General features: G+C 42.4%; 2 protein-coding genes and 1 long non-coding RNA gene across 3 annotated transcripts; 2 read left to right on the top strand and 1 right to left on the bottom strand.

The window, feature by feature from the left end:
* The first annotated feature begins 6,093 nt into the window (after nt 1-6,093).
* On the top strand, nt 6,094-17,613 carry DUSP5 (dual specificity phosphatase 5). Its single transcript, XM_033149706.1, has 4 exons — nt 6,094-6,649; nt 12,159-12,301; nt 14,540-14,759; nt 16,793-17,613. The coding sequence occupies exons 1-4, from the start codon at nt 6,214-6,216 to the stop codon at nt 17,218-17,220; spliced, it is 1,227 nt and encodes a 408-aa protein (XP_033005597.1). The 5' UTR covers nt 6,094-6,213; the 3' UTR covers nt 17,221-17,613.
* A 22,174-nt stretch (nt 17,614-39,787) lies between these two features.
* On the top strand, nt 39,788-68,719 carry SMC3 (structural maintenance of chromosomes 3). Its single transcript, XM_033149705.1, has 29 exons — nt 39,788-40,005; nt 43,642-43,717; nt 44,327-44,365; nt 44,897-44,964; nt 45,474-45,545; nt 45,635-45,714; nt 48,764-48,842; nt 49,695-49,812; nt 50,917-51,092; nt 51,219-51,299; nt 51,929-52,093; nt 52,854-52,975; nt 53,927-54,140; nt 56,050-56,153; nt 57,328-57,427; nt 57,911-58,071; nt 58,325-58,466; nt 58,798-58,948; nt 59,764-59,916; nt 61,235-61,386; nt 62,179-62,337; nt 62,813-62,920; nt 63,100-63,208; nt 63,764-64,011; nt 64,098-64,310; nt 64,910-65,101; nt 65,198-65,375; nt 66,382-66,488; nt 68,139-68,719. Exons 1-29 carry the CDS (start codon nt 39,991-39,993, stop codon nt 68,208-68,210), a joined length of 3,654 nt encoding a protein of 1,217 aa, XP_033005596.1. The 5' UTR covers nt 39,788-39,990; the 3' UTR covers nt 68,211-68,719.
* On the bottom strand, nt 65,377-67,492 carry LOC117047008. Its single transcript, XR_004426646.1, has 2 exons — nt 67,394-67,492; nt 65,377-66,044 (listed from the first exon to the last, which is right to left on the bottom strand). It is a non-coding gene; the product is annotated as an uncharacterized LOC117047008 (long non-coding RNA).
* Nucleotides 68,720-71,712: the final 2,993 nt, after the last annotated feature.

Raw genomic sequence — 71,712 nt, 5'->3', positions numbered from 1 at the left:
TGACAGGAGAAAGAAGGGGGATTTCCTACCTAAGCTGGGGTATTTTTCTTACACAGCATTTCCCTTAAAAAAGAAAAAGCACCTCCCTTTTCACTTCTCAGTTTAGCAACCTGCTAGAAGTGAAACACAAGCGCAGATGAGTCATGACAAAGGGGAAGCATCTGTTATGACCCTCATTCCTTAATGCCCCTATGTGTTGGCTTAACCCCAGGCTTTCTAGAAAATGTAATAAAATGCTTTCATGAGAACAGGGTGTTTTTGTTGTTTACCCCGCTGGTGTAGGCACCCATAGGAACTGGGTTTTACAGTAGCAAAGGTTAAATATTGATACTGGGTTTTCAGATGGGAGCTGATGGGCTCAGTCCCAAAGCATCCTTCTCTAATGACAGAATGATTCCTCACTCATCTTATGATCATCTATTAAAAGCCATTCTAGTGGCTCTCTATGGTAGCTGTGAGCTCTGCCCCTGATGAAATAGGGGTAGGTCACCAAGCAGTTACGGTACATGGATTACAGCTGTTACACAGCCTATAGTGTATAGTCCATCGTACAAGAATAGCCAACATGGATCCCTCTGAAGATTATGGAAAACAACTCCCATCAGCCCCAGCCATGATGGCCAATGATCAGGAATGATGTGAGTTATAGTCCAAAACATCTGAAGGGCACTATTTTTGTTATTCCTGCCATAGTTTCTTAGAAAGGTTACCTCACTTGAAGGAAGACTAATATTGCCAGCCCACACGCTAAACCCTGTCCCTGTAGCCCACCACAACCCCAAGAGATGAGACATGACAACAATGTATGGGTTTAAATTAGGCCACAACTTTATTTATTTTCAGGTGTAGGAACCTTGGCTTAGGCCTTGGAAGGTATCCCTCTCATGCCCGACAGGGGCTGAGGATGTGCAGGGCAATCAAGTGTTGTGGGAGGGGACTGGAAAGCATGAACTTATCCAGCATGCCCTTCCACTTCACCTAGCCGGGAGTTTGATCTACTGGTATATGCTGCCGCTGTAGGGCCAGTGACTCCCGCAATCAACCCTTTAACGGGCCCTACAAACGCCACCGCAATGGGGGTGCATCAATATGCTGCCCCCGACTCACAGATAGACTATACAATACCAACCAAGGCCTAAAACCGCCAAAGTTGTGATGAAATGCTATGGGGAAGGCGAAACCTGCCAATGCAGGAAAATTCCTTCCTGGTTCTGAATACAGCAACCATCTTACAACCATCTTACGACCTTAGCAGCGCCCGCTGACCTAGGAAGCAAGAGGTTAGCCTGCAAAAGAAGACCATGTTATATGTAGGGAGGGTTGGGCGGGTGAGCCTGGGCTGAAGAGCATCGGCCCTTTGCTGGTCCTGGCCCCACCCCCCAGCTGGCCGCCCATAGGCCTGCTGAGATGGGGGCAGGGCAATGGCCTCCCTGTAACAAGGTGGGTGGCTCCCCGGTCCCAGGAGCCAAGTGCGATGTGGCAAACCCCGCCCACCCAAGGGAGGGGTTGAGCAGAAATAGTGAGCCCACACGCTAAACCCTGTCCCCAAAGATTAAGACAAAGGTGTTTTTTCTTTTTTAAGTAAAGTTAATCTTTATAGAGAAAAGTTGTTAAGGAAATAGTGTACTGTTTTAAAACCGAAGGTGTATAGGCGGGGGAAGTCAAACGTCAAGATTTGGAACTAGAAATTTTTTTTTTAGTAAGGTATACAGATAAGAAGAAGAATCCTGACATTATGTGTATTTGTATTTGTTTTGATATTTGTAGGTGTGGGGGTTGGGTTTGTGTTATTTTGTGAAAATGTCAATAAATTCTGTTTAAAAAAAAAAAAAAAAAAGTCCACCACTACCCCAAGAGATGAGACATGACAACAACGTATAGGTTTCCATGTTTGTTATTCCTGCCATAGTTTCTTAGAAAGGTTATCTCACTTGAAGGGAGACTAATATTGTATATAAACTTGTAAGAACCCTGTGACTTCAGAAGATAGATCTTTAAGGGGGGAAATGCACATTGGTAATAATGGAATAGTGTTATGGGTTTCATTAAAGCACTGGCTAAATCAGAGGTGGGGAACCTATTGTCCTCCAGATGTCGCCCTCCCAACTCCATCATCCCTTATCATTAGCCATACTAGCTGGGGCTGATGGGAACTGGAGTCCAGCAGCACGCAGAAGGCTACATGTTCCCTACCCTTGGGCAAAAGAGTAAAAGACCAGGGTGTGGCTCACAGAGAACTTTAGAAAATGATCAGGTTGCACTTGACACTTAACTAGACACAACAAATATTAGGCGAATGTTGCCCAGTGTTGGTGTTGTAAGTAAGGTCCCAGATGCAAACCTTGGCATTTCGAGTTAACAGGATCTCGGATAAGAGAGCCAAGGAACACTTTTTTGTGTGAGACCTTTAGCCGCTACTGGGCTGGGTGTATCCTTGATCTGACTCTGTATAGAAAAAGCTCTTTACAGTATATAACCTAAATGAAATATATAGGAAAGGAAATTTAGGTTATAACCTATGCACACTTGCCTGTGATAGGCCCATACTTCTGAGGAAACCTGGATCTCTACATGTGGAAGGAAAAGATGGTAAATGGTGGCCCTGTTGCCATCTTAAATGTATTCCCTTCCTTGCTAAGGCAACCAGCAGAGACTGCCTAAAATTGAATCGGAAGAGTGATTTCCCCTTGGCTTTCCTCCCTCTGTTTCACATATTACTCCAGGGGCTGTTGATATATGATAAGGGAGGAATCTTTAATGAAAGTCAAACTCGCTGTAATTTTCCCAGCAGTATTTTTGTGAGAAAGAGAAGCCTTTAAGCATCTGTAACAATGACATCTATAGAAAGCTTCATGAGAAGGAAGAGTCTGGGGGTAAGTTTCCTGACATTCCTCAGGCATCCTGTGTGTCAGGGCTCACTCAGGCTGACATCCACATAAGACCTCCCTGGGCTGCCATACAGGAAATGAGAAAAGTGAAAGAACAAGGAAAGGAAAAGAAGTGGGGAAGGGAGGTACTTCTTTTAGAGGGCTTTGCCCAACGTTCTTCTTTATAAACTATGACCAAAGCCACACATGCCACTTAAAAAGCACATTTGAGCCTGTGTCATTCTGCAAAAGACAGATAGGAGTTCCCAAACTGTGGTCCATGGGCCACCAGTGCATAGCTGTCAACCTTCCCTTTTTTGCGGGAAAATCCCCTATCAGTACTATAGTTGACAGCTATGCACCAGTGGTCCATGAGCTTCATTCAGGTGGTCCATGACACGTCTGTGGATTTGTGATTGAATGTTCCTCAATTATTTTTAATGTATTTTATTGCATTACAATTTGAATTCTATGGAAGTACAATTGCTACAACAGGCAGGACAACCATTAATTGGTCTGCCAAGACCTTCTGCAGTTTTCAAGTGGTCTACGGAGAGAGAGAAAATTTAGCTCCACTGACCTAGGGGAAGATGGTTTTATAACCATATTTCAATCTTTTTGCATTTTTGTGTCACTTGTGAGCACATGCTTTCTGTCTCAAGTTCATTCTTAGTTCTCCACTGCTACCACCATAGAGTTGTTGTCCCTATTTGGATAGAGTATACAGTATTTTCACCTTCCCACTATGGAAGTGCTGAGCTATAAGCAGAAGCACTTGCTGGCCTCATAGAGGGGATGCACAGTTCAGGTTTTTCCTTAAGTGCAGGAGGCTGATCAATTATGAAGGATGGGAGCCAAAGGGGTCAGAAAGCATCATTTTATTTTTTTAAATCTCCTTGCTTTCTGTATTCAAATGTATTTGTAGTGAGTGTCTTTCTCAAGTTCTGACTCTTCTTCCCAATGCCTTGTAATGCACTGGGATTTCTCCTCGTATATTTTTATGAACTGTAAATGCAGCACACACAGCAACAAAAATGACTGAAGCTATCACACATGCTGGGTGGTGGGTTTTTCTTTCCCAATGATATTACACCCATGCTGCTCCAATAAAAGAAAATACATCTGAGATGTATGCTTATTCTTCACACACACACCGTTTATATCCCACCTTTCCTTCCAAAGAGCTCAAGGTAGAGTACATGATTCTTTTCCTCCTTGTTTTACTCTCACAACTACAGTATCTTGTGAGATAGGTTAGGCTAGGAGACTGTGACTAGTACAAAGTTACTCAGTGAGCCCTGGGGATTTGAACCCTGGTCTCCCAGGCTCTAATCTAACATTCTAACTACTGTACCACAGTGGGGACTCAATTTGTTCTATTGCCATGTTGGTGAAACTGGAAACCTATCCCTTAGCTGTCTCACCTTTCTAAGGTGTTTTGTTTAAAAAGCCATACACTGGAATGAACAGTACAGTTTTGATTTCCCCCCCCCCATAAGAGCATAGGAACAGCCCTGCTGGATCAGACCAAAGGTCTGTCTAATCTAGCCTCTTGTTCTCATCAACTAGTGGTCAACCAAACACATATGGAAAACCCACACACACAGGATGCCTGAGGAATGTCAGGAAACTTACCCCCAGACTCTTCCTTCTCATGAAGCTGTCTGTAGATGTCATTGTTAAAGATGCTTAAAGGCTTCTCTTTCTCACAAAAATACTGTTGGGGACAGAGCTGGGAAAATTACAGCAAGTTTGACTTGCAGAAGTGAAATTGACTACTGTAAATTTTTGCCTCAGATACAAGGATGGGTGGGCAGGTAATTCAGAGAAGTATGGCTACGCTCTGTATTACATCTGAATCTGTTTGCAGGCCAGCACCAGGAATAGGCAGGCCGGTGAGGTAATATGTTTTCCTGTACTAATTGGAAAGGTGCAGTGATTTTTCAGTTGAGGAAGGCAGAACTTGTGAATGGTGGTAATCCACATTAAGAGAAGTGGGAGAAGACTGCCAAGGGATAATCAAAGGATAATCAAAGGATTTAAAAATACACAGGTACCTTCCACCTAACATGATCATCCTGGTCTCCTGACTCCAGTAGTCTGCCCTGCAGACTAGTTGAGATCAGTGCATGAGAAAGTACAGTAGCAGTTGCCTCTATGGTTTGCATGAAATCAAAATGGTACATTCTTTACAAGCCTGGATGAAGCAATGTGTAAACAACACATACGTAATAAAACCATCCTCAAGTCATTGCTAAACTGTATACTACAGTGATTAAGACAGTTTACTTCTTCCCTTTTCACATAAAATGTTTCACATGTGAACTTACTCCTGTTTTCAAAGGGATACTTTCAAATAAATAAATAAATAAATAAAGTAGTTTCTGTCAAGAACAGCATACCACCACACATCTACCCTACTCCTGGAGCAAAGAAAACTGTGCTCCCTCTGGAACCTGCCCTGCTAAAATGGTGTCTTGTACAGGAAGAAGCGTGCTAAAACCAGCCCTCCCTAAAATCTATGCTAGGCCCTTTGCACATGCCTATATATCAGCTGTCCATTTAACAGCTGTGCGACAGACAAAAATTCAACAGGGGCTGTTTTTCATTTCTTTGCATCCCCACTTTTAGCTATTTTAAATAACTGCAGCCTGCACTGGGCAGCTTAAGGGCCTGCCCACCGCAACTCCCCCGGGCGCCACGTCTTACTGCCCGCGCTTCACCACTTCCATTTCTACCACCATCATCACCGCCACCATCACACTTCCTTCCCTCTCTTAGTAAGCCGACGGAAGCAAGTGATGATTGAGTGAGTGTGAGTGTGAGAAGGGCTTTCTGATGACTAGAGAATTTCTGAGGCGTTCTTCAACTTCCTTTCCTTCAAGAAATCTGACTAACGCTTTACTGAGCATCGCCTCTGCGTTCCCTCTTCCTGGGGGAGGGAATCTCCTCTACCTCTTTCTCTCTCTCTCCCCACGAGCGGGCACGGCTTAGCAAGAAGAGGCGTGCCAGCTTGGGAACGTTTCTGTGACGTCAGTCGCCTTATATGGACAGCGCCGCGCGGCTCCGGCGTTTCATTCAGATAAATTGCCTCTTCTTGTAAGCGGAATCCCCTGACCGGAGTTACGCGAAGGGAAATGCAAAGGCTGGGAGGGGCGCGCCGCAGCCGCAGCCAGGAGGGGCAATAAAAGGAAACGGGTTGGCAGCCCCTCCGGCTCCGTTTTAAAAGCAAAAAAAGAGAGGCGGGGTGCCTGTTTCCAGACCCATTTAGTTTAATCGCTGCCTGACTGCGCTACCTTCCCGAGCCTCCCCGAGGGAAGGGAACTATAGGGGGCAGAAGGCGACGATGAAGGTAACCGCTCTTGACTCCCGGCAGCTCAAGCAGCTTCTGCGGAAGGAGCCCGCCGGCTGCCTGGTCTTGGATTGCAGACCGTACCTCTCCTACTCGGCCTCCTGCCTCCGCGGATCGCTCAACGTGAACCTCAACTCGGTGGTGATCCGCCGCGCCCACGGGCGGCCCGTGCCCTTACACTTCGTGGTGCCCGACGAAGCGGCCCGAGGGCGGCTGCTCCTGCCTGGGGCTTGCCCGGAGGAGGAGGAGGAGGAGGAAAGGGAAGGGGACGATGCGGTGCCTTCCCGGCGGCTGCTGACGGCCGTAGTCGTCCTGGATCAAAACACCCGGCACTGGCGGAAGCTGAAGAAGGAGAGCACGGCGCAGATCGTGCTGAACACGCTGCTGGCCAGCCTGCCGGAGACCGGAGCGAGGGTCTGCTTCCTGAGAGGTGAGGGGCGGCCTGCGGGGCAGAGGCGAGGACAGGGAGCCGCGGGGGCCACAGTTCCCCCCTTGGCTTTGGAGGGTGGTTTTAGTGGCGGAGTTTGGCGGGAGCCTCTTCTCCCGGCCAAAGAGTTCTGCGAGTAATTTCCCTCGCCTGCACGACGGCTAAGGAGCCGGACCCCTGTGCCTGCCCTAGAAGGCGAGATCTCGGGGTCGGAAAGAGAGGAGCGATCGGGAAGCCACCGAGGTGTAGCCGCCTTCTGTTGCTCTGCCTCCTCGCGCTTTTGGTTAGGACGTCCGCCGACCGAAGTCTGGTCCTGCTAGGCTCGCCTCGCCTGTTTCCTTAATTTAACGCGAATTCAATACATTAATAGATTTCAGTGTTTCACGTGAATCAGCCCGTCCCTTCAGCACCCGATGCCAGGAATCTGGAGACACCCCCCCCCCGGTTAGTGTTTGAGGAGGGGGCGCTGATGTTGGATAAGTAATGCCGGGCTGCAAAGCGTTTGCAATCTCGAGAGAGGCGGTGGGGTCCTCGCCTAAAGAAACGTGTGTCTTGGAGAGTGCCAAGGCGTAGGGAATCATGATTTGAGGATTACTGCTTCTGGGTGGATATAGACAGAGAAATGGTTTGTATTTCCCCCTTTCCATAGTCTCCCTCCCCCCTTCTCCCCAAAGTTTTCCCCATCAACGGACAAGAGATAAATCGGCTGGTGGTGAAAATAAAACAGCTTAAAATTTAATAGGTGCATTGAAATGATGTTCAGTTGTCTCGTGAAGGGAAACATGCGTGACTAATTACGGTCGGTATCCGCACTGGGTTAAAATATCAAACGTTCATCTAAAGAGAAATGTGAGATTGGGGGGGGGGGTTCAGAGTTGTAGAATAAATTACCCCTGTGGACACGGGCAAGTATCCCAAACTCCAAAATGCTGGACACTATTAAAGTGTTCCTGGCCTGCTCAGTAATACTGTAATCTTTGAGTAAATTTATCGGAAATGCTGTATACTAAACCATGGGATGGGTTGGAGGTGGAAACCAAGGTTTATAATACAGTAAGTAATAATGCCCCTGCTCTCTTAATAAAAAGGAGTTCAGCAGTGTAAAAACTCAGCAGTGCCCTCTAAAGGGCAGTTTCCTGTAAATTACGAAATTAAAACGAAATATAGATGCCGATGCGCACTCTTCCAGTGTCTCCCAAGACAGGCAGATGCCAACGGTCATAGATGCCAACCTCTTTTCCACCTAAATTGTGAGGGTGGGAAAAGCAAACAATTGCCTCTTTGTATGTAGCAGAATAGGACCGAGAGTAAATATGGGAACTGGGCCTGTGAAAGGTGCTGCATGTTTTTATGCAGGCTGCCTGCAGGTTCGATCCTCCTTGTGTGTAAATGGCAAAGTCCACTTTCATCACTGAGCATGAAGCAAACTTTCTGCGTACAGTGTGTGCCTAATTCACATTCTTTGCCCTTACCCCTATATATAAAGAACGTAGATGTACAGAAAGATTGTGGAAGTCTTGTGGCCCCTATCTATGGAGCTAAGCAGGTATGGGGTGGAGGAATGTGGTAGCGGTACCACTTTCTTTCAAGGAGTAACCTTTGCACCACAAACTTCATGAGGTGAAGCTGCTAATAACACTTCCCTTCCAAAGTTCCTTATTGCCAACCTGAAGCTTGGCTGCAGCTCTCTTCACCACCACCACCCCCTACATATGGCAAGATAAGAAACCTTTTTTTATTTTAAGACAGTGTTCACAACTTGGTTCAGCTTTGGGTTATTCAGTGGCTTTGCCTACAACACTTTAGCACAATATTAAATTCTTCTGGATGCCAATCATATCAAAGTCCCATGTCCTCCCCCCCCAAGACTTCCTGCCATCCAGTCCTTAGGCATACTGTTATGACATTCTGTGTGGCTATTTGCTTTGAATTCTTCCAATCCACATTTAAAGAGCTCGCTATTTGAGCCTTTTATTCTAGGCCATCTATGTGGACCTGTGGACCCCATACCTTTAAAGCATCCCCCCCCAAAAAAATAATTATGTGCACAGTAGCTGGTTAAAAGGGTTGCTGGGAACTACAGTGCCCAGAATTCTGAGGTCAAGAATATGCATTGAATATACTTTAAAGGTATGGCGTGTACGCAGCCAAAATTTCCTTCCCAAAGCAAGTGATTTTATAAACCGAAAATGAAGAGCACTTAAGAGTGTGCTGCCACAGTAGGAAACTATCTTTTTAAAAAGGGAGCCTGTAGCCTGAATGCAATCTTAAGTTGCACATCCTTAAATAGAACACTCTGTTGTTGCCACAGGTTTCCATCTTCCAGAAGCTGGCTAAATTGGCGAATTCTCTGTGAGTCACAAGCTCTTGAGACTCTTGCTATATTTTTAGTTCCGTTTGAATGTTCACTATGAAGTAACAGAAGAGTCCCGGGGTTTATCCCAAGGGTTTTGTCTGAACTGTGACATGAGAGAGAAAATTCACGGTTGAATGGAATGAAGTTTTCCGATTGGGGTTGGACTTAGGCAGTCCTAGTGAGATAAAGGTGTGAGTCAGAACTCTTGTCAGCCGCCATAAACGCAGCCTCTTCAGGGAATTGTTTTTACTGCGGAATAACACAATCCTTTTCAGCATCACCCCCCCCCTTTTATATAAACTTCCAGCCCTCGTTAATTCATTGTATTTCATCTGCACTTATATGTGGCAATGTTTAAATTTGTGATAGGCTTGGGCAGGGAGCATCCTCAAAGGATCTAGTGTGGCCTCTTCCCCCCTCCCCAATAAAATAAGCAGTCATTTTTCATGAGAGAGGCTGCAGCCGTAAATGTCAATAAAAATAAAAATAATGCTGGATTCTTCTGCCACTTTGTTACGCATAGGATTTTAATCATTTGTGATGAAAATGAAGCCTACCCCTCTCACAAGATGAGTAATGTAGCATTAGCAGAAATAATAGCAACAGAGTTCAGCTAGTGGGGGAGCAGAAGTGTGTGTCTGTTGTGTGAGAGAGAGCTGGAGGACTTGAAAAGGTGACTCACTTTAAGAACTGCCTGCAAATCTCCTGATCCCCAAAGGCTCCTGGTTTACTATTAGCCTCCTGAGCAAAGGCACCAGCCACCCAAGAGAAATCAAGTCTGGCTGGTTCCCTTGGTTTGTGAATCCATGGGCATAAAATTGAGGAAAGCTCACCATATAAAATCCCTATTTATAAACTGTCATGAGGCATAGAAAGAGGATGTGGAATGAAATATCAGTATACAAGGTCGAGGAGAAAAGCTGGCTCCTAACAATAACAGTTTTCATGGCCTTCTTGAAAACCCATAGAGAGCCCTGTTGAGGTGACCAAAGTACTGTACTCTGAAATGAGCTGTTGTTCCAGAATAGTTGTGTCTTCTCCCATTCTGCTGAGTGATAAGGATAATTTTTTTTCCATGCAGCAAATATGTGATAGATCAATGTAATCTTTTTTAAAAAAAATATTCAGAACTTTAGTTGATAAGGGGACACATTCTCTGTTACTGTTTTTATGGCTTATCTAGTAGCTTTTAACAAGGGTAAACTGGAATTTTAAATGCAGGATAATTAAGCTTCTGCATTCTGGCTGGATTAAATGAATCTGTAAAAGAGGCTCCATGGAATCTATTGAAGCCCACACTTCCACTGACTTTGGACTGGTTCCTTAGTTCTGTATTTCCTCACTGTCAATACCCTGCTAAGATTGTTTCAGCACACAGCTACTCAAGGACATAGATACAGGGGTCTGCAAACTTTTTCAGCAGGGGGCTGGTCCACTGTCCCTCAGACCTTGTGGGGGGCCAGACTATATTTTTGGGGGGGAAATGAATGAATTCCTATGCACCACAAATAACCCAGAGATGCATTTTAAATAAAAGGACACATTTTACTCATGTAAAAACACGCTGATTCCTGGACCGTCTGTGGGCCGGATTTAGAAGGCGATTGGGCCAGATCCAGCCCCTGGGCCTTAGTTTGCCTACCCATGCCATAGAATATGTAGCAGAATAGAAATCTTAAGAGAGAAGGGTTTAAAATGTTGGCTTGTAAGATCCTAGGTGTGAATCCTTAGGTAGAGTTTCAGAACATCAATTTATCCATTGCTGCAATTTATCTTTGAGAAGATATAGCAGTACAGTACAGCACTTTCCATGACAGTTATTCACTGAAACAAGTTACGAGTTTCGTTTCCCAAGTAAACATATCCTTTCAGAGACCTGAAAAAAGACATAGAAATACACGTAGTATAACTTGTGTTTGGAAGCACAGGTTTGCTCAAGGTGCAGCTGATTTGCATGCTTCACAATTTCATCCAGATACGCTCATTTTCACTAATTGCACAGAGAACTTAACTAATTTATCTAACAGTAAAAAAAAAAGCACTCATCTGGGGCTGTTTTGTTGTCTGAGCCTATCATAGGATTTAATTAAGTTTTATGGCTCTTAATGGATCCATTTCATTTACCATAACACAACAGAATGGAAGTTATTAATCAGTACAGAACAGCCTCTCGGAACATGTCCTTCCTCAAATGGATACAAACATGAAGCTGTATGATAATAATGTTGCAGAAGTAAATGTAGCTGGTGTTAGTCTTAATCTTTGAAACAGAATCACAATCTCTATCACTAACCTTTAACTACCATACTGTTTTTCTTTTAATTGTGGCTATTTAGCTGCAGCGTTAGAAAATGGGATAGAAAAGCTAGGAGCCAAATGCCACCTGGGTTGTGGGCGCCAAAACAGAATGTCTAGTCGCCACGGGAGGGTGTGTGTGTCAGCAACACTTTTTATTTATAATTTTGATGAGCATGAATTAACACGCAATTCACGTAAGTGACACATTGTTAATCCCACGTTTTTAGCAGAAATTGTTAATACATGTTTAATTTGGTATTTACAATAAAAATAGTCGTACCTCCGCTTATGTATCCTTCTGGATACGTAAACTTCAGGATGCGAACACAGCAAACCCAGAAGTATTTTTCCAGGTTTTGTCGCATGCGCAGAAGCGCTAAACCACAGCGTGCACATGTGCAGAAGCGGTCCTCCGGTTGTGAATTCCTCAGGATGTGGCTGGACCTCCAGAACGGATCCCGTCCGCAACCGGAGGTACCACTGTATTGGTACTGTACATCAGTTTTCAAAACAGTGTACTCTTTATTGTTAAACTCCTGAACATATATTTTGAGGCTTCAAAGCACATACATTTCAGTAATCCTTGAGTGTCAGCCAGATGCAAAAAATGGCACCCAGGCTTTTTGAGGTGCTCGCAGATGGAGAATCTTTAGGCACAAAGCGCCTGGCGCCCTACTGATTTTGAACCCTGTTTAGCTGTGGTAGGAAAAACTTCCCCACTTATTTTTAAAATGTTCATCATGCACTGAGAACTATCACAGCCTCAAATTAATTGACGATCAGGAACAATTAAACTATTCCCCCCCCACTTCTGAACCCTGTTAATTGACATTTCTTTGTTTGCTTCTTTCTCCTCAGGAGGCTACGAAACCTTTTATTTGCAGTATCCTGAGTTTTGCATAGATGTAAAACCCATATCCCAAGAGAGACCTGAAACGGAGAGAAGCACCAGCAGCCTCTATGAGAAGCCGTGCATCCACCACAAACCAGCATACGATCAGGTGTGTTGAGGGGAAGATATGACTAATCCCACCCACGCTCTGGCTCCTCGGGGGCTCTTCCTGTCATCATCCTGTTCGTAGCTGACTAGTTCACTCTTTTATTCATGTCTGGCAATGTGACAAAAGGACTCGGCGTGCATATTTGTCATGTTTCAAATAAGAAGTCTGAGTGTGATGCACTTTTGAAGAAAAGTGGCCTTAAAACGAAGGGAGATAGATGCCGTCAAAGCCACCCATTTCCCCCACTCCTCTTCTTCCCTGATATGTAAAGAGTTTGTAACTCTTAAGAGCTGTATAGTGACACCTTCAAGGAGCTATACATGCTTCACTCCCTCTCAAGTCCTGTAAGGTAGTTTAGCTTGAGAGACTGCATATGGCCAAGGGTTCACCCAGCAACCTTTCAAGCTGAGTGGGGATTTATCACCTTACCTCTCCCTCCCATTGTAAGCCAGCTCTTCTATTTATTGGAAGTTTTTTTTTTTAACACACAATGTGCTCCTTCAATATTCCCTCCCACCACCTGTACCTGTTGCTGGGGCCTGTGCTTCCCCTTCTCATCTCTAAATGGTAAAATATTTTCTTTTAAAAGACTAGGAATGGAAAATATTTTTACCTTAGTATTATATTTTTGTAGTGGAAAAAAGTCAAGAGTGGGAGACTCTGCAGAACTTAATAGTAGTATTTACATTTCTATTGCACATCTCTTCCAAGGAACTCTTATAACAGTTTTTCCTCCCCATTTTATTTCCACACCGTCCCTTTGGGGTTGTGTGGCTGAGAGTGGTCACCTCAAGGCCGAGTGGATTTGAACCCAGGACTTCCCAGTAACCACTCATCCACATGGGATCTAAATAAAAAAATTCCTTTCAGTAGTTATCAGCCAATCACCCATTCCCACCACCCTTCTGAGTAATACGCCTCCCCACCCTCTCACTATATATAAGGGTCCAGTGACTTCTGTTTCAGTGTATCTGAAGAAGTGTGCATGCACATGAAAGCTCATACCAAGAACAAACTTAGTTGGTCTCTAAGGTGCTACTGGAAGGATTTTTTATTATTATTTTGCTTCGACTATGGCAGACCAACACTGCTACCTACCTATAACTAGAACCACATGGGATCTGTTTCGCATGGCATACTTTGTATTCCCAAAGGTGATATATTAAAGAGGTCTTCCAACACCTTATGAAAGATGAATGGCACCTTGGCTTGGTTTTCTGGGCACTAAATATAATGCTGTGACGTTTTCTAGCATGTACCGGTAGCTTCTTTTCTTGTTCATTGCCTTCCATCCACAAAGGGGGAGAAGACCTGAGTGGCTGAGAGCAGCAGGGGAGAGCGTTTTGTAGGGCTGAGGGCCCCATGCTGATGCTGATTTGGGAGGCGAAGACAACTTGAAGTCAGGAGGCACATGCCAGCTGCCATCCTGCAATTATTAATTAGGCATGCATGAAAAGAGTGTCATGCTAACCCAGTAACGTGTTCATGTTTTTCTTTCAAACTATACTTTAAAACAAATGCACACAGTGCATAGCATTGTCAAGATATCTTTGAAGCTTCTGGTTAAAGTACATCGTGCCTACCAGGCTCCATCAAGAGGCACTGAACAGGCTTTGTGTCTACATTTTTTGTATGATGCTGTGAAAAAAAAAACTTGCCGCTACATTTTTTTCATCATGGTGACGGGAGGGGGAAGTAAAAATCCTTTTGGTGTGTGCTTCGGGGGGGAAGGGAGGCATAAGGAAACGCATGAGTGGAATTGCTCGTGATAGCACACACAGCAAATGTGAATGAGAAAAACCAAATCCGCTGATTTTTCGTAAGGAGTCTTCTGTTACAGTGGTTTGCTGGTGAGCTACCATATTAGCCTATATGGGTGGGTAAGTGGTTGACCAGGACTCCCTATCAGAGTCTCTGCATTGCTCACAACCCACAGGTCTTAAGGGACAGTCCTTGTTGCAGTCCCAGCCGGTATGGAAGTAGGAGGACTGGCAAAGCTCTCATTGTGCCAAGACCACAACAGTAATTCTACCCCCGCAGCACAAACTGCATCTCTTGCAAAGTACTTCCTGTCTGGGTGCTACAGCTCTGATCTCAGTGATGTCTGGAAAACACCCTAAAATTGTCCAAAGCTCAGCCCCTGCTGTCTGTCTTCTACTGTGTCTCTCTGTGTGTGGAAGAAAAAACAGCAAACAGCAAACGAGAGCCTATAATTATATGTGATTCCTTGCCTTCCAGGGTGGCCCAGTGGAGATCCTTCCTTTCCTGTACCTTGGCAGTGCCTACCATGCTTCCAAGTGCGAGTCCCTAGCCAATCTGAACATCACGGCACTCCTGAACGTCTCCAGGAAGAGCTCCGAGCCCTTTACAGATCAATACTGCTATAAATGGATTCCGGTGGAAGACAATCACACAGCAGACATCAGCTCACACTTCCAGGAAGCAATAGAATTTATTGGTAGGTGTCTTTCTCTGTTGAAGTTAATAGTGGCCTCTATGGAGGCCACCGTCAGAGACCAAACCGCATGTCCAGAAATGTGTTTTGTTGGGGCTAAGGAAAAAGCTCTTCCAGAGCCTGTGATCAGGCTTCGCAGCTCCCTCACTTACCAGGAGGTGCATCCGCTTTCTACCCCTTCTGTAGGGTGGTTAAAATATTTCATTTCAGGGAAGCTTTGAATGATAAATGGCTGTAGAGCAGGGTTTCCTAAACTTTGGTCTCCAGCTGTTTTTGGACTACAATTCCCATCATCCCTGACCAGTAGCCCCATATATATAGGGGGGAGGCTTTAAAAAGAAGAAGAAATTGATTTCACTGTGTTACTCATTTTGCTACCCACCTTGAGCTAATTGAGGAAAGGTGAATTATAAACTACAGAAGAACTACTGTGGCATAGGCCTCTGTGGGCTAGATGCATCTCTCAGCCGACAAACATGCAAGCGTACTGTAAGTGAGGCTGCATAGCAGGTGGTGAAGCAAGGAGTTGAGCAGAATGGCAAGGAGCCGTAAACCAGGAAGTCCTTGGTTCAAATTTTGTTCCTAAAACTAGCCACTGTCTCTGTCCTCCAACTTCAGTATGGGTTTAACAAAGCTGACCTACCTTATAGTGTTGTTGTGAGAATTACTGAAAATGTTAAGTGCTTTACATTTAGTGCAAGTACTATTATTTTAATGTCTGTTAATACAGTACTGTAACCTAAGCTTGGTAGCAGGAAGCAGTTTAGGACACATTATTGCATTAACAAGCATTAAAATATTAAAATACCGGTATATGAAACAGTAACTCCATATTGAAGATGAGAAGTTTGAGGATTCAAGAAATGTTAAGATAGATGGATACTTCAATTGTTACGGCATGCCTTTGAGGATGTGACCCAGAGCAGAATGCAGTAAGATGAAATGTGGGTAATATATTTCTCATGCCAGCCAAACAGGGCAAGTTCTATTTTTAATCAACACATTTTGCACAAGGAGCTTATTTTCAGAATTTTCTTTTTAATCTTATAACAATAATTGAATTGTGTGAGTAACTTGGGGGCCTCCCATTGCGTAAAATGGTGGTTCTGCCTCAGCCATTTATAGCCTGACTTAAATCCAAGTGCCACTTATCAAGGGTTATAATTAGAGATGTTAGGCCACTTTATTGTGCATTTTGTGGTAGAAACCCCAGGAACCCAGGGACTTTACATCCCTGCTCAAAATGCATGCTGAGTGTCTACCAAAAGGGCCCACAAAAGGTGGGGACAGAAGCAGTACATTTCATGCTCTTACCCAATGGAAAAATAGGCACATCTCCTCATTAGATGGGAGGGAACATGCAGCAAGCCCACACCTTTTGCCGCAAGGTCTGTGCTACTTTCGAAAAGAACCTAACCATGAATTCAATTCTTTTGTGGCATTGTAGTATTTGCCTTATTACACATCTGTTGCCATAGTTCGGCTAGATGAGGGGAAGGCAAACCTCTTAACTTTATCCAGACTTGATTAATCTTTCGTATAGCTATTAAGTTTTGTTATTTGAACGAATGCGTTAAATGCTTAAGCCAGGGGTCAGCAAACTTTTTCAGCAGGGGGCCGGTCCACTGTCCCTCAGACCTTGTGGGGGGCCGTACTATATTTTGAAAAAAAATATGAACTAATTCCTATGCCCCACAAATAACCCAGGGATGCATTTTAAATAAAAGGGCACATTCTACTCATGTAAAAACACGCTGATTCCCGGGCCGTCCGCGGGCCGCATTTAGAAGGTGATTGGGCTGCATCCGGCCCCCGGGCCTTAGTTTGGGGACCCCTGGTTTAAGCCACTGTTAGTGAATAAAGTGGAAATTTCTTCTCTGGCATCCTGACATTAATTCCATTTGTGAAACACCTTCTGTCAGCCCACTACACCTTTTGGACAATTGTTTGCAGAATCTTGTGCCGCCATTGTGGGCATCCACTTATAGTGACAGCTAACGTATTCATCACCACCCTCATCTGTTCTTTTTCTTTAGATTGCACCAGGCGGGCAGGGGGTAAGATCTTGGTGCATTGTGAAGCTGGAATTTCCCGCTCTCCCACTATCTGTATGGCGTATCTGATGAAAATGAGAAAGTTCCGCCTGGAGGAGGCTTTTGATTACATCAAGCAACGTAGGAGTCTGATCTCACCAAACTTTGGCTTCATGGGCCAGCTGCTACAGTATGAGTCAGAAATATTGTCCTCGGCTCCCAGCCCTCCTGTTGCCTCTTGCAAAAGGGATGCTGTGTCTTTCTTCACTGAAGAGCTGGCTTTGGGCAAAAGCTTCGAAGGCTCCTGTTTTGCTTTTCCTACCTCAGTTTTGAATTCCGTGCCCATTCACTCACCTGTCCACCAGCTAAATATTGCTGCGTCTTCATCCTGCTGGACCCTCCTGGGAACAAGAGACAATACAGTCCCATGAGCCCCCCAGAGACTACAGTATAATGATACATTTCACCTACATGCAATACAGAGGACCTCATGAATTTCACCTGGAACTGGACACTTGAGGGGCTGTCTACACCAGGAAGGGGGGGAAAGTCATTTTACATTGAGATGGAGTCTTTGTTCAGTGCATTTAAGTTTGGGGGATAGCTACGCCGTTTCAGGTTGTTAACTTGTGCTGAGTCTAGCCAACTCCTGCTATAGCTCAAATTGTCCTAGACTTGTGCTTTGAACTAGAAGATAATTCTTCCTCTTCCCAGAAGTAGATGCCCTTCATTATGGCTGAGAACATAAGTGTATGGACACTGGCTAGATCAGGCTTTCAAAAGAATGAATGTTTTTTGAAAAAGAAAAGTTGTGCACTGTTTAAGGTTTTTTTTAAAATAAATTCTGGACTGTTTGTGCACCCACTACTATACTTCCAGACTACGCTGGGGTAGAGAGAACGCTGCATAAAGTCAGTCTGGTCTGATTGCTTCTCCGTTGCTGTCTCCCTCCCTCTCTTTTAATTATAGCCTTGTTTTAAAAGTGTAAGCAATAAACAGCTGTGTCAGGAAAGCAGAGCTGTAATGAAAAGCACAATTTACAAAAGAAGCAAACACTGACATTTCGGTGATGGCAGAAACTTGAATGTTTGCTTTTTCCTGTTTTGTGTGTTTTTAATATGTACTACACCATAAGGCTGCAAGTGGGTTTAGAAGGAGCAGAAGAATTCTTTCTTCCTACATCCAGTGACCATTGCTTACTGCTGTACAACTGGGGTCAGGTTTATCCTTCCCCAGAGGCCTTGGGTGCTTGTCAGTTTCTAGTCTGGATAACAAAACGAGGTAGTCTTGCCAAGAGGAACTTGTGCACATCCCAAGGCTGCAACATCATAGGGGTTCCACTCTTTCTCATCCAGTTGAATCCAGCTTGTGTTTCCAGAGATGCCTTATTTCTAGGGGATGTTTCATTCTTAAAACACCATGGTCCTATCAAAACACAAGAGGTTTCCCCTGTTCCACTGGGGACATCTGCTATGTTCTATTTCAGCCCTGAATCATCCAACACTGTAGTAGAACCCTACCAACTCTGTAACTGGATGTAGCAACACATATTCCCAAGTGGTACCAGTAGAACTGTGTGTGGCATATATTTGCCATGCTGCCACCTACCCTTTGTGTGAAGTATAGTCAAATTCAGGCTGATGGTGTGCACAGATGTACTGTTACTCGGTGGGGTGTGTGTGTGAGAGAATTGCTGACCTTCCAGGTGTTGTTGGACATCTGGATTGGCATGAGCTTCAGACAGCATGGCCAAATCAGAGGTGATGAAAGTTATAGTCACGCAACATCAGGAAGGCTACACATTTTCCACACTGGCTAATCTGTTCCTGAAATCCCATGGTTGAAAGTTCAAGTAGGGTTCTGCAATGCAGAACCTGTGTTCTACAGCTTTATTTCGCCTTGATGCAAATGGCCAAATCACAAACAGCCATGTGTAGGACATACTGCTGAGCTAACAGGCTGCAAAAAATAAATGGGTGGAGCTGCACAGGTTGTTCACAGGCCCTATTGTCACCCCACCCCACTCCAGACCTGGACCTCTGTTGAGAGATGACTGCCTCCTCTTCTAACAGTACGCACTCCATAAGGAGCAGCAAAGAAGGAATTTTAAAAGAGCAGGCAGTTCTACAGTTGGTTATGTAAAGGAATGCTTGAGAATTTTTAAATGCTTATCCAATGAAAATTTATTTCTCTTTTCGTTGCAATTAGATTTACTGCATTTTAAGATTTTAAAAGAAAGTTGGAAGGGGGCAGCTTGCAAACAATGCATCTCCCCATTGAAGTGTTATCCATTTATATATTACGTGGTCTTGTTGAACGTCATGTGGCTTGCTTTTCCCTGTATTGATTGATCTCTTCCATAACACATTTCTGGCTGTGGAATAACATTATTTCCAAGCCAACTGGGGTCCTTTTTTCCAGGGGATCTGTGTGTCTAGCTTGTATGTCTACAGGTGGCTCAATGTGCTGCTGTTGCTTTGTTCAGTCACATTTTTTTTCTAAATGTGAGAAATGGCAATAATTGCCTGGAAAACTTGTGAATGTGAATTTGAGAACTTTTTTTTAAAAAAAAATAAAAAAATGTAAAAAAATAACAGAATTTGAAACTTTTTGTTCCATGGATTATATGCACCAAGTCAGACAACATGTGAAAATATTATCTGCAAGGTTCAAGATGCAATTCGTAGAAAGGAAAACTAAATGTCAGCTAAAATACAGAACCCTTGAAGCTCTATAGAGATATTACTATGCCATGTGGGTGTGGGGAGGCCTGTCCTGTGCGTGCATGTATGGGAGCACACACCATTTTAAAAGCTCTACCTAATTAAAACATTCACAACCTAGTTTCAAATGCATGTAACTATCATGGCTTTTACACCAACGACTTTGATTGCTGCTGTTCTGCGAAGAGAGTAGGAAACTGCTTAACAAACTCTCAATACCCTCAAAACTACAGCAGCTACTTTCTGAAGGAGAGCTAGTTAGGATGATCAAGCCAATAAAAAATAGGTTTCAAAGCAGTTTATTGAATGTATTTATTTATGCCTACATATGCCCTCAAATGGAACCATGCCCTGGTGAGCATTCTATAAAATATGGCTCACCATAGGATTTTGATGAGGTTCAAGTATTCAGTACCCATGTAAATACGAGTGTGCTCTTTAGAAGCCCTTCTGTAATGCACAGGGCTTCCACGTTGGATAAATCAAATACACGCAGGCCCCACTTTATGAACACAAATGTGTTTCCTGGAAATTGTTCATTAGGCAAGTGTTTGCATAAGGTGTCTGCAATTTCCATTGATTCCTATGGGGAAATTTCTAATGCATTCTCAACCATAAAAAGTGGGGGTGGAAACAAAAAAACCCCCCAAAATGTCCTCTTGATTTGTTCAGTCACTCCCACTCTGTTCCTCAGCCAACAAGGAAGTAAAAAAATGCTTACTGTTCCAATATCTGAATCTGCAGTGTGTGTAAGTGAGGTTTGGGTACTAATGACTCATGTTTGGGTAACTGAATATTTGCAGAGCAAGTGTTCATAAAGCAGGACCCTCATGTATAGAACACTGCATTTCTTACATTATATTGGGCCTTGGCATTTTAAGTACAGTCGAACCTTGGATCTCAAGCGTCTTGGCTCCCAAACAAATCTGCTCCGAAACAATTGAAACCTGGAAGTGAGTGTTCCACTTTTTGAACGTTTTTCAGAAGCCGAACATCCAGCATGGCTTCCGCGGCTTCTGATTGGCTGCAGGATGCTCCTGTAGCCAATCGGAAGCCGCGCCTTGGTTTTCTAATGGTTCCAGGAGTCGAACGGACTCCTGGAACGCATTCTGTTCGAGAACCAAGGCACAACTGTATCTGCTAGTTCCCTAGCATAATACTACTAATCATTTATGTAGGTCTAAATCCAACACAGAATTAGGTATGCTAATCAAACAAATGTACAATGGTACCTCGGGTTAAGAACTTAATTCGTTCCGAAGGTCCGTTCTTAACCTGAAGCAAAGTTCTTAATCCGAGGTACTATTTCTGGGTTAGTGGAGTCTGTAACCTGAAGCATCTGTAACCTGAAGTGTCTGTAACCTGAGGTACCACTGTATATGTTTTAGAGGATGGATGGCGGCTAACAGATTGAGGTTGAATCCTGACAAGACAGAAGTACTGTTTTTGGGGGACAGGAGGCGGGCGGGTGTGGGGGACTCCCTGGTCCTGAATGGGGTAACTGTGCCCCTGAAGGACCAGGTGCGCAGCCTGGGAGTCATTTTGGACTCACAGCTGTCCATGGAAGCGCAGGTTAATTCTGTGTCCAGGGCGGCTGTCTACCAGCTCCATCTGGTACGCAGGCTGAGACCCTACCTGCCCGCAGACTGTCTTGCCAGAGTGGTGCATGCTCTGGTTATCTCCCGCTTGGACTACTGCAATGCGCTCTACGTGGGGCTACCTTTGAAGGTGACCCGGAAACTGCAATTAATCCAGAATGCGGCAGCTAGACTGGTGACTGGGAGTGGCCGCCGGGACCACATAACACCGGTCCTGAGAGATCTGCATTGGCTCCCAGTACGTTTCCGAGCACAATTCAAAGTGTTGGTGTTGACCTTTAAAGCCCTAAACGGCCTCGGTCCTGTATACCTGAAGGAGCGTCTCCACCCCCATCATTCAGCCCGGACACTGAGATCCAGCGCCGAGGGCCTTCTGTCGGTTCCCTCACTGCGAGAAGCAAAACTACAGGGAACCAGGCAGAGGGCCTTCTCGGTAGTGGCGCCCGCCCTGTGGAACGCCCTCCCGTCAGAAGTCAAGGGAATAAACAACTACTGTACCTGACATTCAGAAAATACCTAAAGGCAGCCCTGTTTAGGGAAGTTTTTAATTTGTGACTCTGTATTGTATTTTGGTATTTGTTGGAGGCCGCCCAGAGTGGCTGGGGAGACCCGGCCAGATGGGCGGGGTATAAATAATAAATTATTATTATATTAATTATTATAGTTTAGGCCACAGTGATCTAGGGCTGGTGTCACCCAGTATGCCAGTACATCCTATGGTCTTTGAGAAAGGTCTCTGTGGTTAATACCCCCTCAAAAAACCCACAATGCACAAATAGACTGCTTACTCTTCCTGCTCAGTTTCTGTTTGCACAGGCTTGGCCTCTCCTGTATTGAACATGCCCTTTTAAACATGCCCACAAGGCTGGATATGCACTCTTCCATCTCTGTGACTGAGCATGGCAGTGGCTGAAGTAGATGATGTTTCTCAAAATTTCAGATGTGCCCACTAGCCCAAAAAAGCTTGGCAACTCCTGATCTGGGGTGTTCAAAGCATTTCACAAATACTCAACCATGCAACCATCCTGTAAGCTATGAGTATTATTTTTGTTTTGCAGAGATGGGTCTGAGATCAGGAAGTAACAGCTTGCTTAAGACCACCTGTTGCAATTATTGCTGAAATCAAGATTTGGTGTGCAGATGTCTTGGTTCATATTATGCTGTAGCAGAAAGATAAGGAATACAGTTGCACCAAGGACGAATTAGGTTCAACAGTTCTCCTTTCTTATGCCCCTTCTTTTATGCATTGATGATGGTAAGTGATGCCACCTCATTCTTACTGTTACAAGAAAAAGCATTTGCCATGAATATGGGGAAGTAGGAATTTGGGTGGGGGGAGGCATTACCACCAGCCTCATGCATTTCAGTTCTCTTGACATTTGTGCTCTATCACATCCACCAGCTTGCTCTGAGACATGAGTAAATTAAATTTTCCAAATGAGGACTATGAATATAGCTGAGGAGGTGGGGTTGAGTCATCTGAGTGAATCAAATGAGGGCACACAAGTAACGGGGGATTGCAATTGCAGCATCCCATTTTGTTTTCTATCTGTATCAAAATGATGGGGCCATTTTGCTCTGGCTTTTCCAGCTTCCAAACAGAGCTGCTCTGCTATTCATAGAGTATATATTAAGATTAGGAGAGAAATTCCATTTTCCATTACCAGCAATGATGAATTTTCCTCCCTTGTCTGCGGCCTGATATATGTGCAAACTGTGTGGGCGCTTCACAAAAACCTATCTTGAATTTTACAGACACTGGCTCGGCTTGGACAATCTCACCTGATTCATATGTCACAGAGAAACAGAACCGGATGTCATCAGCATACTAATGCTGAGACCTAACAGCTTCATATAGTTAAACGGTATGGGGGCAAGATGATACCCTTTGGGACCCACAAAGCATAGCTGTGGTGGGGCCAACAGGCAGTCCTCTAATGCTACTCTCTGAAACCAACCCTGCAGGTAGGAAGAGAACCGCTGAGGAACACTGGTTGCAATTTTTATCTTGCAGTCAGTCCAAAATGAGACAGTGCTTAATGGTATATATATATTAAAAAAAAAAAACTACTGAGAGATTGCATCAGAATAACACGGCCATGTTCCATCTATCCCTCTCTTGAGAAAGGTCATCCACCATGATAGCCAAAACCATCAGATCAGAACCTTGACTGAAATGGGTCCAGATCAGCATTGGGAAACTTTTGATTTTCCAGACGTTGCTGAATTACAGCTCCCATCATCCCTGGCCATTGGCTAATGGGTCTGGTGGGAACTGTAGTTCAGTATATCTGGAGGGCCAAAGGTTCACCACACCTGGTCTAGATAATCAATAGCCTCCAACAATACTTTCAGTTGTGCTGCCACAACCATCTCAATTATGTTGCTCGAAAAGTGGGTATTAATGACAGGATGATAGTTGTCTAAAACTATTGAATGCACATGCACATTTCCAGGATGGGCAGCAGGCACCACTACCCTATATAGAGATGCATTCACCACACCTTGGACCCATCCAATGAACACACACACCCCTCTAGCAATCAGCCAAGAAGGGCAATGGTCTGGATGGAACATGGTCAGCCTCATTCCTACAAGCACCTTGTCCACATCATCAGGGTGCATCAACTGATGCCACAAATGAGAACTGGATGTACCACTGGGCACCTCAGCTGGATTTGCAGTCAGAGCAACATCCAGGTCTCCATGGAGAAGAGCAATTTTATCTTCAAAGGCTCTTCTCAAAGAGTAACAGCAGGTTGCTGAGTGCCAAAGCTGCATTCGTGAAGGACGATGATAAGGCTGGCCCAGGCAGGCAGTTTCTTGTAAATAATATAATGTTCTATTTATCTCACAACTCATTTTGAAAAAGAAAACAAATCTTAGTGTTATGTCTGTAGGAACATGTCTGTCTATACCACAGGAATTGGGAAGGAAATCTTAAAAATAGGCAGATACCTTACATTAAATGTGTGTGTGTGTGTGTGTGTTTCTTTTCTTATAGTTTCATATCCCCATCTCCTGTTCTGTATTTTATTGTACCATATTTTCAAAAAAGAGAGAGAATAAATAAATGCTAAATCCACATTGCTTCAAAACCCAAATAAAAGGAGGAGTTTGAATTGCATCAGTGGGGGTGCTAGGGAAGAGGAAGGGACCTGGAAGGCAGATGAATGACAAAATCTGAACCTGTACTTCTGTTTTGCAGTGCCATCTTTGTCATCACATCCAGGTTTTCATCTGCTGGATTCTGATATATTTAAGCACTAATACAAATTTAGTACATTCAAAACCAATTAGCTGGTCAAAATGTGCATTTCTAATAGATGTGAAACTGAAAAATATGTGGGCTTTTGTTTCAAGTGCAGATTACTGCCAGGCTACTTTGAGCATGAGTGGCTATTCGTATTACTTATAGTATATAGGTTTTATTTAATATGAATGGAAGGAATATACACCTAAAAATACTTTGTGCACATTTATTACACTGTCATGGAGAACTGCACCAGCAGGAGAGTTTGCATATCGCTTGGTCAATGTACCCAGTCCTCAACTGATGTTGGTGAATATGCAGAACACAGAATTGGTTGCAAAGTATTTAACGCATTGCCTGGTCAATATGTACATTCTCCACTTAGAAACTGTGACATGTGCTGGCAAACTATGTAACACATCCTCAAATTATGACTTGAGGTTATGTAGATGGAGTAGATAAAGTACACAATTCCCCACTCACCCTCTCAATAGGTGACATTTTCCACAATGCCAGACAGATGTGCACCGCGGCTAGCTTGTGTGCACATTATCCATTCAATTCATACTGACTCCAAGTTCTTTATGGCATAAACCTGCAATGTTGGCTGCAGATTGTTGGCTGATTCTTCTTCCCTACCCTCTGTAAAATGTCATGTACTTGAAATCAAAAGGTACCAGTCAACACACTTTCTACAATGGCTTAATAGTCTATGCAGAGCACGTTGTCAGACACTCTGCAGCTAAGTAAACAATGTCAGGCCCCAGGTGGGCGGAAAAAAATGTCTGTGCTACTGAACACTAAAGAGCTGACACGGTTCAGCTTACTAAATCCAGCTGTGAAGAGCAGCTGGTTTTCTGGCCTTCAGCAGGGTGTATGCAGAGGGATATGCTTCGGAGAATTGATCAGGGGGGCACTCCTAGGGAAGAGGGAAGACAGAAGATGTTTTGTTCTGCCTGCTATGGCAGTCATAAAGTGGGTCTCTGACAGTTCTGATTACTCCCAACAGCTGGGAAGAACACTTGCTTTGCTTTTTGTTCTTCTGGGTTTGCCTGAGATGACTTGGAGAAGTAGTGTGAAAAAGTGGAAAGGAGGGGCAGCAGGGGGAGAGGAAGAGAGAGGTGGGGGGGGGGAGAGAGAGACCATAAGGAAGGAACAGGAAGCTCTGAAGAAAGTGTATGGCTCATGGGATTCTGCTTTTGCCTTTTTTTTTAGGTCACCAAGAGACAAATGGGAGATGTCTGTGAACCTTTCTTGCAGGGCACTACTGCCAAATTTCCCACTTCAAGAAACTTCACCCCATTCTTCTTTGTTTTCCTGCCCACTTCTTTCTCCTCTTCCTGTGACGGACACCCCCCCTCCCCAAGAAAAAAAGAGAGAGAACAATCCACTCTTATAGAAATTCCTGCCTCAGGCTGGGAAAATCAGGGGAGGCAAGAGAGGAAGTGGTGGAGAATGAGGGGCCTGGAAGAGAGAGCAGCAATATATTAATGAACTCAAGCAGATAAAGCAAGAGAAGCACAAGATACTTACTGAGGCAGAACATTCTCCTTTGGAGCTTCTTTTTTATAAGAATTTATTAATTTTTAAAAAATACAAAAAAAGATAAACATACAAAACACAAAACAAAACACTATCACAATACACTACACTACAACCAAAATACAAAAACAAAACCTCCTTTGGAGCTTCTTCTTATGTGGAGTCACCATCATAGTACAGGTCACCATTCATGTCTCCTGCTCTCCCCTTCCCTCCTGCATAACGTGTTCTCACTCTATTTATATCCAATATTAAAATGCTAAGGAAAAGGTTCCTAACATAGATGCAGTAAAACAAGGTCGTCAAAGCGAAAGGTACCAGCACATAGACTGATTACAGGGGTGGGGCAGGGAATGCATGGGTCTTTATTTATAAGACTTGCATGGATTTTCTGCAGCCCTGTGGTCAGTATGTGTTTGTAGCTGGCAAAAGAGATGGACCTGTGGAGACATCTATGCACGTGGATTTGATGCACAATGTGGAATATAAAAGGGTTATGTGCATTCATAGAAAGCAGGTCAATTCACAGTTACTGGTTATGAAGCTGCATTTGTAGGGTAACAAAACTCGGGGATGGAATATCCATGTTCAACAGCGGAATACCTCTTTGTACAAGAGTGAACAACAGGCAACAATTCAATCAAGCCTCCTTTGCAAGTTTCCCAAGAGAATTTGGTTGGCCAAATGGAAGAGAGAACACAGGCACGGCCAGTGGTCATGGTTGATGGGAGCTGTAGTACAGCAGCATCACATTGACTACTCTTGAATCTCAGGTAGATGGAACTGGGAGCCATCTATCTGGGATTAACTCAGAATCTATTTTATGATTTCATAATCTCCAACATTTTTCCATTGAAAATAGGGGTGCCCCATTCCATAATGATAATTTTACTAATTCTACCTTACTGGGTTGCCCCAGGCACTCTAGGCAGCTTGCAACATATATAAAAACATAACAAAACAGTAAACATTAAAAAAACACCTTCCCTATATAGGATTGCCTTCAGGCGGCCCCTGGGTGAGATGACTCCACACCCTCCAACATTTATCCAATGAAAATAGGGACATCCTAAGGAAATGTGGGACATTTTGGGATCAAATCAGAAACTGGGATGGCTTCTCTAAATTAGGAACGGCCCTGGAATATAGGGACACTTGAAGGGTCTGTGATTCGCACTCTGGACAAGGCTGTTGTCTTGGCCAGGGCAGTGGAAGAATGCTCAGCCTTTGTAGTATAGAAAGAAGTTCCAACTTCCCAAGTGCTGTGGCATAACTTAAACACAATTTTGCACAAAGCAAGCTCAACTTAGTTACAATTGCATACAGAGAAGAAAGCTTTGTTTCCTGGTACACCTAATGATCACCCTGCACTGACTGATTCAGATGAGTAAGAGTGTTGTGGAGCAGTTTAGAGAAACCTCTGAATCGCAAAGGATTAGATGGCCATAATTAGGGAGGTCTCTTTTCACCTCTGTATGAGCTAAGAGAGCTTTAATGGTTTCCTCCCAGGTGAGGCCATGCTCAGGAAGAGAACCCTTTGGGGCACTGAGGAGTATGCGTCATAACAGCAGCCTGTAGAATCCAGTGCTTGCGTACCAGAGGCAGCATGCCTCTGAAGACCAGTTGCAGTGGGAATCACATGTGGGGAGATTGCTGTTGTGCTCCGGTCCTGCTTGCCAGCTTTTCATGGGCAGCCTGCTGTGAGAACAGCATGCTTGACCTCATCCAGCAGGCCTCTTATTATGTTTATGGAGCTCTCATCCACAGAGCTTTGTCTGCATGGGCTTTGTAGACATTGCATCAAGCAACTGATATCCCAGACATTTCTGTGTATTTTCCTGTCACTTTCTTTACTGCAAAAAGTCTTGATATATTTTTTTAAAGTGGTGGTATATGTTTCCTGTGAAAGCCAGCTTCAGTTTAATTGTGCAGCCTTAGTATTTGATCAGCCAGATGTGTGGGGTTCATGTGCACATTAAGTCACAAATGATACCATCAGAGCCGTCTCATCCATTGGGGCTGGTGGCGCGGCGCGCCAGGGCGCAATGGCCTGGAGGGCGCCTCCGTCCTCCAGCCCCGCTGGCAGCGCCTGCCGGCAGCGCCCTCTGACTCCCGGCAAGGGAGCTGGCCGGCCACGCCACGCCCTCTGGCTGCCCAGCAGAGCACAGGAGCACAGCTCTGCGCGCCCTTCCAGCGCTTCCGGGACGGGAGGCGAGGGCGGCCGGCTCGCACTCCTGTGCGCAGCCGGGTGGCACGGCGCAGCCGGCCGCCCACCCAATGGAGCACAAGCTGCCCAGCCTCCCGCCCGGCTGCGCCGCGCCATCCGGATGCGCGCGGGAGCGCGAGCCGGCCGCCCTCGCCTCCCGTCCCGGAAGCGCTGGAAGGGTGCGCAGAGCCCCGCGCCGCTCCAGCGCCACGCCCCTCATCCCCCGCTCGCCCACCCCCCTCCCAAGGGGCGGCAAGCGCGGGAGGGAGGCGGCGGAGAGGCGGCATGGCGGGGGCGCCGGAGGGATAGCCGCGCCAGGGCGGCAGATCCCCTTAAGACGGCTCTGGATACCATAGCCCCACTCAGGCAAATAGATTAGACTATACAATAAGGATAATATATTTCAGAATGAAGGTCAGACTGGTGTTTTCTGCTTTTATAATATTTAAGGACACAATATTTCTGGAAAAAACACTCACAGTTTTCAATGTTTGTCAAATGTTTTTCAGTCCTCGTACCATATAAGACCTTCAGTAAAGAGAAAAGAAATGTGTCTTACTAATGTATATTGTGCTAACATAAAACACAAGCATATTTACAAAGCACTAATTGGAATGTGGTGGGGAGAAGGTCCTAAAGTAAGCCAGAATAAATAGATGTGATCCCCTTGACAGCCCAAACTTGTTTTAGCTCGCATTTCTAGCATCCGGAATATCAATCTGCAAATATTTTTCAGAAAATATTTTCTATATTTTAGGATACTTGACATATCTTAGGTAAGTAGATAGGTTGCAGTCTTAACCATGTCTACTCAAGCACATTTAATTCAGTGAGGCTTACTGTGGCGATCACACAGGGTCCCCGGTCGTTTAACGGACACTGCTTAGACCCATGCCTAAAAAGCACCAGAAAAGCAGAAAATGTCTTTAACCGATGCTTTCCAGGCACGGTACAGGTACAGATGAGGCGCAACATTGGTTATTACCCACCAACATGATAAAAAAGAGGTGGATTTTTTCACATTGTTACACTGAACGGCTACAAGAAGGTACATTAAGCTAACTGAAAACTTTAAAAACTGAAGTTTGGATATGCAATTCTGTGCAGGAAAATAGCATGTCATTGTGAAGACTATTGCAATGTTGGGAAGGGGAGTTGAGAAGAGGCAAGGAGGTGGAGTAGAGAGAAAGTATGTTTTTCTGAAATGTATTAAACTCATTTTGATTAAGGGTTTTGTGCATTTTGTATACAGTATAACTGAGTTAGAGGACAAGTAGGAATATGAATAAATTCATGTTGAGCAGGACTGTTAATTTACTGCAATGTTTTAACAAAGAAGGCTGATCGCCGGAGAATTGATGCTTTTGAATTGTGGTGCTGGAGGAGACTCTTGACGGTCTCGTGGACTGCAAAAAAATCAAACCTATCCATTATGAAGGAAATCAGCCCTGAGTGCTCACTGGAAGGGCATATTCTGAAGCTGAGGCTCCAATACTTTGGCTACCTCATGAGAAGAGAAGACTTCCTGGAAAAAACTTTGATGTTGGGTAAGATTGAGGGCACAAGGAGAAGGGGACGACAGAGGACGAGATGGTTGGACAGTGTTCTCGAAGCTACTAACATGAGTTTGGCCAAACTGCGAGAGGCAGTGAAGGATAGGCGTGCCTGGCGTGCTCTGGTCCATGGGGTCACGAAGAGTCGGACATGACTAATCGACTAAGCAACATTAACAGAGTAAGGAAGAAGATTCAGATGGCACGTCTACTGGTTAGACTGAACTACAATATTACTATTTGCCACACATTATGTTTACATAATAAAGAGTAGAAGGCTCATTTCTTGTTGACCTTTCAGAGGCAAGAACACTCAATGGCAGAGTATGTGCTTTGAATGCAAAAGGACTCTGGCTGAGTTTCTGGCATCTCTGGTCAAGGGTGGAAAATAAGCCTGTCTGTAACCCTGGAGAATCATTTCAGGCACTTTAGAACAGAGAAGGCCAGTATAGTGCCCTCCAAATGTTAATGGACTAAAACTCCCATCATCGTTGACCATTGGCCATGCTGGCTGTGGCTGATGGGAGTTGGAATCCAGGAACATCTGGAGGCAAAGGCAGATCTAGAAGAGAACACTTGATGTGGTTGCACTGGGCAAGGAACTTCTGGGGTCCTGCAGGGGGTGCCACAACTATGAAATCCAACAGAAGACGAGAGGTGGAGGCATTGTATTTTGGCATCTCATAGGGCGCCACTGAAATTTGAGGCATCAAGGTCTGCCATTGTTGGATGGGAACGTATCATATTGGCTATTCTGACTTATACATTACTAAACTACATAGACCAATGGTCTGACTGACCATACAGCAGCTTCCTGTAATCTGTGTTGGTAGCACAGCCTGGCAAAGAACAGACAACATCTGCACAGCCATCTACTGTCAGAAGCAGTACCTGTAGCAATGTCCATCCTTGTATCACACTTCCCCCCCCCCCTGAGGTCTGCTGCATGCCTAACTTGAGGAAACTCAGCCGTCTGAAGTTTCTTTAGTTTTCAGAGATGTAGAAACAACCAAGAAACCCAAAGGAACAACAGAGCTGGAGGAACCTCTTATTTTTAAGGATGTAGGTTGTCATTCCATAATATTATCATAGAAACATATTCTCTTCATTTCAAAAGTCAGTACTAACCATTGAGCAGAGACACAGAAACTTCCTTACTTTACAGCTGCTTCTGAAAGCCAGACACTCTGGTGTATGAATCAATGATGATGAGCTGGCATGTGGGAGAAAAATAAAATAAATAAATCCCAGCACCCTGTGTTTAAAGTATGGGATCTGAGGCTTGTACTTGCACAAATTTTAACTCTCCTCTTCTTTCGCTTCCTCCTCCTCCTCCTCCTCCTCCTCCCCCTCCCCCTCCTCCTCAATTTCCTCACCACAAAGGCTTGTCAAACACTTGTCAGCAGCACCTCACTGTGACTGATTCACTCCGAGAAGCTGGAGGAGTTACTGCCTTTCACTGCTACTGTACATCTCTGGGCAGACAGGAACAGGGTGGGGAATGAGGCATGGGGAGCTATTAATAAGAAGTCCTTGGGGCTGCAACTGCCCACTGGCTGGTGGATTCACAGCTCACATCAGCAAAGCAGAAAGGATGCCTACAGGACCTGGAAATGTGCCTCAGCTTCCTAGGGAGTATTTGTTAGCTTTTCCTCATCCTGCCCCCACCTCCACCCCTACACAATGTCTGGTGATGATTCTTTTCCCAGACACGATTTCAGCATAAAACAGCTGTCTTCCCCTGATGTCTACTAGAGCTGAGCACAAGGAAGTGGTGTGGTTTTAAAGTTCTACCACACTTCCTTAAAGGCTCCCATTTTCATCCTCCCACCCCTACCCTATCCTGCACCAAACCTTTTAGTTATCTAGTCTGTCATTATCACCCTCGACTTCATCTGCCTTGTCTACTCCTGGGCTCTTTGACAGGAGGAGGAGGAGGAGGAGGAGGAGGGGGAAAGTACAGATCTGATGCTCAGATGAGGTTCATCCGGCAAGTGAATTCACTGATGTTTCTATGACTGTTAGCTCTTTCCTCTATAATTGGAATGGGTTTGGTGGTGGTGGTTTTTACTGGTTGCTGAACATACCCAGGAGAATGCAGACACACTCTTTACAGCTATATCATTATTCTCTCAAATACCAGGGATATTCCATCTCAGATGGAGGGACTGGGAATGATGAGCAAGATAATTACCTGGTGCTGCCTCCAGAGGGGGACCCTCTTGCTGTCCCCTCCTACGCATCATGCAAATATGCTGAGTGAGTGGAAAAAAGGAACCCACATTACCATTCTGAGGAGTCTAAGCCCTTCATCTCTAAAGCCCTGCTCCCTGCATTTATTTTTTACTTAAAGTGTTGTTGTTTTTGTTGTGGCTATGATGATATAACCTCATCAGTGAAATTTAATTAGCATATGAAACCACCTTGTACTGAGTCAGACCATTGATCTTCTAGTCTACCGGTGCTATTTGTCTAGAAAAGGAAGTGCCAGAACTCACCATGAACGCCTCCCTTGTTCTCTTAATGGCAGTGCCGGAACTGAGTTCCTGTGAGTTCAGGCTGAAAAATAGCACTATAGTCTACTTTGGCTGGAAGTGGTTCTCCAGGATCTCTCAGGCAGGCCCCCTCTTCTCCTTTGCCAGCCCTGTTAAAGGGTAAAGGTAAAGGGACCCCTGACCGTTAGGTCCAGTCGCGGATGACTCTGGGGTTGCGGCGCTCATCTCGCTTTATTGGCCGAGGGAGCCGGCGTACAGCTTCCAGGTCATGTGGCCAGCATGACTAAGCTGCTTCTGGCAAACCAGAGCAGCGCACGGAAACGCCGTTTACCTTCCCGCCTATTTATCTACTTGCACTGGCGTGCTTTCAAACTGCTAGGTTGGCAGGAGCTGGGACCGGGCAACAGGAGCTCACCCCGTCGCGGCGATTTGAACCACTGACCTTCCGATCAGCAAGCCCTAGGCTCAGTGGTTTAGACCACAGTGCCATCCGCGTCCCTTAGCCAGCCCTGTTACTTGAGACTGAACCTGGGACTTTCTGTCTGTTTAAGTTTCCTCACTCCCTCAAAACCCCAACAGTGCATATAATGCCAAATTTGGACTCGGGAAATCAGGGTTCAAAACTCCATTTGGCATGTATGCTACAACGGCCACACGGATATTGTTAGCCCAACACTGGAAAGAAGAACAAGTCCCCACTAAAGAAGACTGGAAAATCAAACTAATGGAGTATGCTGAAATGGCCAAATTAACTGGGAAACTTAGAAATCAAGACAACAACAAATATAAAAAAGAATGAAAAATGTTTGTTGCATATATACAAAAGCATTGTAAGGAAGTTAATAAATTAGCAGGATTTTAAAAACACTTGTAAGGTTATGGAGAATGTTTAAATTTGGAGATAATCAAAGATAAAGGCATTATTGACATGCATAAATTGAGACAACAAAAAGGAATCAGGGGAGGGAGTGGAGGGAAGTCGAGGGATTTGAGTAATCCCAAAACGTGGATTTAATACTATGTGAATACAGTTTTTTTGGTGGGGGGATATGCTTTTTATGTTTTTTATTTTTACTTTAATGTGATGATTTTGTTTAATGGTGAAAATTAATAAAAGTGTGTGTGTATATAAAAACTCCATTTGGCCACGAAATTCATTGGGTTCTTACCCATCTATTAGTACGTATTTACCCAGTGGCAGCTCCCTCGCATCACAAGTTTTCAGGCTGATTGCTCACAGTGAGATAAAGTGAATTCTACTTTACCAGCCCTAAGAATAGTACAGTCTGCCCTACCATTCTGAAAGTTGGCAGAGAGATTGTATCAGTTCATTTAAGAAGAGGTAAATGAAATGTTGCAGTGCTGGGCAACTTTGTCCCACCATGGGAAAGAACCATAACTCAGTAGTACAGCACCTTATTTGCTGAGATCCCAGGCATCTTGAATTAAGGTAGTAAGTGATCTCTGCCTGAAACTGGAAAGAGTCACACTGCTTGCTGGAGTAGGCAGTTCTGGGCTAGCTGGACAAGTTTGACCTGACCTGGTATATGATAGCATCCTATGTTCAAAGAAGGCTGCAGAGTGTCACCTACTGATTGACTTGTGCACTACAGTGGTACCATGGGTTACAGACACTCTTGCATTCATCTACACCAGGCTTCCTCAAACTTGACCCTCCAGATGTTTTGAGACTACAATTCCCATCATCCCTGACCACTGGTCCTGCTAGCTAAGGAACATGGGTGTTGTAGGCCAAAAACATCTGGAGGGCCAAGTTTGCAGAAGCCTGATCTACACTTTACTGTAGATAAGAACATAGGTGCCAGGTGAAAACATTCCTCTTCAGCCAGAACTTTGGCTGTTAAACACCTTATGACCTTTTAAATGTGTGGTTTTCTTCCTTCAAAAATTGTTATGAATTTTGTATTTTTATGCTGTCAACCACCCTGTGATCTTCGGATGATAGCAAGAATAAAAATAATAAGAATAGTCCTGCTGGATCAGGTGAGCCGCCCATCTAGTCCAGCATCCTGTTCTCAGTGGCCAACCAGATGCCCATGGGAAGCCTGAGCACAGCAGCACTCTCCCCTCCTGTGGCTTCCAGCAGCTGGCACTCGGAAGCATACTGCCTCTGACACTGTTAGCAGCCACTGATAGCTTTAAACTCAATGAATTTGTCTAATCCTCTTTTAAAGCTGTCCAAATGGAGGTCATAACTGCCTCTTGTGGGAGCACATTCCATGGTCTATCCAGGGGCAAACGAAAGCGTCATGACACCTGGGGCGGCAAACCGCTATGTATGGCGCATGTGTGTCGTCACTACATACGCCACACATGCACCGTACATAGCAGTTTGCCAGCAGCGCCGTATGGACGGTGCCGGGATCCTCTGCTCACAGCTGCAGCCGTGAACAGAGGATCCTCCGTTCGCGGCTGTAGCGGCGATGGAGGGATCCCACTGCCGTCTGAACGTCGCTTGAGCGGCGCCAGCAGCAAACCGCTATGTACAGCACACGTGCGTCGCCGCATGCATGCGCTGTACGTAATGACTCCACACATGCGCTGTACATAGCGGTTTGCTGCCGGCGCCACTCGAGCGCCGTACGGACGGCAGTGGGATCCCTCATCGCCGCTACAGCCGCAAACAGAGGATCCTCCACACAGCAGTGAAGGAAGCCTCTTGGCAACCTGGAGTGGCAAACCCGGGGGCACCTGGGGCCGGGGTGTTGCTCCGTAGCGCGCATGTGCAGCATGGTTACGTACAACGCATGCGTAGCTATGTAGCGACGCTGCGCATGCGTGCTACAGAGCGGCGGCGCCAGCAAAGGAGTCCGTTCCACTGTTGAATAGTTCTTACAATCAGAAAGTTATTTCTGATCGTTTGTCAGAATCTCCTTTCTTGTAACTTAAAGCCATTGGAGCAGGAGAAAACAAGCTTGTTCCATCTTCCATGTGGCAACACTTGAGATATTTGAAGATGGCCAACACACCTCTTCTCAGTCTCCTTCTTACCAGGCTAAACATATCCAATGCCCTCAACTGTTCCTCATAGGCTTGGTTCCAGACCCTTGATCATCTTGGTCCTCCTCTGCACATGTTCCAGTTTGACAATATCCTTCTTAAATTGTGAGACCCAGAACAGAGCACACAGTATTGCAGGTGTGGTCTGACCAAGGCAGAATAGAGCAGGACTATTATTTCTCTTGATTTGGACAAAATGCTTCTGTTGATGCAGCCTTAATAGCATTAGCTTTTTTTACTGCTCCATCACACTGTTATGCTTGTAGTCTACTAAGCCCCTAGATGCTTTTCATATGTACTACTGGCAGTCCAGGGTTTTTTTTTTTGCACTGACACTTCTATCATGTCTTAGTCACCTTGTCTCTAAATGAAAAAAGCTCCAAATGTTGTAACCTTTCCTCCTGACTAATCTTGATATGGAGCAGTAGATATTGACTAATACAAGAGGTACTGATAACAATTTACAAATGCAAGGCTGTCAGAAAGAAGATGGAAAGTTGAACCACATAAAGACATTCTTTAAGTGTAAGAAAAGGGACGCGGGTGGTGCTGTGGTCTAAACCACAGAGCCTAGGGCTTGCCGATCCGAAGGTCGGTGGTTTGAAACCCCGCAACGAGGTGAGCTCCCGTTGCTCGTTCTTTGCTCCTGCCAACCTAGCAGTCTGAAAGCACGTCAAAGTGCAAGTAGATAAATAGGTACCGCTCTGGCGGGAAGGTAAACAGCATTTTCGTGCGTTGCTCTGGTTCGCCAGAAGCGACTTAGTCATGCTGCCCACATGATTGGGAAGCTGTACCCCGGCTCCCTCGGCCAGTAAAGTGAGATGAGCACCGCAACCCCAGAGTCATCCGCGACTGGACCTAACGGTCAGGGGTCCCTTTACCTTTACCTTTAAATGTAGGAAAGCAGGATTTCATTAGTTATTGAGGAAACTTCCTAACCATGAGTGCATGGGACACCAACTCCTCCGCCCCCTGTCTCTTTAATTCGGACGTTTAGAATCAAGAACAAGTTCAAAGTGTGATTTCACCCCCACCACAGTCCTAGAATTTAGATAATAGGGGGAAGCTTCAAACAGTTGACTTACTGCTTGTCATGCAGCTATTAAAGACAAAGGAGCCTACGGAATTCTAGAATGCCTGCCAACAACAAATCTCCCAAGAAAAGGTCAAGTATATGTGCAGCTTAACAGCGCTTCATTTAATGAAAGGGTTTTGTGGATTTACTGATTTTAATTGGCTATTGTGCATGTGCTTTAAGAATTCTTACCCACACAGAGCTTTTGGGTAAGAATAAGTACCCTTACTGGCAGTGTTCTCAGCATAAACTATTCCTTCAGGTGTTACAGGTGTTGTTGTTGTTATTGCTATTAGAAGAGTGCTAAGAGCACTTTGTGATGTTGGAATGCTAATGATAAAGAAAAGTAATTGGCCAATATCTACTGCTCACAGCAGAGAGACAGGAACCAGGCAATTATGTTCTGAACAGATTTGTTTTAATAGGAAAAGGGCTAGTTGCAAAAATTCTATTATACATACAAATTGATTTTGATAATAATTACACTTCTAAAATGAGATGCTGTCAAGGTGAAAATCCCATTTCCTCTGGTAAATTTTCTTCCCACTGTTGTTACACGTCGTGCCTAAAATTGCTATAATTTACAGAAAGTAGAAATAACAATTTTCTCTTTATTTCTTCAGATTATTTTGTGGCCTTTATAGCACTCAATCAGCATGTTATTTTTCGTATAGTACTTGCAAGCAGTTGGCCTCAGTTTTCCATATTTCATATGGGAAAGACTAACAGGACCCTGTGAAAATTCACAGATGTGGCCTTTGTAAATGCTTCCTTGGTACCCATTCCCCCACTCACGTGCTAAGCAAAGTCACGCAGAGACAGAGTTCCCATTTTACACACGCCCAGCAATTTACAGCTGGGATAGGGAACATGTGGCCCTCAAGATGGTGTTGGACTTCCATTCCCATCAAGTGAGGAGCACCTCAATACACCTGCCCAAATGGTGGGAAGGCAGAAGTTGCTACTGGTGGCATCCTTGTTGGTGGTAGCCTATAGAAAGGGAGGATGCAAAGCTGGGATGGCACAAAAGCCACTGGATTCTGAGCCAGCCATGCTGGCATCATATGGCAGCAGTGGGCCTGATCCAGGGATCTTGATTACACAAGCCTGGGAGCTGCCACGGCGAAGAGCTTTTCCCCTGCCTCCCTTCTTCTGCCATAGTTGACATAAGCAACAGGGCTGTGGATGGGTGGGAGCCTCTTCTCTCCATTAAGTCCCACACTGCTAGCCAGGAGTTTGGATCATAGCTGTCAACCTTTCCCTTTTTTGCGGGAAATTCTCTTATTATAGCATTGGGAAACAGCAGGGAAGGTTTACAGCTATGTATATAGCAGTGGGGAACAGCAAGGAGGGTTGACAACTATGGTTTGGATTGCATCCTAAGCATTGATAAGAGGTAAAGAGATAAGAAGCAGGAACTACAGAAATTACTACAAAAGAATCGCTAAATTTATAATCCATTATATTAATATTTGATAGTAAAAGAATAAAGTAACTTTCATTTTACTCTTTTTTCATTTACAAACTCACAACAGAAAAATAAAAATGAAAGAGAGAAATCATGATAGATCTAGGAGAATGCCAATTTATATTGATTAGGGGTGACAGGAAACAGATAAGCCGAGTGATGCAAGTATTCTATCAGACATCCATTGGGTGTATCAGTTGCCCAAAAAACTAACCCATAGCAAAAACACTCACACTACCCTTAATATATTACAATATTTACGTCATTTCCAAAATGAAGATTATCTCCATGTATGAAAAATGAAATGATGTTCACCATGTGTGATATAATATAACATGCATGGCTATGGTTATTCCTTGGAGCAGTAGTGGACTTTGGGGTTTCACACAAAATTCAGCGTCCCCCACCTCTCACTTTCCATTCTACATCGTAGTTGCGGTGCCCCCTGTGGTGGTGCCAAGGCTCCGCGCCCAGTGTGACCGAACTGGTCGCGCTCCCTTAAATCTGCCTCTGCCTGGAGTCATCAACCTTTTGGGGCCAGTGGGCACATTTGGAGTTTTGCAAAAGTGTCATGGACACCTAGCATAAAATAGTTTCTGTGACATAATGCAAAATGGCTGCAGTTACGTGTGTGAGTGTGGAGCAGCATAAGACAAACTGATACAGGCTTCTCTGGCTCAGTCAACAGAAAAAGCACCTACATCAGCGACCATCACACTCAGAAGTTCTTTGCACCTCTTCTTTGTTCAGACTGAGAGGGTGGAAGTCCAATCTTGGCACTCAATCAAATGTGGGCATGTTTTTTGGGGGGGGGAGGGGGTTCAGTGTTGGGGAGAGGCCAAGCCACTACAAACAGAAGCTGTACGGGAAGAGCTTGAGAATTGTGAATTTTTGAGGTATTATTTCATAGATGCTAGCTTCTTCACACCTTAGCTTCTTGGGAGAAAAGCAATGACAAACCTAGACAGCATCTTAAAAAGCAGAGACATCACCTTGCCGACAAGGTCCGTATAGTTAAAAGCTATGGTTTTCCCAGTAGTGATGTATGGAAGTGAGAGCTGGACCATAAAGAAGGCTGATCGCCGAAGAATTGATGCTTTTGAATTATGGTGCTGGAGGAGCCTCTTGAGAGTCCCATGGACTGCAAGAAGATCAAACCTATCCATTCTGAAGGAAATCAGCCCTGAGTGCTCACTGGAAGGACAGATCCTGAAGCTGAGGCTCCAATACTTTGGCCACCTCATGAGAAGACTCCTAACCTGGATGTTAGGAAAGATTGAAGGCACAAGGAGAAGGGGACGACAGAGGACGAGATGGTTGGACAGTGTTCTCCAAGCTACCAACATGAGTCTGACCAAACTGCGGGAGACAGTGGAAGACAGGAGTGCCCTGGCCTGCTCTGGTCCATGGGGTCACGAAGAGTTGGACACACTAAACAACTAAAGAACAACAACAAAAGGACCTTGGGCACACTGCAAACTTTTTGGGGTAGTTTACATGTTGCTGCATACACATGCGAAAAAAGCCGGTACATGCATTGCAAGAACCTACAACAAAATGTTGCAGCGTGGAGTGCCCCTGCGCAGGGAACTAGTCGCCATCCTCTTTTTTCCATGAGAGTCCATTCCTCTCCTCACCTATAAATTCTCTGCTCCCCGCCCTCAACAACAACCAGTCATCATTTCGATCCGGGCCGTTTAGGGTTTGTCTCTTTCGTTATCCCCTCCCCGATTTTTCTTTTTGTACTTCTGCAGCCACCAGGAGGATTCCCAAGAATGCTGGCACTTCCCTCTTGGCACTCGAAGAACGACCCCTGCCCCGCCTTCACTACAATGACGAGCGCCCTCTAGCGCTCCCTCTTCGCGCTGGAGCCCACTCCACTACTCTCCCGTCTCCAGTTTGGCGCTCTCCTCCCGCTCCCATTGGCTGTCCTCGCCTTGGCGCCCAACACAAGTTCATGTTGGGCTGAACCAATTCCTACGAGGTGGGGGGAGGAAACGCGTTATTAGCTCTCGGGCCTACCTCAGAGAGTCCTGAATGCGACGCGAAAACCGCAGATAGAACAGCGCCTTCAAGACACGGGAAGGGACGGGCGCCTTCCGCTGCCTCTTCGTGCTTTCCTTTCCCGGGTGTACTCCCAAACCCTCCTATTTCCAGAGATTAAGTGGTGCGTTCCGCGGCGAAAGGGATCGGGGAGGCTTCACCGCCATTTTGTCCGTGGTTTGTGAGCGGGGCGGGCTCAGCGCTGAGGAGAGGCCGCCGCCAGCATGTATATTAAACAGGTAAACGGAGGAGGGGGAGGGCGGCTTCATTAAAGTATCTAACCGATGGGGCTGGGGGGGGGGGACGCGACGCTGGCAACGATGTTTCGCTGGGGGTGTGTGGCGGGGAGAGCTGGTTTGCGGAGGGAGAAGAGGGGCTTCGGCTCGAGGGGGGTTGCGGCGGCTTTTTGCTCGGGAGGCTTTTTTTCCTCACGGGACGATTCCACAGAGGGGGGCGGCGGCCGGGACTGTCATCGCCGAAAGGGCCTTTCTGGCGGATCCCACTTTCGAGTGAGAGGCGGGGGCGTCCTCTTTCTCAGACTGGCGGGGGGAGGAGGGGCAGTTGGTTTCGCCCATGGCCTGCATATTGCAGTGCATGGCGGGGAGAGACGTAAACACTGGGGAGTTCTGGGGCCCATCTGGAGCGGACGTTCAGAATACCGTATTGGTAGCGGTGTGTCTTTGCAGGGGTGGACTTTCCTCTTCAGAATCCGGAAGGATCCAGCTAAAAGACAGGATTATGTGAATGCTAGAAAACAGAAATGCTTTTTTTTAAAAAAAGTATGTATTCCCTTCTCAGGCCTTAAAGGAAGGCCCCTGCCTTGTGCTTAAAAGCTATCATCTCACCAACAGTAGTAGGTGAGGGGGGCAAACCTGGATTGCAACACTTCAGATTGCAGGTGGGCTTGCATGGTTGGACAGTCGTCATCCACCCCGCCTCCGCCATAGAAGAAAGGCCCCATGCACGTAGTTGTGCATCTGTCTCAGGGAGAGTTCACCTTTGGCGGTGAAGTCAAACTGTTGGAAGATTGCAGCGCCTGCTGTGGCTGTAGAGACCAATAGGGGAGAGACATGTTTTGTTGCAGCTAGGGCAGATGAAGGCATCCGGTTGTATTGCTGCAGATGCACCATGGCATTGCTTCTCTTGGTGCTGTCATTCCTCTGGTGGATGCACAACCAGACTGTCTTTTCTGCAGGCACTGCAGTTTTCTGCAAGAGACGCCCTACCACTAACAGAGGAAGAGGAGTGTGGGGGGAGCGCATCACCCCCAGCAGCGCGATCCTGGTGGGGTGCCATTGCGGCTGCCCCCCCGCCCGCACTGGGCGCCACACCCCCACAGACAGCGTGCTACGCCCCCAGGATGCACGCCAGCTCCGCCTCCCAGTGCTGGAACATGAAGCTCCGCCACTGCGTCCCACTTGGTGGGGTTGATGTTGCCAGCCTTCATGTCATCTTTGCAGACATCCTTGTATCACAAGAGTTGGTCTGCCAATTGGCTGTAGAGCACATCCTTGGGAATCCTACCATCTTCCATTCTGTGGACATGACCAAGTCAGCATAGACATTGCTGAGACAGCATTTCTAATGTGCTAGGAATGTGGGCTTGGGAGAGCATATCTTTGTTTGAAACTCTGTCCTGCCATGGGATGCCCAAAATCCTCCTAATGCAGCATTGAGGCATGGCTCCTGACAGTTGTACATAGGACAGCTCCCTGCCTGCCTATTGTGAAAAGCTGCATCTCCCAAGGACACTTTGAGTCTCTGATTTGCATTCTCATTGGAGCTAAGAGAGATAAAAACGTAATAATCTCTAGCTAGTTTAAAAACCTAGCCAAAGCTCAACTTTTAACTTTACCTTCAGCCCACTCTTCAGCTTATCAGCTAACATTGCAACTGAAACTTGAAACTTACACTTAACATAAGCTGAAAGCTAAACCTGCAATACAGTATTGAATTTAAAGATGACGTCTCCACTTTCTCAAGCTGCACTATGTGGAACTACTGTTGTGAACTGTGGGCTTTTTTTTTGCATTTTATTTACCCTTGACTTATTCTAGCTAGGTGTTCGTGGTTTCTTTCAAACCAAAAACTAGGTGCACACAACACAATGCTAGCCAAGAAAAAGCAGGGGTAGCTCATTCATGTTAAACTATGGCATAGTTCAAAACAAAATACGGTTTAGCATCATGTGCAAATGTGGCCATTTGGAAGGTAACATGCATCGCTGTCAAAAACTAGCACAAAAAGAGATGCAAGGAACCATTTTTCAGCTTACAACTCTTTGTCTAATTTTCAAACGACGTGGACATTTTATACCCTATTGTGCAGTTTCTTCAGATTTCTTATCAAAACTTTATTTTGAATCTTAAGTTCTTTCTGGATGTTATCCACAGATCTTTCCTATATGTGTTCCTTCTCTCCCCACTAGCCCTGGATAATTTTCATTTTTAAATGAACAGATAGTTTATACAAGCAGTGTCTTTTCCCATCATGAAAGCCATTCATACATACCTTTCCTGTGTGGATTTGCTTCAGTGTTTTCCACTGTTTAGGGAGGCATGACCTGTCTACAAAGTTTGTGTTGTATTGGGTTTTCAAGGTTCAGCATGATTTTGTTGCTGTCATATGTGGACTTTCTGATAGATCAAAAGATGTCCGTACTGACTAAAGCATTTCTTACACTCGGGACATTTATATGGTTTTTCTCTTGTGTGCAAGCTGCAGTGAGTCCTGAGGTGTGTGCTCAGACTGATACTTGAAGGCACTTGTAAGGTTTTTCTCCAGTATGCACTCTTTGATGACTAGCAAGGAGGGCTATGTAAGAAAAATATTTCCCATACTGTAGGCATATGCACTCTTTTTGTCCAGAGTGGGTCGTCTGGCGACTTTAACGATGAGACCTCTGAGTACTGTATGTCATTTCCCACAATCTGGGTGTTCATAAAGTTTCTCTCCTGTGTTGACTTTCTTGTGCTTTCTTAGGTATGAGTGCTGAGTGAGGTATTTCACACACTTCAAACATTGATAGGCTTTCTCTTCTGTATGGATTCTCTTAAGTGCTGAAAAAATTGGCTGTCAAGCAAAACTTTCCCCACATTCCAAGCATTGATAAGGCTTGGCTCCTGTGTGGCTTCTTTGCAGGCTGAACTCATGTACTTAAATTACTGAGTTGGGTATGAAATCTTTTTTTGAAATTATTGTATTAGCAGAATTGCAAACATTCTATGATGCTAGTTGTTTAGTAATTAGTGGTATTGTTTCATGTTTACACATCACACTGGCAAGATCTGGCTTTTTAAAGAGTTTATTGATTTAATATGATTTGGCTAAATGTAAAAAGTAAACACTATTGTTAAATTTGTGTCCTAATCACCTATAGAGTTTGGGTTGAAGAGCCAAATGTGAGAGGGCCAGTGCAATGCCATGTAAAGGGTATGATTTGATGCAGCAAAACCAGGTTTTATTTTCTGTGTATCTTTGATGAGTTGTTGATTTTGGGCAACTTTATAGGATTGTAATAATTAGGAACTGTATAAATTAATATTATTAATAATAATTAATATTAACAACATTTTCTCAATGTTATACAAAGTTTGTAAAAACAAACAAACCTGGAGATAGATAACATCTATTTTTTTAGAGCAGTGGATGTTGCTGCTGCTGCTGTTCCAGCTGCTTATCCATTAAAGCTTCCTAGTGACTATAGAGAATAGTCCTTCCCCAAGTATGCTTCCTGCTAATTAGAAAGTACAACAATGAATATTGTAACCTGGGAAAAATATTACTCTTTTAAAACGTGTAGTTATAAAAACTGCAGATAGCAATTAATGATGGTATTGCTGGCCACTTTAAAAACTTGCACTTGTTTATTTCAGGTGATCATCCAGGGGTTCCGAAGCTACCGAGATCAGACTATAGTAGATCCCTTCAGTTCAAAGCATAATGTCATTGGTAAGTTTTTCTAGGACAATGACTATAATATTAAATGTGTATCATTTAAGTGAGCCTCTTCATGAAGGTGATAGGAATATTATTTGTTTTTCATAGTGAGGTGGTTGCTATTCCTTGAGTGTATATATAGTTTCTGTTCTTATCCTGAAGCAAAGTTCTTAACCTGAAGCATTATTTGTGGGTTAGTGGAGTATGTAACCTGAAGCATATGTAACCTGAAGCGTACTTAACCCGAGGTACCACTCTATAAAAAACAATACTAAAAATAGACAAATGAATTGATCTCCTCCTTCTCGCTCTCCCATGCAGAGTGACTGGCTGTTGCTGGCGTTCAAATGAGAGGGGGCAATTATACAGGACAAACATGTTAAAGAGTCTTTCTCACTCTGCTAAGCTGCAGAGTTGATAACATACAATGGAGTCCCATGGGGATGGGTCAGGTGGCAGTTCGGCCAACCTTATAATTTATTTTCATTGATCTTCCACTCTTTACATACATTTGTCTATCTGTTTTACAGCTAGTCTATAATCCTCAATTTAGAAACATTTAGTTACTGAAAATACACAATTTAACCTGACCCTTATGTGTAACTTACTTTTTCTTTTTAGTGGGCAGAAATGGTTCTGGAAAAAGCAACTTTTTCTATGGTAAGTGAAAGCTTATGTATAATAATCTAAAATGTCTGCTCCAACTCCTTCCATATCCCTATGTGCCTTGCCTGAGAAGTGCATTGCTTGGGGAACGTTAATTGCAAGACAGATGCAACCTCTTGCAACCTCCTTCACTTGCTGAGTGGGTGGCATGTTTAGTGGTTGATATCCATGGCCAGAAGCTGGCTAATGCCTGGCAGTGGACCTAGTGGAGTGTCCACTAGTGGAGGGTGTGTTTTGGGGGGAGAGGGTAGATGAAAGCAGGAAATTGTGTCTCTCCCAGTGTTGCTATTATTATTATGTGGTTGGTCATTGTGGGGCAGGCATCTGGGTTCTGCTTCAAATTGAAGTAATTGAAAAAATCCTGAAGAGATCCTCGCTTTAACATTTGTCCATGTTTTACAACACATTGAATGCAACCTATGCTGTTATTTATAAGAGATTCATAAAAGCTGTTGATTGATAGTTTTGAATACTTCTGAACAGAATCCTACAAATTAGCATCTTACTTTATTTTCTTCATTATAGCAATTCAGTTTGTTCTCAGTGATGAATTCAGTCATCTTCGTCCTGAGCAAAGGTTGGCTTTGTTGCATGTAAGTGGAGATAACAGTTAAATGTGAGCATGTTATTGTTGTAAAATAGTTAGCTGGAATAATGGTGCATGTTACTTGCATTTGTTGAAATGATAAGTAGGTGATGCTATTATTTATACTTTTTGGGTTTAAGCTTGATCAGCTGTCTTGGGCACTCTTTAAGGGGAAAGATGGAATAAAAATCCCTCAATAAACAGTAGGCATTCCACTGTTTAGAAAAAGTTTACTTGCTTAGAGATGCAGATGTACACTTAAAACAAGAGGCATTGAACATGCTCAGACAGATTCCCCCCCCCCCTTGAGAATCTGAAGTTAGCTTAGTTTCATACTTAAATTCATTAGTGGTTTCCCACCAAAAGGCTTCATTAGAGCACTCTAATTTAGAAAACAAAAGAAAAAAAGTTGTTACATAAGCTATTAAATCACTGAAAAATGGGCATGGCATGGGGGGAGATTGTTATACAAAGTACACACTTTAAAATGTGGATTAATATGATGATCTTTCTTAGGAAGGCACAGGTCCTCGTGTTATTTCTGCTTTTGTGGAAATTATCTTTGACAACTCGGACAACAGGTTACCAGTAAGTTAAAAATAGTGTACATCAGCTTGTTTTCTTTAGTTTATATTAAGAGGCATAGTTTGCAATATCTGCCCTTCTGTTTTGTTAAGATTGATAAAGAAGAAGTATCTCTTCGCAGAGTCATTGGCGCTAAAAAGGACCAGTATTTCCTAGACAAGAAAATGGTGACGTAAGCGCAGTTCCTTTTTTATTTTAAACCAAATCTGGCTTAAATGTACACCATAACAGTTTTTTAAGGGGGGATGTTTTATTGTTAAACTTGACAATCATTTTAAAAATCATGTATGTAAGTCAACTAGAGATGTTTTATATTTAGTTGACAAATGAATAGGAGGAATCCAGGATGAATGACAAGTATGTGATGCTTGCTTGCTCATAGCTGGGTCCTCTTCTGATGCCTGCAAGTTCATTTTTGAACCTAGAAAATCCCAGTCTTCAGTTTTTCTGAAAAACAGTTTTGATTACTGTTTCAGTCTTCATGTTTGTGGGGCAGGGGGCTTGAAACATTGTAGGTGGAATTCAACGGTGTGCTCTTCCAATCTTTTTGTCTCTCCAAGACGTTGCTGAAAGTTGCACCTTGTCTGCACACCCGCCGCTTGCTGTTCTGGGGGTGTTATTCCATATTGGGGAGAGAGGTTTGGAAGAGACAGTCCAACACTGGCATTTGCTCCAAGCACAGTAAAGCTTTGTTAGATTTGTATCTGCCCTCATCCACCTTTAAACAAACGCTCCCCGTGGAAGCACATGTTGGAATAAATCACAGGCATTTATTTTTGCAAATAAGTGAATGTGTAACTCACAGAGTTTCTAGCGAACAAGTATCCATCTTCTGGCAGTAAAAGAAAAAAAGGTTCCAAACTACTTTAAAGGAAAAGTTCTTGGTTTGCTTACAAAAAGGATCCTGTAAAATTAGGTTAGTAAATTTGCAGGCTTTAAAATATCATTTTAGACAGATTCAGTTCACTTTTAGGGAGCCATGGCGACATGGCTCCTTCTTCGCTTGTTCTAGGAAGCACAAAGAGAAAAGGGAAAAAAGAATGGGAGGAGGGAAACAAAAGAGTGTAGGGAGTCTTGTAAACTCCACTCCCACTGGCAACCTGATCTTAGGCTAAGCCTTTCCTGCACACAACTGATAGTCAATAAATGTATATTACAACATTAAATAACCCCAAAAACCCCACTGTCAATTTTGGGCAGCACAGGGGCAGGAAGGAGGAAGGCTCTGTAGTGGAAGCAGAAGTCCTTGTGCTAGATGAATCCTGTGCTGTATAGTTGATCTTTTAAGGATTATTAAGCAAGAACAAAATCCAAATTTGTTTTGTTTTATATCTCCAACATTTGCAGTTAAATGTTGTAGAGCAGAGGTTCTCAAATTTTCCAACCCAGGGGCCACTTGAGGCCTACAAATGACTGAGGCCCACCAGTCACAAAATAGCAATGCAGGGGGCTGAGCAAGGAACAGAATAAAGGCAGTTGACATAATCTGATGATAATTAGTGACTTAATTGTCTAGTGGTATCTAATCTCTCTGTGTGAAATTGCTAAATTTATTGCAATGGCAATCTACTTGCAGCAGTTTAGCTTTTCTCAGGCTAAGTACAGTGGTACCTCGGTTTAAGAACAGTCCGGTTTAAGAACAATTTGGTTTACAAACTCCGCAAAACCTGAAATAGTGTCTTGGTTTGAGAACTTTACCTCGGTCTAAGAACGGGATCGGAATGGTGGAAGGGCACCGGCGGTGGGAGGCCTCATTAGGGAAAGCGCGCCTCGGTTTAAGAACAGTTTTGATTTAAGAACGGACCTCTGGAATAGATTACGTTTGTAAACCAAGGTACCACTGTACATACAATGATTTTGGAATTATATGACTTCACCTCTGCATTGCTGATCCAGACACTCTTAAGTGAAGGCAACTTTTTATCCTATATTTTCTATTCCTGTCTCTCCCACTGCCTGTCCTATTTCCCTTTCATACTTAAATTGTGCAAAAAAAAGCTGCACCACCACTTTGAACTGATCCTCAAAAAAACAGGGCTTTTCCCTTTGCAAAAGAAGCTGCACCACTTTGAGCTGATCCTCAAAAAAACAGGGCTTTTCCCTTTGCAAAAGAAGCTGTACCACTTTGAGCTGATACTCAAAAAAACAGGGCTTTCCCCCTTTCCTCCTCTAAAAACTAGGTGCGTCTTATGTTCAGGTGTGTCTTATGGAGCAAAAAATATGGTATTTCTCCTACAATAACTTCCCTCTCCTTTCCCCTTCTCTCTATTCTCAGTTTATTATTATTACTTTTAGTCGTGCTGCTGCTAGTGTCTGTTCAACCAAAAGACTGCTGCATCACCAAGGAGTGGGCTATAGTGCCAAGGCTCACTGATGTCCACAACACACAATTTGAGAAACAATGTTTAGAATATTTGGATTTAAAGTATACGTGAGGCAGGGAGGTATGTTTTTAGCTGTACAGATGTTGTAGCTGATAAAATACTTTGGTTTCTATTATAAAAGCATGTGCTAAAGAGTATATGCCATGTGCTAGGTAGTACATACCAGGGATTCAATTCTGAGTGATCATGAAGTTTGCACTGCTAGTCAGCTTTCCCAGCTTGCCTGGAACAGTTTCTTGAAAATTATCCTAAGGCAGGTGTTTCAAATAATTGGTTAACTTTATACTGGAGTCTTTTGCATTAAAAAAGAATTGTCTTCACCTATGGTGGTCATGTCTGACAGTTAATGCCTATTAGAAAGAAAATAGGGAAAGAATACATAAGGTCAGGGCACCAAGTATTTCACACTCCTGTTGGAGGTATTCATTTGTCTAAATGAGAATCCATGCAAACCTAAACAGCACCTAAGTTGCTGCTCCCAACAAGTATATCACCTAAATTGGTGATACACTTATTCGCAGCATCCAAATTATCCCTAAAATATTTTTGGAGGACAAGGCAGAGTTTGTGCCAATGAATTGCAAATGTTTGGTGCCAAGAATTGGGGAAAAGGGGGCAATGATATTTCAGTAGCAAGTACTGTATTCTGCCATCTGTGTTTGACCTGTTACTTCCCGTGTAGAAGGAGGACTGAGCAGCAAGCACTTAAATGAAACAGAAGAAATTTCCATGTCTGAGTCTAATGGAAGCAAGCCAATTGTTATTTTTGTCCTGTATTATTTAGCTCATTCTAAACTGATCCACTGAAAGCTTTACTGTTTGAAAACTTGCTTCTAGGAAAAATGATGTCATGAACCTTCTTGAAAGTGCTGGATTTTCTCGCAGCAACCCCTACTATATTGTCAAGCAAGGAAAGGTATGATGATTACTATCCTTTGAACAAAGAACAATAGTAACTTTAATGTGAAAAATAAATAGTTCTCAAATAAGTAGATATATTATTTTACATTCTGTTTAATTGATGTATATTTCTTTAATCATTGGATGTGTTCATAATAATTTGAAAAATCCCATGATATGTGACTGTAGCTGCTATCTGGTTAGCATGCTTCAATTCTTGTCGAAACAAAATAATAATAAAAATTCCTTCCAGTAGCACCTTTGAGACCAACTAACAAACTTTTGTTAGTTGGTCTCTAAGGTGCTACTGGAAGGAATGTTTTTATTTTTTATTTTGTTTTGACTATGGCAGACCAACACGGCTACCTACCTGTAACGTCAATTCTTGTGTTATTCTTTTTGTCAGTTATGTTTTTATGGCGTTGGAGTATAGCAGTAGCATAATGATAGTGACAGTTTAAACTGAATATTTGAGCAGTGATAAATTAATTAGACCAAATTATTTTTTTCTATAGAATCTCCTATACAGTCATATTTTCAGATGCGAAAATTGCATATAACTTTGTATGCTCAGATAGAACTGACAGTATCAGTTTTAGGCATATAGATTGGTTGAGTTTTCACCAAACATATGTTAACACTAGTTACAAAATGCACAAGTCTTTTCCTGACTCTAGCACATAAATGCCTAGTATTGTGTTGACAGTGACATCTGCTCAGCATTGCTAATGCTGCTGCAGCAGTGTCATTGGAGATTGTGTTGCAAGAATTTTTCGTCTGAAAAAGCATTTATGAAAAACTTTATAGTTACTTGTTGCTTTTTCAAACCGTGTCCAAAATGTTACATTATTCTTATTCCTTTTTTTAGATCAACCAGATGGCCACAGCTCCTGACTCTCAGAGATTAAAACTGTTAAGAGAAGTAGCTGGCACTAGGGTATATGATGAACGTAAAGAAGAGAGTATCTCCTTAATGAAAGAAACAGGTAAAAAATATCATTCAGTCGCATTTCAAAATATTTTCATGTCATGTTACTTTGATATATTTAGTGTATTTTCTGGCTTGCTGAGAATGCACTTAAACAGTGGATATGAAACAATGAGCTAAGACTTGGACACAATCTGGAAATTATTGTTATGGTGTAGAATTCTATGATGCATCCATTATGGTCCAACTGCATATTTGCATGTTTCTACCAGCATTGTGCATATTTAACCCCTTAAAGCAGGGGGAAGGAACTCTGGCCCAAGGGCCAAATACAGCCTATCAGGCCTCTAACACCCCATCTCCTCAGGCCACACACCCCACCAGCTCTACTGTATGCCCACCTTGAATGTTTTTGCTTAGTGTGTCCTTGAAATGTGTCCTTGAACTCTGATAATGATTTTTGCTTGTCCAGAAGGAAGAGAGAGGGGGGTGTTTGTAAAACTAGTGTACTGTAAAATGGTAAAATTCACATTCATTGCTCCACCCACTTTTCCCTCTTGCCTCTCCCACCACTAGCATGTAACCCCCAGATTGTTGTCCAGAAGGGTTCATGTACCTTGGCTAGGAAAAGGGTTTCCTACCATAAATCAGTCACGTTGATTCGTTGTTCAAGGTGCACATGACATGGCTAAATCCAGCTACTCTCCCAAAGAGCTTACTGAAGTTATTGGTGATTTTCCTGAGAGAGCAGTGTACTGAATCAGACTGAGAACTGCACATTTATCCCTAGTTACGATGTAGCTGTTTGCTACATGCCTTCATGTTATGAGGAGTCTCTTTCAATTAATCTCTTGAGTTTTCCTTTAAATCATTAATGGTGTTGTAACTCTGCTTTATCATTTGGTTGTTTTAAACAATAGAAAATATGAATAATTGATTTTGAGATTTAATTTAAATAATGAAACCATAGGCAACTTTTTATCATAACCATTGAGAATGCAAGCTATTATGCTTAGTGGATTTTCCCCAGATAGGATATGTTGTTTAAAAGAGCATTTCTGCCATGTAGTTGTTTTTGTTGTCCCGTTTAATGACAGGTTCCTGATACTTATTGTCTGCACTAACTTAGTCTTCTAAACTCTTTCTTAAATCATTTTTAAAGAGGGGAAAAGGGAGAAAATAAATGAGCTGTTGAAATATATAGAAGAGCGATTACATACTTTGGAAGAGGAGAAAGAAGAGCTTGCTCAATATCAAAAGTGGGATAAAATGAGAAGAGCACTGGAGTACACCATTTATAATCAGGAACTTAATGAAACCAGGGCTAAACTTGATGAGGTAAACCATTTAAAAACTATTTATTATTACAATATTTTCGTTGCCAGCGTTTGTTTTTCAATATATGTAGTTTTTAAAAATATAGTTATGTTGTGCGTGTTAATCCACAATGGATTTTTTCCCCAGCTTTCTGCCAAAAGGGAAACAAGTGGAGAAAAATCAAGGCAATTAAGAGATGCACAGCAGGATGCTCGAGATAAAATGGAGGTGAGGTCTTCCAGAACTTTTTCTGATGTAAATAACTGTTTTAAAACAAATATTATTATTTATTTGTGTAGCCAAAGCCATTACAAAAAAACAAACTACATAAATACCTTTAATGTGAAACGCAGAATAAAAAAATACACAGTTTAAATAATTATTAAAACAAGGCATTCTGTCAGATAAGAGTTTGCTCCCCTGAAGAATTTAACTTTTCATCCCCACAAACTTTTCTCCTTAAAATTGCCATTCTAAAGGCAGAACAGGTCATTTTTTCAGAAGTGTAGGAGGACCTGCTCACTAATAAAAGTTAATCAAATACTCAGTAGATCTCTCAACTGGGAGATTTAAATCTTTGAACAAGGCTGCTCTTAAGTCCTCGTAGATTGGGCTCATGAGTAAGTAGTTGCTTCTCTTTTACAGTTGCCTTAATCCATAGACAGTAACAAGCAACAGAGACTCTGGATGGGGTGTAAAAAAGGCAGAATTGCATGTTTCCATCCATGATGACATGTCACACTATATGTGCACCTCCCTGGCTAGACCTATCATCATGTAATGAGAATTGTTTTAGTTTTACAATTATGTGACCTGTTGTACTTTTCCAATCTTCTGTTGATGTGTTGTGTTTGTAGGAGATTGAACGGCAGGTCCGAGAACTTAAAACCAAGATTTCAGCTATGAAGGAAGAAAAGGAGCAGCTCAGTGCTGAAAGACAGGAACAGATTAAACAGAGGACCAAACTAGAGCTTAAAACAAAAGACCTGCAAGATGAACTGGCTGGAAATAGTGAACAACGGGTAAGGCTGGAGGCTAGTTGTAGGATAACATGTCAAGGTGTATTTTATTTTGTCTTTTGGGACTCTCTCATTAGAATGTAAAAACTGCACGGCAAATAATTCTTCTGTTTTATAAAAGGACAGCTGGGGTACGATGACAGTTCTCTGTTATCTAGACTGCCGTAGTGAAAAAAGAGTACCTGTCTTTCTAATTAAAACACAGCAACATCTTTCTTTATCTCTGTTTGGAGCAAAACTGGTTTGGGGTGGGTAACACATTAAAGTACAGTATTTCATAAGAAACAACAGTAGATATGGATTATGGCTAACTTTGTTTATATATCACTTTCCAAGCCAGTGCTGGGTATGCCATGGATGCAGAGTAAACAGAAGTCTGTACATAGTTTATGGTTGGTACATATTGAGAAAATCTAGAAGAGTAGCCAATTTCAGATTTGAACTATATCAAGCTTTCGTGCTGTCCATATAAATTCCTTATTGAAGTGCTTATTTAATAGCATTCCACAAGGAGAGCTTGTTCACAGATTACTGTTCTTGTTAAAGGCAGCAGTCCATGATAGCTTATTGCTTAGTAGCTCTATTAAAATTGGGGATGCACAGATGCTGCTTTGAAGTTTGGTAAGCTGTAAACTGGACCAAAGCTTTTCTGAACATAGAATTTCTAGTACTTCTGTAGCTACTGATTCTTTCACACCCAAAAACATTCTGATAAACAACTTCCCTTACTTACTGTTGACCTTCATATTGTCTGTTTTTCCAGAAAAGACTCTTGAAAGAGAGGCAGAAACTTCTTGAGAAAATTGAAGAAAAACAGAAAGAACTGGCAGAAACAGAACCAAAGTTCAATAGTGTAAAAGAAAAAGAGGAACGAGGAATTGCCAGGTCTGTGTGCTGATTAGCAGTGGTATGAAAGGGATATATTTAGCATGTGCAATGAGGAATACTTCTGCATATACAAGCTCTTCTTTTGTGAAGGAATTGGAAAGGTTCTAGTATAGATCATGTGATGAGCAAGAAAATAATTTGGAATACATTTGGCATGGTTAACTCGGTTAGAGCATGGTGCTGATAATGCTAAGTTTGCAGTTTCAATCCCCATAAGGGACAGCTGCATATTCCTGCATTGCAGGGGGTTGACTATATGATTCTCAGTGTCCCGTCCAACTCGGATTCTATGATATTTGAACTTCCCTGTAAGAGAGAGAAGAGACATATTAGTAGAATGGATGGATCTGTGCTCTGTAAGAGGTAGTGGCACAGGAATGAGTAGAAGAGCTTAGTGTTTTCCTTCTGCCACTTGAAAACAAAATGTTTTCTGTCAACAGAGAGAGGCTTGGGATTATGTTTGAAAGTGCTGACCAATCTGAGCCTAACAGTGCAGTCCTAGAGATGTCTGTTCAGAAGTAAATCCCATTGCATTCCCAAGTAAATGTGTTAATTGTTGGAGTTAAACGAGAGAGCTTGATAAAATTCCAAAATAATAATAATAGGTATTTGAGCAAAACACAGTATAAAATAAAGGAAATAGTATATATCTTATCTCACTATCAAAAAAAATTCAAATATTTTCTCTCTCTCTCTGCTTTATGCGACCTGTTGAAATAGATGATTGAGTAGAAATTGATAAAACAAGTTTAAAAGAGAAGCAATTGTTAAATTACAAAATTGAAAGAAAAGAACACAAGTGTTTCTTGAAATGACTTTCAGTTCCCTGCTACAGTTTAATTCAAATTTGATGTGTCATGTTAATATGAAGAACATGCTTCTCTGTTAGGTTTATAGCATTATAATTTCATTTTAAAAGGTTTCAGTTATGTTTTTCTCTTCCAACAGACTGGCACAGGCCACCCAGGAAAGAACAGATCTTTATGCAAAGCAAGGTCGAGGAAGTCAGTTTACATCAAAAGAAGAAAGAGATAAATGGATTAAAAAAGAACTGAAATCCTTAGATCAAGCCATCAATGACAAGAAACGGCAGATTGCTGCTATACATAAAGATTTAGAAGACACTGAGGCTAACAAAGAGAAGAATCTGGAGCAGTATAGTGTAAGGATTTGAGTTTGGTGGTATAAAAATATTTGAATCAGGGTAAATTATAAGTACTGTATATAATAGGGTTTCTGTATGTAGGGTGTGGCTTCATATGCATTGAGTTGCGTTCAGCACCATGTTGGCACAATGGAAATTCCTTGCCCCCTCTCTCCCATAAATACTCTTGAGGTTCAGGGAACCCTTGAGAAACATCTGGAATGTGAGAAGGAGGCATTAGGAAACTCTCTTGTGGTGTTACCCTACAAAGGAGGAATAAAAACGCTGACCCTTCAGCCAAAAGAAGACAAACTCAGCATGTGTTGCTGCAGCATAAATCTAGAGGCCCCAGTAGATATCTTCGAAAAGCTGGGACCCCAAACAAAGGGTGCAGAAAACTTTAATAATATTATAGAAAAGAGCGCATTTATGACAGAAGCTTAAGTCATCCTAATTGGCTATCTCTACGCATGCTCAAGACATGCTCCTACATACTGCGCAATACCATAGTTTTAAGCAAAGAATATAAATTTACTATGGACTCATACAAATGTTGCATTCTATGCTACCAATCTTTCTGCTATCTGTTACATAAAGCCTAATCTGGGTAAGAAAAATGTACTGCTTCTCTTCTTTGAAGATCTACCAAGGTTAGCTTGCTTTTCTCTGCTTTGGAAGCTGATAAGAGAGACACTGCTTGTTAGCAAAAAGACAAAAATGCAGCTTCGATTCACAGATGGGGGTTGCAGGGAAAATTAGCAAGCTGCCCAAGCTTCAAGGCCAAGACAGCACTGAATTCCTTGCAAAATAAGCATGCAGGAGAGAGATGGCTATATTTCAAGTACATTTCCAATACAGGACAGTTGTGGTTGTGGCTGTGATAATGTGTTTAAGCAGACTCAGCACTTAGCAAGCTGAGGTCAGTTGTGTACATTATCAGAGATGTGTTCTGTGACAGAGGGGGTGAGCATAGGTGTGCTTGCTATGGGTTCTGACATAGGCCACAACACCCATCTGGGTCCCCAGGTCATGACACCTAGGAATCGGTGGGGAAGAGGCATACCATCGGTGACTAATCAATGGCATCTTTTATTGATGAAGAGCAGGATATTTTAATGCCACCAGCATCACAGAGGTGTCTGTGGAGGGGATATGTTGATTGAAAATGTATTGTATTGTAACTTTCGAATACATTTTTGGGCGGGGGGGGGGGAGTTGTGGGGAGAAGGAAGAAGGAATGGGTAGTTCTTGTGTGAGCTACCTTGTGTGAACTCCCTGTTGGATGTAACCCATCATCTTGAAAGTTCTAGGATGTTGTTTTAAAAACTGGAGGTGTAATTATGGTATAATTAAGTAAGCTTCAAGTTCAACCCTATATTTTGTCATCCTATTTTATGAATATTTTTAGAAGACATGCAGTGTGAGTTTGGAATTCTACTGGCCAATCCTGCCCCGTGTGAACTACTAACCCCTTACCCTGGTCTCTCATGTTTCCATGCATAGGACATGTTGAATGGGGGCAGGGGGTGGGGTTTGCAGAGCAAAGATTGTGCAGGTTGCACCTGGGCTCATTCAATGTGCAGATGTAAAATGGATCTGGAGTATGTGGGGCCAGTACAGTATAAATAGCATACTCCATATCACCTCACTCTTCGCATGGGCTTAAGCCGTGAATGAAAACCTTCCAAGCAATTGTCAGATATGACTGTTCCACCTTTGTAGTCAAATGTACCCTATACTGAAAGTAGCCCAAAGTCTAAATTGCTCAGTTGCAGCTTTAGTTTCTTATCAGTGTTCTCTACAAGCTGTAAATAGTATATTTTATTTTATTCTGAACATAATTCTGCTGCTTAAGGGAACAAAATGTATTGGAGTCAGTTAAAATCATGAGATGTTGAATTTTAAAATACCTCCTTTTATGCATTAGAAACTGGATCAGGATCTTAATGAAGTGAAAGCTCGTGTTGAAGAACTGGACAGAAAATACTATGAAGTGAAGAACAAAAAAGACGAACTACAGAGTGAGAGAAAGTTAGTATTTTTTATTTTTTTAGGGTTGATCTGACTATGTTGTGTGAATATGTACAGTGATGTATATAAATATTGATTACTCTGGCATTAACAAATATGGTTTCATTGTTTAACTATTATCGGTATAGGGTACAATCCATTGGGGGCCCTCACACTCAGGATAGGGCTTTTGTTCCAATAGAGATGTTTGGTAATAAAAAAAGGAGGAAACGCTGTTATTACTGATGACTCCTGCTGTCCCCGTGCCATCCTTCGACATTGTTCTAAAGGGTCTCTCAACTTTCTGGAGCTGGTTTTAGCAGGTGACTGAGAGTTGCAGAAGGGAAGAGGGACTGAAGAAAACCATTCATCCTCTAATGTTGGAGCACACAACTTATGAATCAAAATCCTTTCTGTCAGTGGAAGGGAACCAGTTGGATTCATCCATGTAACAGAAGAGTGCACTGTACCTGGAAGCAAAGATTATAGCTGTGCTTGACCTTTTGTCGTCTTACTAGTATAGGCACTGTTATACTCCAGCCCATGGAGTTGACTCAGAATCTGTGTTGAGATAGAAAACAATTATGGAGTGGAATATAGCTTCCTGGGAATCTGAGCTTTCATATTTTCCAGAGATTATAGCCATGATAGTTCTGGAGAAATGTTTGAGAATGTGTAAGCACTGTTTTACTATTGGAGGGAACCTCATTCATGGATTATAGCAATTAGGGCCTGGTTTTTAGTTCTGTTTAATTCCAGTTTCCTACATATGATGGCTGTTCTCCAACTTTCCCTTGCCCTTCTTTTAGTACTCCAGCTATTTCAAAAATATTCTAAATTTCCCAAAATGTGAAACCTGGAGGCAGGGGGCTTGCATGAAGTACTGTCTGTCTAATTTTTTGTTTTCCAATCTTGGTGGCAAGGATTTTTGCTGTGTTAGAAAAAAGGAATGATACTTTAAGAGATATATTACATATTGCCTCTTCTTGTTAGGGATAATAAATCAGTTTGAGGAGCTATACACTGTAGAAGAAATTTAACAAAGGAGTTAATAGCTTTAAAAAATGCTTGCGGAGAGCTTTAAATTAGGACAAGGTTATTAGAGACTTTGTAATACCACTACCCTTATCTGGTATTTTATTCTGTTTTTCCTTGAAGATACGTTTTGTAATATGGAAGTGTACTATTTTTTCAGTTACTTGTGGAGAGAAGAGAATGCAGAACAGCAAGCTCTTGCTGCAAAACGGGAAGACTTGGAAAAGAAACAGCAGCTTCTTAGAGCAGCAACAGGAAAGGTGAGAGTCATAGCATGCTGTCGTAATTATGATAGAGATTTTCAGAAACTAATATTGCAAATGCTATAGTTCTTTTTTCTTCTGAAGAATTTTGTGGGGAATGGTCAGGCCAAAAGTAAAAATCAAAACTGTCTAAAGACAAATACATTTGTATTTAAACAACTATTTGTGACTTACCAAGCTTTGGAAATACAAACCAAACTGGTTTTTAAAATTGGCTTCTGTGGTCACCAATCACTTGCTTAAGTGCATACAGTTGCCCTATACTTAAACTTCAGTAGCTGTGTATATTAACTTGTCTGAGCAAATAATGGATTCAGTGCTGTGTGCATTTCAATGATCATTGCATAACTTTGTCCTGTTGGTATAAAACTGATGATAACTAAAAGTGAAGGAAATCCTTGGGGGGGGGGGATAGTGATGGGGTTTATGATATTTCCACAAAGTATAGGAAGCTCAGTTCATTCTGCTTTATTATGACAGGCTATTCTAAATGGCATTGACAGCATAAACAAAGTCTTGGAACATTTCCGTCGCAAAGGCATTAACCAACATGTTCAGAATGGCTATCATGGAATAGTAATGAATAACTTTGAGTGTGAGCCTGCTTTCTACACCTGTGTTGAAGTTACTGCAGGAAACAGGTATAGTTCTGATTACGAGGCTTTTTTCCTGTAGAAATGTTTGATGTGAACATATTAACTTTAAACCATTGCTAGCACTTAGATTGGTGAATTGGGCTTTTTTCTAATAAATATTAGTGCATAAAACTTTTTGGTTCCATAGGATTTTTTTTCTTGGTAGAGCTTGATGGCATGTAGGAGAGGAGACAATTCTGTTTTAATTTAGGATAAAACATTCATTCATTCAACTTCGTTCTCTCTCTTTTCATGTTAGGCTTTTTTATCATATTGTAGATTCTGATGAAGTTAGTACTAAGATATTAATGGAGTTCAATAAAATGAATCTACCTGGAGAAGTAACTTTTCTGCCTCTGAACAAGCTGGATGTTAGAGATACTGCATACCCCGAAACCAATGTGAGTCTGCCGTCATCATCGTCTTTAAATAGCAAATTGGCCTTCTAGGCCTACATACTTGTAATCGTTTCAGTGCTATTCTGGCCACAAATAAAATGATTGCAAAGGTGGATGCAACCTGTATTTCATATGTCCCTGCATGTTGCCGTTCTAAATCTGTCTTTTAGCCATGTTATTTTCCTTTAATTTGCATTCTAGATTATTATATTCTACATTTCAATTATTTGTATTTTTGGTACCAGGTTGGCTTTTTATCATATACATTTTGTACCTGAAAATAAATGCAGTACTCTTGTACTTATTTTTAACTGTTTAATATTCTTGCTTTCAGGATGCTATTCCTATGATCAGTAAACTAAGATACAATCCAAGATTTGATAAAGCCTTCAAGCACGTTTTTGGAAAGACTCTTATTTGTCGTAGTATGGAAGTGTCTACCCAGCTGGCCAGAGCTTTTACTATGGATTGTATTACTCTGGAAGGTATGGCTGAGGTTCAGTTTCATTTGCAAAGGAAAAGGATTTCACAGTTTACTTGGCTCTTTGTCAGCTATTCAACAAAGCAGATATAATTCATTGTGTTCTGATAAGCTGAATTTGTTGTATACTAGTTCTTGTTAGAAATGCGCTCGGGGCAGACAGCTAACTGCCCCAGAGTCCAAGCACATCTCTGCGGCCACTCCCTGGCTGTGATGCCTGAACAGTCCAGAGGCCAGTGATATGCGACTCTCCTCCGATGAGAAAAGCACGCATGATCCCTGCATCTTGCAGTGGAAGGAAGAAGCCCAAAAGTAGGTGTAAAGCTACTTTATTAAAGGCTATCTACAAAGTCCATTCTCTGTTCCGAAACTCCAACAGGACAGAGATAGGCATCTTGCTTCTTACTCCATTGAGAATCAGAAGCAAAAGGAAAAGAATACAATAACATCACATGGTATAAAAGAGATAATAACACAGACTTCCTTCTCAAGCTGAACTCAGTCATGTGAAATACAACAATCACATATTATGCTGCTGTTGTAACATCAGAGGTTAGGCTAAAATCCTAACAGTTCTTTCCCAAACCCTGTTCTGAATATATATTGAAAAGGCCAGTTCATACAAATGTAATTGCTTGATGTTTAGAATAACTTAGGTAGAGCTGTAAAAGTAGCAGAAGGGGAATCTCCAGCCCATAGGCCTAACTAGTTCTTCTAGGCCTTTCAATTTGGTCGGTAAGGCCATTTCAACCAAGTCACACTCACCTGCCCTACATAAGATTACCATCTTTTCTTAACAAATATATTCCCCACCTCCAGGTGATCAAGTCAGCCACCGAGGGGCTTTGACTGGGGGTTATTATGACACAAGAAAGTCTCGACTTGAACTGCAGAAAGATGTAAGAAAGGTGGAAGAAGAACTAGGAGAACTTGAAGCAAAGCTCAATGAAAACCTGCGAAGAAACATCGAAAGTATCCTTCATAGTGCTTGTTCACATGTGGAGGATGTTGTTGGTGGATTGTTTATTTGCCTGTTTCTCAGTAAAATAACTGCATTTGTGAAAGAGAATGGATGACTGAGGTACAAATAGTGTGTGAATGCTGTTGGTAGTTTTTATGTCTCTCAGTGTACATGCATTTGTCTTCTGCATGAAGGCGAGTAAGAGATGACAAAATAGAAGTTTATAAAATTAACCCTGGCATGGAGAAAGTAAAAACAAGATAAAAAATAAAAAATTCCTTCCAGTAGCACCTTAGAGACCAACTAAGTTTGTTCTTGGTATGAGCTTTCGTGTGCGCATGCTATTGGAAGGAATTTTTTATATTTTATTTTGTTTTGACTATGGCTGACCAACACGGCTACCTACCTGTAAATGGAGAAAGTAGATAGAGAAAAGTGTTTTTCTTTTTCCCTGTTTCATGAACACTAGAACTCATGAACAACCAATGAAGCAGTGTTGGAAGATTCAAGATGGATAAAAGAAACTACTTCTTCATGCAACACATGGTTAAACTGTGGAACTCACTCCCACAGGAGGCAGCGATGGCCATGAACTTGGGTTGCTTTAAGAGCAGTGGCCAAATTCATGGAGGAAATGGCTATCAGTGGTTCCTGGCCATGATGGCTATGGTCTTCTTCCACAGTTGGAGGCAGCAATGCTTCTGAATACTAGTTGCTGGAAACCACAGGAGGGGAGAGGGCTCTTGTGCTTGAATCCTGCTTGCTGGTTTCTGACAGGCAACCGTTCAGCCACTGTAATAACAGGTTGCTGGACTAGATGGGCCATTGGCCTCATCCAGAGGCTCTTCTTATGTTCTTATGCTTTGGTCACTGTTCGGGAAACTCAGAAGGGCTGGTTTCTGTTAAGAAAAAGTGTAGGCGTAGGTATATTCTGTTGCCGAGAATCAGTCAAGATTTGCTCGGCCTAGAAGAACAGAAAAAGGGGCCCTAATTGTATATTTGTAGAGAGTAGCTCTTCACCAGTAGCGTTGTAGAAACTGAACAAATATGCCAGGAGCTATGCTGAAAAATTGCATATGAGATTGTTTTTGCTGGGTTTGTGGTCAAGTCTGGTAGGTGATTAGCTTGTAAGTACAATTTTCAGCCACATTGTAACTTGAATTGCATTTGTTTATAGAAGGTAGTATTTCTGTCCATGTTAATATGCTATGATTTGTAAACAGCCTTTATTGCTGTAAAAGGATTCAATTTTTTAAGACCAACAACATACTGCTTTTATATCATCCATAATGTTCATGATGATCAGAATTTTTCCTTAGCACACTGCATGGATTAATAATGAAATTGATCAGCTAATGAATCAGATGCAACAGATTGAAACCCAGCAAAGAAAATTCAAAGCTTCCAGAGACAGCATCTTATCGGAGATGAAAATGTTGAAAGAGAAGAGACAGCAGTCAGAGAAAACATTTATGCCTAAGGTATGGAATCATAGATTTGTAGAGTTGGAAGGGACCACGAGGGTCATCTAGCCCAACTCCCTGCAGTACAGGAATATTTTGCTCAACGTGGGGCTCGAACTCACAGCTGATTGAGCTATCAACAGATATTTGAGAACATTTGCAACTTCAACTATAATCCTAACACTTGACTCGCAGTGGCTGATTTAATGGAATAGAGCAGCCACTGGTACATCCACAGCCCAGTCACTTGTGCCAGTCATGGCGGCAGCAGGAAAAAAACACCCCTTTGCTAGTTCAGTTCCCTGGCTAAATTAGGCTAATTGCCATCATATGACAGCAGTAGGGCCTGCTCAGGATTCAGCAAATCCTGTGCTTACAAGTGGGCATTCCCCCGATGGTGGAGCTTCCCCAGCAGCAGAGTCTAGTAAAGGGCCACCTCCGCTCCATCCAAACCTCCTACAAGGGCTTGGATTGCTCTTCCTGTACAGCAGATTATACTTTCATTATCCTGAGTGATCAGTGTGCTATCCAGTAGGTTAACTGCTTTAAAAAAAAGAAAAGAAAATGAATCAAGCAAGTGAAAGAATATTAATGCTTATGATTATTTCTCAATCCAGTTTCATATTCCCTGAGAGTCCCTAAGGCAGCAGAGTAGATTTTACTTCTGAGTAGGTACATATATGAGTGAGATTGCTGTTGTTGCTTATTGCGTTTAAACCTTTTTTTATTTTATGGCATTTGCTGCTAGGTCACATAATTAGATAAATTGGAACGCTTCTTTCATGATACTCACATTTAATTTTTCTTTAGCAACGCAGCTTACAAAGTTTGGAGGCAAGTTTACATGCTATGGAATCAACCCGGGAGTCTTTAAAAGCAGAACTGGGAACAGACCTGCTGTCGCAGCTCAGTTTAGAGGACCAGAAGCGAGTTGATGCACTAAATGATGAGATCCGACAGCTACAGCAAGTAAGGACACTTAAATTGAAAAATAAAATTGCTGTGACTAAGAATGTTGGGAAATTATTTACAAAAGTCTGTTCAGAACAATTTCCTTCCCCACTTAAGTGGTAAGATGAGAATTAAAACCTAATTCAGTTGGTTGGTTTGTGTCCTTTTCATTTGATAGCAAAAATAGTGTGATACCAACGTTCATCATGCATAGAGCTGACCCATTGAAATCAATGGTTGCCCATAGATTTCAGTGGGCTTGCTAGAATGTACTTATAAAACATGTATGTAAATAGTGGAGAGCAGAAAGCATTTAATGAAATACCAGCAAACTGTTTTAGCTGATAATTTTATTTTTGTAAACCACTTTGAGGTTTTATTAATATCAAGCAATATACAGTATAAATATTGTGAAATAAATTTATTTTTTAAAACAATCCGCCAACAATATTTAGTTGTTTTTGTATATCCATATGTATTTCTTTGTTTATAGGAAAACAGACAGCTTTTGAATGAAAGGATCAAGCTTGAGGGGATCATCACACGAGTCGAGACTTATCTCAATGAGAATTTGAGAAAGCGCTTAGACCAAGTTGAACAAGTAAGATATTTTATTTTGATCCACTCCATTCTTAACATTTTTTTTTAAAAAACACTATTTTAAAATCATCAAAGTGACTTAGTATATTGTAAACCATGAAAAGTAACCTCTTCTATGTAGTATAGTCTATAGTTTACTTATAGCTGAACTTGCATGCTGTTAACATTTTGCATTTTTAGGAGCTGAATGAGCTGAGAGAGACAGAAGGTGGCACTGTTCTTACAGCAACAACATCAGAGCTTGAGGCTATCAACAAACGAGTGAAAGATACGCTGGCACGCTCAGAAGGTTGGTAATCAATTGAAGGTGTCATATATAGTATATTTTATTAAAATATTCTAAAATACAGTTAACTTTAAAAAAGTATTCCAAGAACAATTAACTTACCAAAGATTATAACATTGAAAGAGTATACAGTACAAATAGTACAAAGAAGGATAAAGAATAACTAGAACTGGTACCACAAGCCTGGACACATTAGCTGTGCTTCCCATTAAGCCCTCCAGAAGGATACAAACTATAAAAGCATCTTGTACTCCCTTAGTGCAATGGATTCCATGGCTTCTTTCTGAAGCTGCTGCTAGAAGTTGTAGTAGATGCTGTGCTTGTACCTTCATTTCTTTATACTGGCACATCTGGATTTTCTTGTCTTGTTCTTCATCACCTTTGGGAGTTTATTAACAACATTCCAGAGTACATTCCCACCCCACCCTGGTTATATTTTTAAATCATAGATATTATTAATAAAGATTTATCAATGTTCTGCATTTTCTTTGTATATCATGTTGTAAGACTCAATTTCAACTATACATTTTTATACTATTCTTTGATTTGATATACTAGATCTGGACAATTCAATTGATAAAACAGAAGCAGGAATAAAAGAACTCCAAAAGAGCATGGAGCGCTGGAAGAACATGGAGAAAGAGCACATGGATGCTATTAATCATGACACAAAAGAGCTTGAAAAAATGACCAACCGGCAAGGCATGCTTCTGAAGAAGAAGGAGGAGTGTATGAAGAAAATCAGGGAATTGGGATCACTTCCCCAGGAAGCGTTTGAAAAATACCAGACTTTGAGCCTGAAGCAGGTAACAAAAGTGTTGAGTGTTTATCTCCAGAAACAGTGAGTGGTTCATACCATGCTCTGATGGATTGTCTCAATTCTTTTATGCAGCTATTTCGCAAACTGGAACAGTGCAACACAGAACTGAAAAAATACAGTCATGTCAATAAAAAAGCTCTAGATCAGTTTGTGAACTTCTCAGAGCAGAAGGAGAAGTTGATAAAACGTCAAGAAGAGTTGGACAGGGGCTACAAGTCCATCATGGAGTTGATGAATGTCCTTGAACTCAGAAAATATGAAGCTATCCAGCTGACATTCAAACAGGTATTATTTGGCACCCATACTGAAATCTTAACAAGAACTTATTCATTCTATGAAAAGGTCCTAACAGAGGCACATGTCTCAGACTAGATTCCAACCAGATTGTAAATACCGGTATTTGTAGGTATTAGATTTTTTTTATTTTTAATACGGAGTATTGGTGTTTGGTGCGTGTGTGAAGAGACTCTGCTTGCATATCAATGCTCTACACAAGAAAAGGGATCCGGAGCCAGTCCAGATTCTCTATCCACACACACACCCATGCATATGTGGAGGAGCTTTGTACATATGTCATACAGCCCATACAGTCCCCAGTCTTCTGTCATTCAAGTTTTTTGTTTTGCCACAAGCACCAGTGGCAAGCACCAGTTTGGGCTACTTTATTGTGTTTAGTGCACTTTGGAGACACTGAATCAGCAATTATTAGAGTACTTTAATTGGGTGATGTGATGTGATTTTCTAGGATGAACTCTTGTGGCAATACTTTACCAAAGTAGCTTTTGAAATCCTTTTAAATTACTTTTACAAATATTTGTGTGTCAGAAAAAGCCTTCAGGTTATTTGTGCAAAGATTAATGCGGATTGAATTACACTTTCTTAAGGTCTCAAAGAACTTCAGTGAAGTCTTTCAGAAGCTGGTGCCTGGGGGGAAAGCTACACTCGTGATGAAGAAAGGTGATGTGGAAGGCAGTCAGTCTCAAGATGAAGGTGAAGGTGGTGCTGAGAGTGAAAAGGGATCAGGATCTCAAAGTAGTGTTCCTTCTGTAGACCAGTTCACTGGAGTTGGGATTAGGGTAATGGAATATTTTACCTTGTGCTCTCATAACCACAAATTATATTATGGTAATGCTTAAGAATTAGCAGTAACTAACCTTTCATTGTTCCCGCAGGTGTCATTTACTGGCAAACAAGGTGAAATGAGAGAGATGCAGCAGCTTTCTGGTGGACAGAAGTCGCTTGTGGCTCTAGCCTTAATTTTTGCTATCCAGAAATGTGACCCAGCGCCGTTCTACCTCTTTGATGAAATAGATCAAGCCCTAGATGCCCAGCACAGAAAGGCAGTTTCAGGTAGAGTTTTGGGTATTTTATTGTTCAACACAATGCTACATATTACTTCTCTATCTAATTGCAGTTACAAAGAAAGCTTCTCATAAAAATAATTGGGATTATAGTTTCAGTATAGCTGCTTAATGTGGCATATGTGCATCTTGTGGCTGTCCTTCTCCAGGGTATAGAAGTGAACTGCTGTTACGCTTTTTGGGAACATGGTTGGCTGTTTCACTGTAGCTGAAGGAAGGAACACAGGGAGATAATTTGCCACTTGAAGTTGACCAGTTCCCTAGCTCTGTGGATTCCCCAGATATGTCTGAATGTCACTGATGGGAATGACATTGTAATAGTAAGGCAGAGTGTGACTTCTAGAAGGTAATCTGGCTTTACTAAGATGTGTAAACTGTGTAAAGCATATAAACCGACCTGGGCTCTGCATTTGGGGCCCTTATTTGTGTGCCTCCTCTACATGACGTCCAGAGGATGGCAACATGAGAATGGACCTTTTCTGCAGTGGCTCCCTGTTTGTGGAATACTCTCCCAGGGAGATTAGTCTGGTGCCTTCCTTATATATTTTTAGATACCAGGCGAAATCATTCTTCTTCAAGCAGGCCTTATTGCTACTGCTTCCATCAACCTTGGAAAAGTTTTCATAGTGGCAGCCCCAGTCCTGCTCTGGCACATTTTCTGGAATGACAAAAGAGCAGTGCAGCAGCCAGGAAGATGGAGTTACCCCTTGATTTCTTGACTGGTAGATTCCCAATTAAATATTTCTTCCAAGTCCATCCACATTTAGTCCCTACATGATGAATCAAATGCTGACCAAATCGAGCTCCTATGACAGTTTGGGGAATAGCCATGTGATGCCCACTCATGCCAATTGCTGAAATTTGCTTGCATTTTAATATCACACTTTCATATTTTGTTATGTACCAGAACTTGCTGCATTTTATTACTTATGCACTAAAGAAATGCCTGGGAAATAATTTCAATGTTCATTGAGAAATTTGTTTTACTTCCCCAGATATGATCATGGAATTGGCAGAACATGCTCAGTTTATTACCACAACTTTCAGGCCGGAACTGCTCGAGTCTGCTGATAAATTTTATGGTGTGAAATTCAGAAATAAGGTATGCAGTTATAAAATGTGTTAAATAAATTATTGTAAGCAATGGCTGATGTCCCCCCAAAGCATGATGGGACACTCTGTTACCATAAATATTAAATCTGGAACTTGCTTATAAATCACTTCATTAACAATACAGGCACATGAATTCAACAGGCTTATGTTAAAGGCTGTGATGGCCTCTGACACATTTCTAGTGACTTGATTTCTGGTGTTTGCATAGATTTCAGCTTCATTTGACTGACTGAAGGCAAGGGTAGTACTGCACAGATGTCTAGATACACAGACATTTCGGAACATATGACTGGAGGGTTTTTATTTTTTACCTTTATTATTTTTAGTACAAAGTACGTGCTGTCCTCCTTCTAGGCTGCTTTCTGTAGATGACAGTCTAAAAGTAGGAGAGTATGCACTCCATTCTATTAAAGATCCTGTGCCAAGAGTTTGAATTTTGCTGTTTGTATAAAATACATAACTCTGTCATTTAGAGTGCAGACCAAAGCCGTGATATGTCACACTTGCGAGTGGTGTGTGTGGATGGGATGGTCACCCTCCACCAGCCCAGAACAGCCCCACTGACTGTGAAGTGTAGCTCTATTAACTTGGAGCTCCCCTTTTCTTCCACTGAATGTGCAGGCTGGCAGAAGAACCACTGGCATGAAGGTTCAAAACAGGGTGTTTGAGCGCTGCCCTGCTGGCCTCACTTGAATGGCCTGTACTCACCCCTGGGAAGGACAAGCTTGTGGATACAATGGTTGCTTTGCCATTTCATTGTGTTGCACTGCTGCCCAGCCAGGGTTTGAATTGCTCTGGCTGATTATTTTGCTCTGCCTTTGCTGTTCATAGGTGGTGGGATCAGGTATGCAGGACTTTAAAGCTCTGAGTAATGGAAATCTTGTTAACACTCACCACTCCAGTTTCTGAGACATCACAAGGCAGTGTCCATCCACTTTCAAATACAGGCGTCTCCCCACTTATGCTGGGGTTACATTCTGAAGCCCTGCATGCATAAGCAAATATTTTGTAAGTGGGGCTAAAAAACCTCCAAATGCCCAGTTTCCCCTGCTGTCCAGTAATCTCTCTCCCACTCTCTCTCCACACCTAAAGTTCTGGGGCCGGCTGGAGACTGGAGGTTGCACAGAGAAGTGCTGTTGTGCTACTGTGCATGTCAGTTGCTAGGTGGCGAGAATGAGGAGCCTAAACAAAGCCCTGCTGTATCTCTGATCTCTTTGGGGCTTCCTCCACCCTCACTGAAGTCCTCCTAGGGCTCCCCTCACTGGCCACAAGGACTCCCCAGCTCTCTCCTGCCATTTCCTGGTTTTAATCTCTTTATTTCCTGGCACCATGCATATTTGTGGTCACGTGCAAGTTGATTGTGTGTAAGTGGGAGGGTGCCTGTACATATTTGCAAGCATAAAGGTTAGAAATGGAAGCTGGATTTAGGATGCAATATTGCATGCTGAACTTTTCCAGCATGTTTTCAAAATGTAGAGTTGTGTGTGGAACATTTGGTAGAATGATTTTGTCTGGCTCATACATTAATTACACAGTTACAAATTTACTGTAGAGGGAGAGTGCTTCATAAACACCATGGAGCTGTTATGTTGGCTGGCATCTTCATTGATTATCATACTGTGTTTCTTTTCTGATTTAGGTCAGTCATATTGATGTGATCACAGCAGAGATGGCCAAAGACTTTGTGGAAGATGATACTACTCATGGCTAAGTGGCAGAGAGCTGTCAGCCTATTGGGAAAGTCTGTAAAATATTTGTTTCTACACTGGGCAGCTGTGTAAAATCTGAAATACATTGTGACTGTTCAAAAGCTATTTTAACATAAGTTAATGGAGCATCTGAATATTATGACTTCTGTATACATTGGATTCCATTTTACATATGTGCTGTTAAATTCTTTTATAAAATACCTGTTAATTTTACCTTCATACTATACCTGTAGCTTTAAAAATGTACTTTTAATGTGTCTTTTTTGCTGTTTTAACTTTTTGGAGTTTTAAATGCCAGTTCTTCCTTCCCAGTTACAATTTTAATGTTTATACTGCTTCACATGGTTTTTAAAAATAGCTTCAATAAAATAATTGTTTTTAATGCTGTAATTTAGATACATGTTCTTGATAATGGGTACTGCTATACTGTCTACTATCACTTCATGTAGAATGCAGTTTGTTTATGTGTATGGAGATCAATATTTGGCAATAGAGCTTATAGATGAATTTACTCCTGGCTTGTAGGTCACTGGCTTTTTAGATGTCATGAAAGGTTACAGAGATTGGTTGTAGATCTTTAGGTAAGCTTATGCTTGTGATTTATGGGCTTCAGTGTCTCACAATCAGATAGGTTTTCTATTCTATCATCTTTACTCTGTTTTATAGTTTAGGAACTCATGCAGCTCTAAATAACTTTCTGAACACCAGTTCTGGTTAAATGAAACATCTCATATTTCTACCATTTTCATTGCTAGATAGCATGGGGTGGGAAATTTTGATTCGACATAATTTGATGTATCAGTGCAACATACTTATTCTACAGGTGTTTTATAACAGGTGTGGGGAAACTTGGGCCTTCCAGTTATTACTGAACTACAACTCCCATCAGTGCTAGCAAAGTTGGCCAATGGTCAGGGATTATGAAAGTTGTAGTTCAGCAGCAACTGGGTCATTCATATAGATTCTCCCACAAATTATATCTAAGGTTAAAATCATGAGTTACCCCAATCTATGAGTGACCACAAGTATGTCACTTCCTTTCAGGTTTCAGTATAGTCATGTCAAAGAGAGACAGGTTTACATCCTTCACACATGATATCATTGCAGAAGTGGATCACTCTGGAGAGCAAGACTTATGTGAGAATTTACCTCGAAGTACCTTCCTTGATAATTTTCAATTGTACAAAGCAATCAAGCAAACAAAAACAAAAACCCATTGAGATGCATCAGCTATGCTGCATTAGCAGGAAAAAGATATTAGTTTGGTTTAATACTGACCCCCTCCCCTAGTATTTTAGGATTGCAGCCAAGCAATGTAGGATTAGTTCCATGTTTATGTCTGACTAGATTCAGATGGGCGATCCAAAATATATTATTTGCTATTGGCAGAGCCAAACCAGCAGCTGGTGGCATTGTAAAATAAAACTTTTAGAATGCCAAGCCTAGGAAGCAAGCCAAGGCTTCATTTAGTGTTGCTCGAGTAAACAATCTCTTAATACTTCAAAGTGTTTTAAAAATCTGTGCATAGATTTACTTTCTTTTTTACAAAGTGCACTTTTTAAGGAGCTGATCAGTAAATGCTTTTTAAAATAATAATAATGAAATTGCATTGTTGAAGCTGTTGCACGATAAAAACATTTCCCCTTAGTGTCACTATTGTACCAATTAGGCATTAGCATGTGGCATTCTTGGCAGGTGAGCAGCCACCCCGCCCCACCTGCTCAACATGTTTTAATTTGTTTTAAACTGTTTTTCATGTTGTATTTTAAATTGTTGTAACCTGCCCTCACCCTTATGGGTGAAGAAATTAATTATTATTAATAATAAAAAATAAAAGTCAGAAAGCTGTGTTTGGGCTTTGTAAGATAACAGCATTACAGTTAGCTCCTTTCCAAAGAACACGAAACCTGGGTAAGCACTGCGACCCTGGAATTTCTTACTTCTTGGAATATAGTGAGGTGAGCCCAACAGTATTTTCAAATCTTTGTTCTCCATTCTTTTGTGAAATGGGGGACAGGGGACATTCCTGTTATCAGGAGCAGAAAATATATAATAACTTCACCTCAACTCAGAATCTGTGGATTCTGCTCAAAAATTATCAAGTTTTTTACACATTCTCTGAATATTTGATATTGAGTTGATTTCCCCACACTAGTATTTAGTTAATACACAATGGATGGCTTTTAGTATTGACAGGTGTTAGTTGTTACACAATGGTTTATCACCCTTGTTTTCAGGGATTCATTTCCACATCTGCTAGGGATTCCCTGCATATCTGGTCACAGAAGCCTTGTACACCACACAGACTTCTAGTGCATGTCTTAGGAGAGGTGCAGGGGAACTAGAAGGCCTCCAGATTTGTTGGACTACAACTACCATTCCTGACAATTGGCTGTACTGACTGGGGGCTGATGGGAGCAGGGGTGGACACAGATTCTATATCCAAGTTGTAAAAGTACTAATTGTGGAGCAGAACACATCCAATTTAAATTTCAGACATGAGATTAATTGAACCTGGCAGGTATAAAGTGTGCATTCTACCACTGATATGTGGCTCCATTATTTATTTTAGCATGATACTTGATTGTATCCAGTTTTCCCTAATACATTTTTGCAAAGCAATTTTCCATAATATAAGATACATTTTATGCACACTTTACCCAGAAGATGCATTTTTATAAACATTATTAGAGACCTGCAATGCAAAATTCAGAGGTCAAATTTGAAGGATGGCTGTGTTTTGGTTCTTGTATTGTTTTTGGATTTTCCTTTCTTGGATTCCATGATCACTGCAGTTGGTGACAGCAGTCACAAAATTAAAAGACACCTGCTTCTTGGGAGAAAAGCAATGACAAACCTAGACAGCATCTTAAAAAAACAGACATCACCTTGCCGACAAAGGTCCGTATATGGTAGTTAAAACTATGGTTTTCCCAGTAGTGATTTATGGAAGTGAGAGCTGGACCATAAAGAATGCTGATCGTCGAAGAATTGATGCTTTTGAATTATGGTGCTGGAGGAGACTCTTGAGAGTCCCATGGACTGCAAGAAGATCAAACCTGTCCATTCTTAAGGAAATCAGCCCTGAGTGCTCACTGATCCTGAAGCTAAGGCTCCAATACTTTGGCCACCTCATGAGAAGAGAAGACTCCCTGGAAAAGACCCTGATGTTGGGAAAGATTGAAGGCACAAGGAGAAGGGGATGACAGGATGAGATGGTTGGACAGTGTTTCCGAAGCTGCCAACATGAGTCTGACCAAACTGCGGGAGGCAGTGGAAGACAGGAGTGCCTGGCGTGCTCTGGTCCATGGGGTCACGAAGAGTCGGACATGACTAATGGACTAAACAACAGCAACAATTGTTTTGGAAAGTGTGAATTTCTCCTTTAAATGCAAACTGAATCAAATCCCCCCCAATCTCTACGACTGACCAGTTTAGTGTTTTGTTTTGTTTTATTCTGAAAAAAGCATGCTAAACTGCATCCCTTCCTCATCTCATACTGCA

The sequence above is a fragment of the Lacerta agilis genome, chromosome 5, assembly GCF_009819535.1.
Source record: "Lacerta agilis isolate rLacAgi1 chromosome 5, rLacAgi1.pri, whole genome shotgun sequence".
Lineage (NCBI taxonomy): Eukaryota > Metazoa > Chordata > Lepidosauria > Squamata > Lacertidae > Lacerta > Lacerta agilis.
The sequence above is the reverse complement of the archived record's forward strand: the minus strand, read 5'-3'. Positions and strand labels throughout refer to the sequence as shown.

Coding starts and splice junctions, on each gene's coding strand:
- DUSP5 (XM_033149706.1), top strand. CDS start 6,214: ATGAAGGTAACCGCTCTTGACTCCCGGCAGCTCAAGCAGCTTCTGCGG. Junction 12,302..14,539: donor ACAAACCAGCATACGATCAG/GTGTGTTGAGGG, acceptor CTTGCCTTCCAG/GGTGGCCCAGTGGAGATCCT. Junction 14,760..16,792: donor GGAAGCAATAGAATTTATTG/GTAGGTGTCTTT, acceptor CTTTTTCTTTAG/ATTGCACCAGGCGGGCAGGG.
- SMC3 (XM_033149705.1), top strand. Junction 58,467..58,797: donor CTGCATACCCCGAAACCAAT/GTGAGTCTGCCG, acceptor TCTTGCTTTCAG/GATGCTATTCCTATGATCAG. Junction 59,917..61,234: donor CCTGCGAAGAAACATCGAAA/GTATCCTTCATA, acceptor AGCACACTGCAT/GGATTAATAATGAAATTGAT.